Below are 72,089 nucleotides of genomic sequence, written 5' to 3'. Positions count from 1 at the left end.
AAAAACTGGGAAACAGAAAAGTTCTGAATCTCTACTAGCCTGGCAGTAGGTACAGAGGTGACTTTCTCCCTGGCCTATGAGTGGTTACTGCAGTGGCACAAGGGCCAGTATCTGGTAGTGGTGAGCCTGAGGCCTGGCCAATTGTTGACAAGAATGAGTGTAGAGGTCTCCGTGTCAGAAAGAATGGGCATTGGCTATATTTACATATTGTCTCTGAGGGCCAGCTGCCTGTGTACCAACACCCACACAAGTACGTTGGCAGCATTATGGGGCAACCATCATATTGGCCTTCCCTGAATGCGATTCTTGCACTTGGGCTTCCCTTTAGTACCACTTCTACCCTGTCCTCACTGCCAAGATCCTTCCACATTCAAATGACAAGAGGTAATGCTTGGAATAGAAGATTTTTGTGTTATAAACTTGGTCTGATGCTTGCAAACTGTGAAATCAGCAAGTGCATTAACTTCCAAAATCTAATTTCTCTTAAGAAAAAATAGATTGCAGTAGGGGATGCTGGGTGGGCTCCATGAAATCATGTGTTGAAAATACTGAGGGTACAGAAGCCAACATAGCCAAACCTAACATTCCTCAAATGACCACTGAGAATGCAAGGGCAATGTGAGGTCAGTATGAAGTGTAGGCTACCCTTGAGGATACCGTCTCAGGCTCTGTAGGCCAGAGAGATGTCCTGGCTGCCAGCCTTGCTTTGAATTTAATCTACAGATGTTTGAAGGCCAGACTGGCTACATCAGAATCACTATGTAAGCTGTTAGAAATACAGATTCCTGGACCCCACTCTTCTGGATTCTGCTTCAGTAGGTGTGTGGGGGGGAACCCAGGAATCTATGTTTTCAACCCACTTGCAGGTGAATTTGATGTCCAGCCAGATTGGAGAACCACTGAGCTGGCCTACCCACCTCGTCTGAGAGATGAATGTACAGGCACAGAGAAATCACCCATGCCATGGGGCCACCCTCACCAAGCTGTTTAGCTTGGAGGTCTTGCCTGCTTTGACCCTGCTGACCCAGAGAGGCAGGCTGGTACACATAAAGGAGAAAAACAGACACACAGATCTGGGTTGAAATCCCAGCTTTGACCTTTTCCTAAGGTGGGACCACAGGCAAATCACTCACTTGCTCTGCTACACTTTTGCCATCAGTACAATGGGGAGGTGACATCTATAGCCCAGGACCATTGTGAGGATTTGAGAAAATTCCTTCCTACAAATCACTGGTGCAGAGTAATGAAGATGTGATGATAATTGTAATTGTTAGCATTATTGAGCACTTACTACGAACCAAGTATGGTTCCAAATGCTTTACATAAATGGTCTCATTTAATCCCCACAAACACTGTCTATGAGACAGGAGCTGTCATCATTCCTATGCTACGGATGAGGAGACTGAGGCTTAGTGTGAATAACTTGTCCATGGGCCCACAGGGAGCATCTGAGTCCTTGGAGGCTGCACTCTTAAGCCCTAAGCTATAAATGGCAGCTCGCTCCTCCTTCTCCTTAAAGGTTAAAACAGAGGATAGAGCTAATCCTGTGGGGATAAAACAGAACAAAGACCTCTGAAAGGAAGGAAGCCAAGGGAATGTATATAAGCAGGCGCCTCAGAGAGTATGGGGGCTTGGCTTGCCCCTAAGCTTCCTGACAGCTGTAGCAGGAAGGAGGGGGGAAGCAGAATTCCCAAGGTTCCATTTTCTGGAAAAAAGGAGGCACAGAGGTATGTCTAAGTGGTCATGTCTTGGGCTGAAATTCCAGTGGAGTTGATCTTGTGGCCTGCAAACATCCGGGACCAGAAAATCATCTGTGATTTCTCGAGGCGCCGAGAGCCTCATTCACACACATGATTCTGAGAGTCAGAAGGCAGAACACATGAAATTCTATCCCAGAGGAGAAGCTTGCTAGACTGCAATTTGCCACAACAGTAAGGAGCATGGGAGAGGACCTAGGCCCTGTCGCTCTGTGTTTGTCCGTCTCCACGGCACATGCCATACAGCCTCTGTGGGAGGAGACCCAGGCCCCTGGTCTACCTGGGGACATGACATTCCTCCAGGGATGGGGTCCAGGGTGAGATTGTGGGTGAGGGTCAGACTTCCTGAGCCTGGGAGCTGTGGGGAAGCCTGGGTCTGTCAGGCTGGGCCTGCTGAAAGAAGCAGAGCAGGAGGAGCTGATTGTAGGATTTGGAGAGGAGTATATAGCATTTTGGCAGGTGGAATGGTGTTGTAGGCAGGAGGAGCAGCAGGTGGTACAGAGTTTGCTTTTCCCCATGCTCAGATATTGCCCTTTTTGATACCCCTTTCCTGGATTTCTGCCTGGTGGGCCCTCCATGCCACCCACCTCTATCCTCCCCACCAATCCAGGTGAGGCTGACTCACCCCCATCCACCAGGATTGAATGGGGAGAGACCTGTATCTGAATCACCTTCTGCCCAACACTGCAAGACCAGTCTGCCTTCTCCAGCTCAGGCACCATGGCCAACTCTGTGGTCCAGTATGACGTAGTCATGGAAGACATCACTGGAGGTCACTGCAGGTGAGGGGGTCAGGGGAATGGGACGAGCATGGGCTCTGGAGTCAGACAAGCCTGGGCAATAATCTGGCTTCTGTAAGTTGCTCATCTGTCTTTCCCTATGATGAATGAGAACAAGTGGACACGGACAGAATGATGTATAAGGGGGGACACATGGCTTCAAACCATGGAAGCACATGTGCTTCTCTAAGTGTTGGAGACCTGGAGCTGTATAAATTGAATCAAAGTACAAATGCATCCATTCCTAATTGAATCACATTATAGCCCACACTTTTTAATTTTTTTAAATTTAATTTAATTTTTTAATGTTTATTTATTTTTGAGAGAGAGAGAGATGGAAAGAGAGAGAGAGAGAGAGCGAGGGAGGGGCAGAGAGAGAGGGAGACACAGAATCCGAAGCAGGCTCCAGGCTCTGAGCTGTCAGCACAGAGCCCAACGTGGGGCTCGAACCCACGAACCGTGAGATCATGACCTGAGCCAAAGTTGAACGCTTAACCCACTGAGCCCCCCCAGGCACCCCATGTTATAGCCCACTCTTAACCAGTCCTTTTGGAAAGTGAACCATTGGCCAGTAATTGGTCTCTCACACTCGTGGGGCTCTCACACTTTCTGCAGCTCTGATACTCTCACATCCCCTCGGGCTTTCTTGCTGTCTCTAAGTTTTAAAAATACTTTTTGCCTCACCAGAGCCATCTTCCTAAACAGGGATCCCTTAATTCTGAGCTCACACACTCATGAAGAATATACAGAGGTCCCATGCTCTGCCAGAGGGGTAAAGCACAGACCCAAGACCCTGGGCTTGATGACAATGATCGTATGGCAGCCTGAGATGTCTGGCCACAGCCTGCCTTTCCTGCCATACCTCTCACTGCGTACAGCACACAAACCACCCTCCAACTGCCTCACACCACGCGGCACGGCACTGCACACTTCTCTTCAGAAACACCTGAATTTGTCAGCCATCTGTGTGTCTAAGCATTTGCTCACACTATCTGCTGCCCTGGCAATGTCTTCTCCCTCCTTTGTCCACTGGTCAGTGTCCTCCCCGTCCTTGAAGACCTTGCTCAAACGTCACCTCCCTGATGACCTCAGTCCACTGACAATTCCTCTGTCTGCTCTGTGATAATATAGTGCTTTGGTAACAACTCTCCCCACGCACATGTTTGTTCACTTATTCATACGTGGATACACCGCCACCGATCAGAGCTACTCTAGCCCAGTCCTGTCCTCATTGACTCTGGGAACTCAGAAATGAGGTGGACACAGCCTCTAATCTTCCTTTGGAATGTCCCAGTCCTGAGGCAGCTGGACACATACAGCCGTGGCAGTCGTAAAATGTTCTAAATGCTGCATATAAATCTGTAATGGGTTATGTGCAGATATCACTGACAAGGGTTTGAGGAAAGCCTTCTGAAAGGAGTTGGCCTTTAAATTAGCCTGGGAAGGGGCGCCTGGGTGGCTCAGTCGGTTAAGCCGCCGACTTCGGCTCAGGTCATGATCTCGCAGTCCGTGAGTTCGAGCCCCGCGTCGGGCTCTGTGCTGACAGTTCAGAGCCTGGAGCCTGTTTCAGATTCTGTGTCCCCCTCTCTCTGCCCCTCCCCCGTTCATGCTCTGTCTCTCTCTGTCTCAAAAATAAATAAACGTTAAAAAAAATTAAAAATAAATAAATAAATTAGCCTGGGAAAATATGAATAGACTCTACCTCTACCTGGGTCGATAGGGTGAAGGGAATAGCATGCAGAGAGATGGGGGACAGCCTGTGCAGAGGCACAGAGGTATGGCACAGAGGGATGGTTGTGTAGGGGGAATAAAATAATTCACCCTCTCAAAGTAGGGGCTGAAGGTACCCTGCCAGCAAGGTGGCAGCAGGGGCCTTAACCTGGTGTTCTATCATGTCGGTGTGTTAACTGAGGTATTTGTCTGCTTGTTCATTCTTTACCTTTTTGGCCATTGCCTGGAGTAAAAATATAATTAGACCAGATGGAATTAGGCACTAAGTAGTAAGACAGATACTCCCACTTACTGTGTGCCCTGACTCCTGCACCCCCTACCCAAAACCCCTCAACTGACCTCCCATTCCTGCTTGAGTATGCTCATCTTTCAAAGCTCAACAATTTCACCCCTTCATTCCTTCAGTCGGGACTCCCTGGGCACTTAATGTGCCCATGCTCGCTGCTGGGTGGTTTGGGGAACGCTGATGTGAATTCCACACAGATCCTATGCACTGTCTCTGGGTGAAGCACAGAGAGGGGGGAGAGAGAGAGAGAGAGAGAGAGAGAGAGAGAGAGAGAGAGAAGTGCTCTTTCAATGACAACACAAGGTAAGAAGGATACCATCATGAGGTAAGGAGGTGGACAGGGGAGGGCTCCTTGGTAGAAGCAAAGACTGACTTGGATTAAAGAATACAAAAAAGTGTATCAAGTTGGGAGGGGGGCTGTGAAAAGAGAAAGACATTCTAGCCAACCGGGAGCTGCACGATACAAGGAATGAAGGCCAGATATACCCAGGGGTGTTTAGGGAAGGCCTAGAGTAGGTCGGAGTTCCTGGAGCATTGATTTGAGGCACAAGAAATGGTGAGAGGTGAGAGTGAAAGCTATAAGTGCTGCAGAGGCATGATAAGGAATATGGAATACGTCTTGAAGGTGACCAGGCAGCCATGAGAGGGAATGACATTATGGGTTTGAGACTAGAAAGACCACACTGAGCAGCTGCTACAAAGATGCATGGTTGGGAGAGGCCACAATGGAAGCAGCAGAACCAAAGAGAAAGAAGTCCTGAATTTGGGTTTTGTTAGTTTGGGATGGAGAGGTGGGGTAGACCTGAGACATATCCAGCAGATTAAACCAGCAAGAATTGGTGGCTGGTTGGATGTGGGGAGTGAGGGGCACAGGAGGATTCAGGGGTGACACTCAGATTTGTATCTGGAGTGACCATGTGGATAATGGGGTCTCTAAATGACAAAGGCACACACAGGCAGGTTGGGGGAAATATATGAATTTATTGTTTGGGCAAAATACATTGGAGGCATCTTCTGACATCCAAGGGAACAGATCCAACAGTGAGTAGGTATGCACTTGTGGAGGGGAAAGAGTAGAGAGCATTGGACTGGAGAAAGAGGTATTGGGTCATCATGGAGATTCAGGGACTGAAAGGATGAGAGCTAGGGAAGTGACCCAGGGAGAATGTATCAAGCCAGAAGAGCAGATCCAGGATGGCAATTGCTAAGGCACAGCTTCTCAGTCCAGCAGCTGTTGATCTCCTCAGCTCTCAGGGGGTCCAGCCCCACCAGCTGCCAGCAGTCTGCTCAGAGATCTATATCCCCACCACTTCCCTCCATTGTGCTACACAAACATAGTCATTTTCTTTGCCATACCGTAACTGAAAACTATCAAGAAGCACTGCTTAAGGGACAGAGGAAGAAAATGGAGCTCTAGAAAGAGGCTGAATCAGATGGGCCAGGGAGCTGGTAGGAGAATAAGGAGAGTTCACCATCTCAGATTCCCAGGACAAAAGATTCTTCTTGGGACTGAAAGTGATCACCAATTGTGAAATACATCAAGGAGATGCAGTCCAGTAAGAATCAAAATACACCCATTGAGTTTGGAAACGAACTAGTTACTGTTGCCTTTAGTGAGAGAAGAGTCAGTGTGTGGTAGGGGCTGAAGCCAGTCTGTGGTGTGGAGAGGAGTAAACTGGAGGTGAGTAGACCATTGCAGGTGACAATGTGATTGCCTTGGCATGCTGCAGGGAGGCGAGAACGTGGTTTGAGGTTAGGATGGGATTGGGATCAATAGGGATTTTCTTAGTGAATGGAAAAGGCACACAACTTTTTGTATTCTAAAGAAGACCCAGTAGCATGTGTGGAGCAGGTTGGAGAGAAGGGTCTGACCAGTGGAGGAGGTGCTGGAGGCTGGGAGTGCATGGGGTCCAGGACAGGACTGTTTTGTCCTTCATAGAGGAAGAGGTGTATGGGTGTGTGAACCCTGTGCAAGGGTGGGGTGGGCAGTCCAAGGCACATGGCCTGGTGCCCTAATTTTCTTCATTAGGAAGGAAAGGAAACATTTCCTGAAAGTGAGGCGGCATGTCAGCTGAGGGGAGCATGAGAAGTTGGTGACCTGGGTCATGCCTCTGGCTTATAGGCTGTGAGGTGAGGGGCCACCAGGGAGCCTGGAACCATGAAGAGATAGGAATGTGATTTGTCCAGAAACCCTCACCTACCCAGGTTATGGGAGGAATGGGAAAGCAGCTGGGGTCTGCCTTGGGCTTGGGCAGTTGCACAATGGATGACCCAGGCCTTTGAGAACTGCTGTAGAGTACCAGGAGAAAGTGTAGACAGAGCTTGTGCATGCACTTGTGAATTGATTCAAAGGCTGGAATGGAGGGAAAGAGTAAGATGTCCTCCCTTATCCTCCTTTCCCCTTGAGAGAGGGGGAGATAGTGTGTCCAGCCTTGTGATCAGAGCATGCCTGAATGGCAGAGGGGAGAATAAAGCTGGTTGTCCCAAGGCAGAGCTTACTTCAGGCTACTGAGCATTACAGACCCTCAGCAAGCCCAAACTTCCCTAGGCTGAGCTGACACTGGTCCTGGGGGCCGTCCCAGCTCCCCCCTCCACTTCCCTCAGCTGTCCCAGCCCCCAGGCTCTGCAGAGGGGAGATGCAGTGGGGGAAGGGGGTCAGCAGCCAATCACATCCCTGACAGCCCAAGGCATCTGCACCTGGTCTAACCAATCCCCTCTGAACAAACAGCTCACTCAGCCTCTGCTCTCTCCTTCCCTGCCTATTCTGCCCAGCAACAGCAGAAAGGAGGTTTAAGGAGGAGAGGGAGGCCCTGCAAACTCCCAGCTCCTGGAAGCAATGGACCTGGGCCCCTGGCTCACTCTGTTATAGGGAGGTTAAAACAATACTTACAGTTCCTGGATCCCAGGCAAAATGTCCCCAGGGGCCTTCAAGACTGTGCAAGTCAGCTCTCATGGACAGGAACTCACATATTACAGAGACCCTGATCCTTGGAGCCTTGGGCCACAAGCCAGTCCCATTCACTCCACAGCTCTGGGGCAAGCCCTAGGCTGCCAGCCTGAACAGCAGAGACACAGTTCTGACGAACATTGAACAAACAATCGCACAGATGTCTATTTAACTAGAAACAGAGATAAGGCCTAGGAAGGAAAAAAAGCAGGGCGTTTTGTAGGCAGAATAAGAGGGGACCTGATTTAGATTACCTCTCACAGTTCTTGATGGTTTCACTTCTTTTTGTCCAGGTTTACGATGACTATTTTATTCATGACTTTGCCCCCAGAGGCCTCGCACCTGTCGGGATAAACATGGTATTCTGGTATTTGTGGCATTTGTTCTTGTTGATGTGAGTGGCTTCATGTTTGGTAGCAAGATGAAGCAGGTAACAAGGACCCCGTGGACCTCATTTAGCCCTTGTTTTAGAGGGCTCAGAAAGCACAGAGTGCTGGAACAGTGGTCCCCTGGGACCAGAGACTCTACCTCCCATCACCCTTGCATCTTATAGGCCAAGGCCTACCTTAGGGTCCTGGTAACTTGCACATCAAGAGCCATGTAGACCTAAAGCCACAGAAGACTAGGAACATTGAAACACTGGACAATGGGGCTGTAACCATCAAGACCCTTAACCACAAAACTTCAGGTCTCCAAAGGGCCTGGGCTCATAGAGCCTTCAAGCTAGAGAATTCTGGTGTCATAAAACCTGAGTCAAAAAATAAAATAAAACTGTAGTCAATTTAGACTCTGAGCCTTCCGGAGGCCACAGGTTTGTTTTGTTTTGTTTTGCTTTGCTTTGCTTTGCTTTGTTTTGTTTTGTTTTGTTTATTTTACTTCAAAGCCAGAAAAATACAGTGCACTGACATTGCAGAGCTTAGACACTATAGAGTCCTGGGTCCATCTATTTTTAAATATTATAGCCCTTCAACCAGAGCACCCTTAAAACAGAATACTGGAGGGGCACCCGGGTGGCTCATTCAGTTAAACGTCTGACTCTTGATTTTGTGGGATTGAGCTCCGCATAGGGCTCTGTGCTGACAGTGTGGAGACTGCTTGAGATTCTCTCTCCCTCTCTTTCTGCCATTCCCCCTCCCACACCTGCTCTGTCTTTCTCTCAAAATAAATAAATAAACTTAAAAAAAAAAAAACAGAATGGGTGCACCTGGGTGGCTCAGCTGGTTGAGCAGCTGACTCTTGGTTTCAGCTTAGGTCATGATCTCACAGTTCGTGGGTTTGAGCCCCATATTGAACTCCATGCTGACAGCGCAGAGTCTGCTTGAAATTCTCTCTCTCTGCCTCTCTCTCTGACCTTTCCCTGCGTGTGCTCTCTCTCTCTCAAAATAAAAGTAAATAATAATAATAATAATAATAATAATAATAAAATGAATAATGGAGCCATTGGCCAAAGAGATTTTGAGTTTAGAGCCTGAATTCATAACACTTTCTATGAACATTATCAAATCGTATTATTCTAGGGTTCCAGAATTATAAATTTTAAAAGTGATATCACTGTATAGAATTTGTAATGTAAACTTTTGTACCACAGGTCTTTTGGGAAGGAAGGTACAGCATCCACTGAATTTCAGCATCATGGATACATGAACGCGTAAAATCCTTGAATATAATTGGACATTAAAGTTGTAAAAGGATTTTTTTGACCTCATAAAGTTTCAAATTTCGAAGCTCAGTTATCTTAGAACCAAAGTGATGTTTTAGCCCTTTAGCCATAGTATTTTTCGGCTATCCCTGCCTTTTGCTATGTCTATTCCATGCACTTAAAATTTTTCATTTCTTCAAATTTTTAAAAAAAAAGGTATAGTTAACACAAAATATTACATTAGTTTCATTTGTACAGTATAGTGATTCCCACATGTTTACATTATGCTATCCTCAGAAGTGTAGCTACCATCAGTCACCATACAACTGGATTACTCTACCAGTGACTATATTCCCTGTGGTATACCTTTCATCCCTGTGACTTTTCATTCCATAACTGGAAGCCTGTATCTCCCACTCCCCTTGACCCATTTTTCCCTCCGCCCCAGATCCTCCTCTCCAGCAATCATCAGTTTGTTCTTTGTATTTATAAGCCGGATTCTGCTTTTTGATTCTTTGTTTATTCACTTGTTGTATTTTTTAGATTACACATATAAGTAAAATCATATGGTATTTGTATTTGTCTCTCTGACTTATTTCATTTATTATAACACCCTCTAGGTCACCTATATTGTTACAAATCGCAAGATCTCATCCTTTTTAATACTGAGTAATATTCCATTCTGTATACATACACCACATTTTCTTTTTCCACTTATCTATCAATGGACACTTGGGTTGTTTCCATATATTGGCTATTGTAAATAATGCTGCCATAGACATAGATAAGCAATATTTTTTTTGAATTAGTGTTTTTGTTTTCTTTGGGTTAATACCCAGTAATGGAATACTGGATAATGTAGTATTTCTCTTTTTCACTTTTTGAGAAACCTCCATACTGTTTTCCACAGTGGTTATAACATTTACTTTCCCATCCACATTACCTGAGGTTTCTTTTTTCTCCATAGCCTTGCCAAGACTTGTTATTTTTTGTCTTCTTGATACTAGCCATTCTACCAGGTGTAAGGGCATATCTCCTTGTGGTTTTGATGTGAATTTCCCGATGATTAGTGATGAACATTTTTTCATGTGTCCATTGGCTATTTGGATATCTTCTTTGGAAAATTATCTATCCAGGTGCTCTGCCCATTTTTTCATTGGCTTATTTGCATTTTTGGTGTTGAGTTGTGTAATTTCTTTAAAAAATTTTTTTTAATTTATTTTTTTAACGTTTATTGAATTTTGAGACAGAGAGAGACAGAGCATGAACGGGGGAGGGGCAGAGAGAGGGAGACACAGAATCTGAAACAGGCTACAGGCTCCGAGCTGTCAGCACAGGGCCGGACGCGGGGCTTGAACTCACGGACCGCGAGATCATGACCTGAGCGAAGTCGGACGCTTAACCGACTGAGCCACCCAGGCGCCCCTAAAAAAATTTTTAATGTTTATTTATTTTTGGGAGAGACAGAGAGAGAGAGAGAGAGAGAGAGAGAGAGAGAGAGAATGAGTGGAGGAGGGGCAGAGAGAGAGGGAGACACAGAATCTGAAGCAGGCTCCAGGTTCTGAGCTGTCAGCACAGAGACTGATGCAGGGCTCAAACCCACAAGCTGTGAGATCATGACCTGAGCTCAACCGACTGAGCCACCCAGGCTCCCCATGTAATTTCTTTATATATTTTGAATATTAACCCCTTTTTGGATATATCATTTGTGAATATCTTCTCCCATTCAGTAAGTTGCCTTTTTGCTTCGTTGATGGTTTCCTTTGGTGTGCAGAAGCTTTTAATTTAGATGTAGTCCCAATAGTTTATTTTCATTTGTATCCCTTGCCTGAGAAGACATATCCATAAATATGTTGCTTATGGAGATTGCCTAAGAGATATTGCCTCTGTTCACTTTCAGGATTTTTATGGTCAGGTCTCACATTTAGGTTTTTAATCCATTTTGAGTTTATTTTCATGTATGATGTCAGAAAGTGGTTCAATTTCATTCTTTTGTATGTAGCTGTCCAGTTTTCCCAACACCATTTATTGAAAGACTGTCTTTTCCCCATTGTATATTCTTGCCTCCTTTGTTGATTAATTGACCAGGTTTATTTATTTGTGCTCTCTATCCTATTCCATTGATCTATGTTTCCATTTTTGTGCCAGTAACATACCATTTTGATTACAATAGTTTTACTATAGTAGTATAACTTGAAATCCGGTATTGTGATAGTGCCATCTTTGTTCTTTCTCAAAATTCCTTTGGCTATTTGGATTGGCTTTTGCTGCTCCATACAAATTTTAAGATTCTAGTTCTGTGAAAATGCTACTGGTATTTTGATAGAGATTGAATTGAATCTGTAGATTGCCTAGGATATTATGGATATTTTAACAATATTAATTTTTCCAGTCCGTAAGTACAGTATACCTTTCATTTTGTTTGTGTCATCGTCAATTTCTTTCATCAGTGTTTTATAGTTTTCAGAGTGCAGGTCTTTCACTCCTTGGTTAAGCTTATTCCTAGGTATTTTATTATTTTTTTTGAATTGTAAGTGGAATTGTTTTCTTAATTTCTCCTTCTGCTACTTCATTGTTAGTGTATAGAAATACAACAGATTTCTGTATATTAATTTTGTATCCTGCAACTTTACTGAATTCATTTATTCGTTCTAATAGTTTATTTTTTTATTTTTTATTTTTTTAATATGAAGTTTATTGTCATATTGGTTTCCATACAACACCCAGTGCTCATCCCAACAGGTGCCCTCCTCAATGCCCATCACCCACTTCCCCCTACCTCCCACCCCCCATCAACCCTCAGTTTATTCTCAGTTTTTAAGAGTCTTTTATGGTTTTCCTCCTTCCCTCTCTGTAACTTTTTTCCCCTTTCCTCTCCCCATGGTCTTCTGTTAAATTTCTCAGGATCCACATCTGCACTGTAAAGGAAATAATCAACAAATCTACTAGTTTTTTGGTAGAGTCTTTAAAGTTTTCTATCTACAGTATTATGTCATCTGCAAATAGTGACAGTTTTGCTTCTTCCTTACCAATTTGGATGCCTTTTATTTTTTTTTTTCTTGTCTGATTGCTGTGCATAGAACTTCCAGTACAATGCTGAATAAAATTGGTGAGAGTGGACATCTTTGTCTTGTTGATAATCTTAGAGTAAAAGCTTTTATTTTTTCACGTTGTGCATGATGTTAGTTGTGGGTTTTTCATATAAAGCCTTAATTATGTTGAAGTATTTTCCCTATAGCCCACTTTGTTAGGAGTTTTTATCAGAAATGGATGTTGTGTTTGTCAAATAATTTTTTTTGCATGTCTTTAGATGATTATTTGATTTTTATTTTTTCTCTTCTGATGTGATGTAAAACATTGATTTGTGAATATCGAACCATCCTTGCATTCCTGGAATTAATCCCACTTGATTATGGTAAATGTTCCCTTAGTGTATGGTAGAATTTGGTTTGCTAATATTTTCTTGAGCATTTTTGCAAATTTGTTCATCAGAAAAATTGGCCTATATATATTTTTTCTTTGTAGTTTGTTTGTCTGGTTTTGGTTTTAGAGCAATGCTGGCCTTGTAGAATGAATTTGGAAGTTTTTCTTCCTGTTTTATTTTTGGACTAGCTAGTGAAGAATTGGTAATGGGACATCTTGGTGACTCAATCGGTTGAGCATCCAACTCTTGATTTTGGCTTAGGTCATGATCCCATGGTTCTGGGATTGAGCCATGCATTGGGCTTCACGCTGTATGTGGAGTCGGCTAAAGATTCTGTCTGTCTGCCCCTCTTCCCCACTCATGCTCTCTCTCTCTCTCTCTCTCTCTCTCTCTCAAAAAAAAATTGATATTAACTCTTCTTTAAATGCTTGGTAGAAGTTACATGTTATCCATCTGGTTCTGGACTTTGGTTTGTTTGGAGCTTTTGGTTACCAATTCAATTTCATTACTAGTAATTGGTCTGTTCAGATTTTATATTTTTTACTAGTTCAGTTTTGGAAGATTGTATGTTTCTAGGAATTTATTCATTTCTACTAAGTTGTCCAATTTTGGGGCATTTATTTTTTCATGTTATTCTCTTTTAGTTCTTTGTATTTCTCTGGTGTCATTTGTTATTTCTTCTCTTTCATTTCTGATGTTATTTATATGAGGTGTCTCTTTTATTCTTCATGAGTCTAGTTAAATGTTTATCCTTTTATAATCTTTTTTTTAGGAACAGCTCTTGGTTTCATGAATCTTTTACATTGCTTTTCTAATCTCTATTTTAAGTAATCCCACTCCAATCTTTATTATTTGCTTCCTTTTACTGACCTTGGACTTTATTTCTTCATTTATTTCTAGTTCCTTTAAGTGTAGGGTTTATTTGAGCTTGTTTTTGTTTCTTGAGATAAGTCTGTATCGTTATAAACTTCCCTCTTCAAACAGTCTTTGTTTCATTTTAAAACTTTGGATTTTTGTATTCCCACTTACACTTGTCTCTTGTATTTTTTGATTTTCTTTTTTATTTCTTCATTAATTCATTGGTTATTTAAAGAATAATGTTTACTTTCATGTTTTAGTGTTTCTTTTCATTTTTTCTTTTAATTGATTTCTAGTCTCATACCATTGTGATTGGAAAAGGTGCTGATATGATTTCAATCTTCCTAAGTTTATTGAGCTTTGTTTTGTGGCCTAACATGTAATCTAACATGGACGATATTCTACATGCACTTGAAGTGAACATGCCCTCTCCTGTTTTGAGATGGAATGTTTTATATTTATCTGGTAAATCTATCTAGTCTAATGTGTTGTTCAAAGCATTTCCTTTCTGATTTTCTGTGTGAATGATTTATCCATTGAACTTAGCAGGGTATTAAAGTCCCATACTGCTATTTTATAACTCTCAATTTCTTTCTGTGTGCCTGTTAATTTTTGATTTATGTATTTAGGTACTCCTATGTTGGCTGAATATATATTTACTACTGTTATTTTCCCTTGTTGGAATGATCCCTTTATCATTATACAATGTCTTTCTTTGATTTTTGCTACAGCATTTATTTAAAGTCTATCTTTTTGTGATACAGTATTGCTATCCTGGCTTTATTTTTGTTTCCATTTTTATAGAATATTTTTTCCTTCCCTTCACGTCCAGTAATGCATGTGTTTTTTTTTTTTTTAAGTTTGAAGTGAATCTCTTGCAAGCAGCATATAGATGGGTCTTGTATTTTTTTTAATCCATGCAGTCCCTCTATGACTTTTGAGCATTTAGTCCATTTATATTTAAAGTAATTATTAGGAAGTGGAGGTAAGATGGCACAGGATCAGGGGGACCCTAAGGTTGCTTCCTCCCTCAAACACAGCTGGATAAATACAAATCATACTGATCACTCAATAAACTGATCTGAGAACTGAGAGAATAAAACTTCCTGTCTACAAGTTAAAAAATTACCACCTTGTAGAAGGTAGGAGCTGCAGAGAGTTGATTTAGGGGAGATAAGAACTGTAGGTGCTGTGTTAGGGGAGGGAGCTCTGCTTACAGAGACTAATGCAAGTTGTTGTAAGCAGCAGAGTGAAAAATCTGAAGTTTTAGAAATCCGTGCCATCACTGGAATCTTGTCTGGTCATGTTAGAGTTGCTCCTGTGGGGAAGGAGGGTGGACACCTGGGAGCAGGGCAGTGTGGTTTGAAGATTCCCCAAGTCACATGAGAAGAAACAGTTCCCCTGCTTGGAGTGCATTTGGGATTGGAAGTAAAGCCTCTCCAGCAACAGAAGAACTGGTGGTGCCAACACGCTGCACTCTTCCCAAGCATAGTAACAGGGATGGGACATAGTAACAGCAAGCATTGGTGCTGAGTTTTGCTGCACTTTACTATAAACTCTGAACCACTGCACAGTCATGCCACCGTTTTTCTGGAACAAGCCAGGAAACAGCAAAAGTGTGGTGAGACCTTCCCCCAGAAGATCAGAGTGGGCTCGTGCCACACAAGTCCCTAAAATTGGGAGTTTTGAAACACAGCCATATTTGAGATAAAACACAGGAGTACTTTGTCACCTGGCAGGTGGATAGTTCAGACTCAGACAGGAGAAGCAGGGATCTGATGGAAGCTGGGGACACAAGAGGGGGTGATTGTTTGCTTTTCTGAGGGCTTCCTGAAGAGTGGCAGGTGCAAACTCTCTGCTCTGGGATTGAGAGAGTGGAGTGATGCCATTTTGCTCATGCCCATCAACACTGACCAACCCTAGTGAGCTATACAGTGCCACTGAGTTCAGACTAGAGTTGCTTACATCAAGCCCTGACCCCAGCCCTCCAGATGCATCTTCACTAGGGAAAGTCCACTTGAGATTCACACAAGAGACCCCTCCTCCAGAAGACGCACTAAGTGTACTGATCATAGAATTCTACAAAGCTTCAGCTCTGGGGAAAATGAGATCTACCTTCTTTTTTATGTTTTATTTTTACTTTATTTTTAAATTTTAATTTCAATTTTTTCTTTTTCCTTTTTATATCTAGCTTCTTTTACCAAACAGAACAAAACACACTTAAGAACTAGCGTTTTTTTGACTTCAGGTGGAGGGAGGGGAGGAAGATGGTGGCAAAGGAGGAGGCTGGGCTCACCGCGACCGGCTGATCGCTTAGATTCTGCCCACATCTGCCTAATTTACCCAGATAACCACCAGACGACTAGCAGAACGGACTCTCCAGAGCCAAGCCTAGACGAGAGGCCCACAGAAGAGGGTAGGAAGGGCGGAGAGGCGGTGTGTGCTACACGGAATGGCAGGAGGGAGCCAGGGTGGTGGAGGGGCAGCCAGTCCACCCAGCAAGGCAGAGACCCCAGGTCTGGCTTGCAAAAGCGGAGGGGCCAGACGGAGTGTTTTCTTACAGCCACTGGGACTTAACATCTGGAATGTTATAAGTCAACAGCTCTGCTGGGAGAGCGGGAGGGAGAGTTGTTGAGGCCTGGAGGACAGAGCTCAGCTTGGCCGGGAACAAAGGCTTGGGAAAGTGCCGTCTCCCTTGCCCATCCCCCAGCCAAAATCCCAAAGGGATCCAGTTCCCGTGACGGAACTTGCACCACACAAACACCCAACACTGTGTTTCTGTGGATCCATCCCTCCAACGGGTCTGCCTCCTTCCCGGTGCCACAGGGCGCCTCACGAAGTGGACCACCAAAGGCAAAGCGAGCTGAGCCTGCCCCTCCCTCCCCTGTGCACCTTGCGGATCCACCCCGTCTAATATGCCAGATCCCATAGAAGCAGCACCACAAGCCTGGCAGTGTGCAAGTAGCCCAGACAAAAGACACACCACTCCACAGTGAGTCCTGTCCCTGGGAGAGGGGAAGAGAAGGTACACACCAGTCTGCCTGTGGCCCCAGTGGCAGGGTGGGGGCAGACATCAGGTCTGACTCCGGCCCCGCCCACCAACGCAAGTTACTCCAGACGGCACAGAAGAGCCCTGCAGTTCTGCACCACTCCAGGGACTATCCAAAATGACGACACGGAGGAATTCTCCTCAAAACAAACTCCAGGAAGTAGCGACAGCTAATGAACTGATCAAAACCAATTTAAGCAATATAGCAGAAAATGAATTTAAAATAATAGTCATAAAATTAATCTCTGGGCTTAAAAGAAGTACAGGGGACAGCAGAGAATCTATTACTACAGGGATCAAAGGACTAAGAAACAGGAGGAGCTAAAAAATGCATACATGAGCTGCAAAATAAAACGGAGGTGAGCACAGTTCGGATTGAAGAGGCAGAGGAGAGAATAGGTGAACTAGAAGATAAAATTATGGAAAAAGAAGAAGCTGAGAAAAAGAGAGATAAAAAAAATCCAGGAGTATGAGGGGAGACTTAGAGAACTAAGTGACATAATTAAGGGAAGTAATGTACCCATAATTGGGATTCCAGAGGAGGAAGAGAGAGGGAAAGGTGCTGAAGGTGTTCTCGAAGAAATAATAGCTGAGAACTTCCCTGAACTGGGGAAGGAAAAAGACATTGAAATCCAAGAGGCACAGAGAACTCCCTTCAGACGTAACTTGAATCGATCTTCTGCACGACATATCATAGTGAAACTGGCAAAATACAAGGATAAAGAGAGAATTCTGAAAGCAGCAAGGGATAAACATGCTCTAACATATAAAGGGAGACTGATAAGACTCATGACAGATCTATCTACTGAAACGTGGCAGGCCAGAAAGGAATGGCAGGAAATCTTCAACGTGATGAACAGAAAAAATATGCAGCTGAGAATCCTTTATCCAGCAAGTCTGTCATTTAGAACAGAAGGAGAGATAAAGGTCTTCCCAAGCAAACACAAACTGAAGGAATTCGTCACCACTAAAACAGCCCTACAGGAGATCCTAAAGGGGATCCTGTGAGACAAAGTATCAGAGACATCACTGCAAGCATGAAACCAACAGACATCACAATAACTCTAAACCCATATCTTTCAATAATAACACTGAATGTAAATAGACTAAATGCTCCAACCAAAAGACATAGAGTATCAGAATGGATAAAAAAACAAGACCCATCTATTTGCTGTCTACAAGAGACTCATGTTAGACCTGAGAACACCTTCAGATTGAAAGTGAAGGGATGGAGAACTATTTATCATGCTACTGGAAGTCAAAAGAAAGCTGGAGTAGCCATACTTATATCAGACAAACTAGACTTCAAATTAAAGGTTGTGACAAGAGATGAAGAAGGGCATTATATAATAATTACAGGGTCTATCCATCAGGAGGAGCTAACAATTATAAATGTCTATGCGCCGAATACGGGAGCCCCCAAATATATAAAACAATTACTCACAAACAAAAGCAACCTTATTGATAAGAATGTGGTCATTGCAGGGGACTTGAATACTCCACTTACAACATTGGATAGATCATCTAGACACAGCATCGATAAAGAAACAAGGGCCCTGAATGATACATTGGATCAGATGGACTTGACAGATATATTTAGAACTCTGCACCCCAAAGCAACAGAATATACTTTCTTCTCGAGTGCACATGGAACCTTCTCCAAGATAGATCACATACTGGGTCACAAAACAGCCCTTCATAAGTATACACGAATTGATATCATACCATGCATACTTTCAGACGACAATGCGATGAAGCTTGAAATCAACCACAGGAAAAAGTCTGGAAAACCTCCAAAAGCATGGAGGTTAAAGAACACCCTACTATAGAATGAATGGGTCAATCAGGCAATTCGAGAAGAAATTAAAAAATATATGGAAACAAACGAAAATGAAAATACAACAGTCCAAAAGCTTTGGGATGCAGCGAAGGCAGTCCTGAGAGGAAAATACATTGCAATCCAGGCCTATCTCAAGAAACAACAAAAACACCAAATACAAAATCTAACAGCACACCTAAAGGAAATAGAAGCAGAACAGCAAAGACAGCCTACATCTAGCAGAAGAAGACAAATAATAAAGATCAGAGCAGAAATAAACAATATAGAATCTAAAAAAAAAAAACAAACGGTAGAGCAGATCAACGAAACCAAGAGTTGGTTTTTTTGAAGAAATAAACAAAATTGACAAACCTCTAGCCAGGCTTCTCAAAAAGAAAAGGCAGATGACCCAAATAGATAAAATCATGAATGAAAATGGAATTATTACAATCAATGCCTCAGAGATACAAGCAATTATCAGGGAATACTATGAAAATTATATGCCAACAAACTGGACAACCTGGAAGAAATGGAAAATTCCTAAACACCCACATGCTTCCAAAACTCAATCAGGAGGAAATAGAAAGCTTGAACAGACCCATAACCAGCGAAGAAATTGAATGACTCATCAAAAATCTCCCAACAAATAAGAGTCCAGGACCAGATGGCTTCCCAGGGGAGTTCTACCAGACGTTTAAAGCAGAGATGATACCTATCCTTCTCAAGCTATTCCAAGAAATAGAAAGGGAAGGAAAACTTCCGGACTCATTCTATGAAGCCAGTATTACTTTGATCCCTAAACCAGACAGAGACCCAGTAAAAAAAGAGAACGACAGGCCAATATCCTGATGGATATGGGTGCAAAAATTCTCAATAAGATACTAGCAAATCGAATTCAACAGCATAAAAAAAGAATTATTCACCATGATCAAGTGGGATTCATTCCTGGGATGCAGGGCTGGTTCAACATTCGCAAATCAATCACCGTGATACATCACATTAAAAAAGATAAGAACCGGGGCGCCTGGGTGGCGCAGTCGGTTAAGCGTCCGACTTCAGCCAGGTCACGATCTCGCGGTCCGTGAGTTCGAGCCCCGCGTCGGGCTCTGGGCTGATGGCTCAGAGCCTGGAGCCTGTTTCCGATGCTGTGTCTCCCTCTCTCTCTGCCCCTCCCCCGTTCATGCTCTGTCTCTCTCTGTCCCAAAAATAAATAAACGTTGAAAAAAAAAATAAAATAAAATAAAAATAAAAAAAAAATAAAAAGATAAGAACCTTATGATCCTGTCAATCGATGCAGAAAAGGCCTTTGACAAAATTCAGCATCCTTTCTTAATAAAAACCGTCGAGAAAGTCGGGAGAGAAGGAACATACTTAAACGTCATCAAAGCCATTTATGAAAAGCCCACAGCTAACATCATCCTCAGTGGGGAAAAACTGAGAGCTTTTTCCCTGAGATCAGGAACACGACAGCGATGTCCACTCTCACTGCTGTTGTTTAACATAGTGTTGGAAGTTCTAGCATCAGCAATCAGACAACAAAAGGAAATCAAAGGCATCAAAATTGGCAAAGATGAAGTTAAGCTTTTGCTTTATGCAGATGACATGATATTATACATGGGAAATCCGATAGACTCCACTAGAAGTCTGCTAGCACTGATACATGGATTTAGCAAAGTTGCAGGATACAAAATCAATGTACAGAAATCAGTTGCATTCTTATACACTAACAACGAAGCAACAGAAAGACAAATAAAGAAAATGATCCCATTCACCATTGCACCAAGAAGCATAAAATACCTAGGAATAAATCTAACCAAAGATGTAAAGGATCTGTATGCTGAAAAATATAGAAAGCTTATGAAGGTAATTGAAGAAGATTTAAAGAAATGGAAAAAACATTCCGTGCTCATGGATTGGAAGAATAAATATTGTCAAAATGTCAATACTACCCAAAGCTATCTACACATTCAATGCAATCCCAATCAAAATTGCACCAGCATTGTTCTCGAAGGTAGAACAAGTAATCCTAAAATTCATATGGAACCACAAAATGCTCCAAATAGCCAAATGAATTTTGAAGAAGAAGACCAAGGCAGGAGGCATCACAATCCCCGACCTTAGCCTCTACTACAAAGCTGTCATCATCAAGACAGCATGGTATTGGCACAAAAACAGACACATAGACCAATGGAATAGAATAGAAACCCCAGAACTAGACCCACAAAAGTATGGCCAACTAATCTTTGACAAAGCAGGAAAAAACATCCGATGGAAAAAAGGCAGTCTCTTTAACAAATGGTGCTGGGAGAACTGGACAGCAACATGCAGACGATTGAAACTAGACCACTTTCTCACACCATTCACAAAAATAAACTCAAAATGGATAAAGGACCTGAATGTGAGACAGGAAACCATCAAAACCCTAGAAGAGAAAGCAGGAAAACACCTCTCTGACCTCAGCTGTAGCAATTTCTTCCTTGACACATCCCCAAAGGCAAGGGAATTAAAAGCAAAAGTGAATTACTGGGACCTTATGAAGATAAAAAGCTTCTGCACAGCAAAGGAAACAACCAACAAAACTAAAAGGCAACCAACGGAATGGGAAAAGATATTTGCAAATGGCATATCGGACAAAGGGCTAGTATCCAAAATCTATAAAGAGCCCACCAAACTCCACACCCGAACAACAAAGAACCCAGTGAAGAAATGTGCAGAAAACATGAATAGACACTCTCTAAAGAAGACATCCGGATGGCCAACAGGCACATGAAAAGTTGCTCAACGTCGCTCCTCATCAGGGAAATACAAATCAAAACCACACTCAGATATCACCTCACGCCAGTCAGAGTGGCCAAAATGAACAAATCAGGAGACTATAGATGCTGGCGAGGATGTGGAGAGACGGGAACCCTCTTGCACTGTTGGTGGGAATGCAAATTGGTGCAGCCACTCTGGAAAACAGTGTGCAGGTTCCTCAGAAAATTAAAAATAGACCTACCCTATGACCCAGCAATAGCACTGCTAGGAATTTACCCAAGGGATGCAGGAGTCCTGATGCATAGGGGCACTTGTACCCCAATGTTTATAGCAGCACTCTCAACAACAGTCAAATTATGGAAAGAGCCGAAATGTCCATCAACTGATGAATGGATAAAGAAATTGTGGTTTATATACACTACGGAGTACTACGTGGCAATGAGAAAGAACGAATATGGCCCTTTGTAGCAACGTGGATGGAACTGGAGAGTGTGATGCTAAGTGAAATAAGCCATACAGAGAAAGACAGATACCATATGGTTTCCCTCTCATGTGGATCCTGAGAAACTTAACAGAAACCCATGGGGGAGGGGAAGGAAAAAAAAAAGAGGTTAGAGTGGGAGAGAGCCAAAGCATAAGAGACTCTTAAAAACTGAGAACAAACTGAGGGTTGATGGGGGGTGGGAGGGAGGGGAGCGTGGGTGATGGGTATTGAGGAAGGCACCTTTTGGGCTGAGCACTGGGTGTTGTATGGAAACCCATTTGACAATAAATTTCATATATTGAAAAAAAGAGAAAAGAAAAGAGAAAGGACTTAAATAAATAAAATCTTGAATGAAAGAGGAGAGATCATAACCAACACCACAGAAATACAATCAATTATAACAGGATATTATGAAAAGTTATATGCCACCAAAATGGGTAATCTGGAAGAAATGTACAATTCCTAGAAACTCACAACTCCCAAAACTGAAACAGGAAGAAATAGAAAATTTTAACAGACCCATAACCAAGAAAGAAACTGAATTGGTAGTCAAAAATCTCCCTACAAACAAAAGTCCACGGAGATGCCTTCCCCAGAAGAATTCTTCTAGACACTTAAAGAAGAGTTAATACCTAGTCTTCTCAAATTATTCCAAAAAATAAAATGAAAAAAATATACCTTCCAAACTTCTTATATGAGGCCAACATTGCCTTGATTCCAAAACCAGAGAAAGATCCCAGTAAAAGAATTATTACAGGCAATTATCCTGATGAACATTGATACAAAAACTCTCAAGATAATAGCAAATGAAATCCAACAGTACATTAAAGGAGTTATTCACCTGCATAACGTGGGGTTTAGTCCTAGACTTCAAGGGTGATTCAATACTCAGAAATCAATCAACGTGATGCATACACTACATTAATAAGATAAAAGATAAGAACCACATGACCCTCTCAGTAGATGCAGAAATAGCATTTGACAAAATACAGCATCCATTCTTGATTTAAAAAAAAAAAAAAACAACACTCAGTCAGGGTGCCTGGGTGGCTCAGTTGGTTGAACGTCCGACTTTGGCTTAGGTCATGATCTCGTGGTCTGTGAGTTCAAGCCCCATGTCTGGCTCTGTGCTGACAGCTCAGAGCCTGAAGTCTGCTTCGGATTCTGTGTCTCCCTCTCTCTTTGCCCCTCCTCCGCTCGTGCTCTGTCTCTCTCTCTGTCAAAAAGAAATAAACAGTAAAAAAAAAAAAAAAACTCAACAAAGTAGGGTTTGATGGAACATACCTCAACATCATAAAGTCCATGTTTTAAAGACCCAAGCTGATATCATTCTCAATGGGGAAAACCTGAGAGCTTTTCCTCTATGGTCAGCAACAAAACATAGATGCCCATTCTCACCATTACTATGTAATATAGTACTAGATGTCTTAGCCTCAGCAATACAACAACAAAAAGGAATAAAAGAAATCCAAGTGGGCAAGGAAGAAATCAAACTTTCACTATTTTCAGACATCATGATACTCTGTAGAAAACCCAAAAGACTCCACCAAAATTTTTCTAGAATTAATACATGAATTCAGCAAAGTCACAGGGTATGAAATCAATGTGCAGGAATCTAGTGCATTTCTATACACCAATAATGAAGCAGCAGAAAAAGAAAACAAGGAATTGATCTCTTTTACAATTGTACCAAAAACCATAAGATACCTACCAAAAAAACTAACCAAAGAGGTAAAAAAAAAAAAAATTGTACTCTGAAAACTATAGAACACTTATCAAAGAAATTGAAGGGGATACAAAGAAATGGAAAAACATTCTATGTTCATGGATTGAAAGAACAATCATTGTTAAAATGTCAATACTACCCAAAGCAATCTACACGTTTAATGCAATCCCTGTCAAAATACCACCAGCATTTTTAACAGAACTAGAACAAATAACCCTAAAATTTGTATGGAACTTTTGACCCCAAATAGTCAAAGCAATTCTGAAAAAGAAAAGCAAAGCTGGCAGCATCACGATTCCGGACCTTATATTACAAAGCTGTAGTCATCAAGACAGTATGGTACTGGCACAAAAAGAGACACACAGATCAATGAACAGAATAGAAAATCTAGAAATGGACCCACAACTATATGGTCAACTAATATTTGAAAAATCAGGGAAGATTATCCAATGAAAAATGGCAAGCTCTTCAACAAGTAGTGTTGGGAAAACTGGACAGGAACATGCAGGAGACAGAAACTGGAACACTCTTACACCATACACAAAAATAAAGTTAAAATGAATGAAACACCTAAATGTGAGACAGGAAACCATCAAAATACTTCAGGAAAACACAGGCAATAGACTCTTTGACCTTGGCCATAAGGACTTAGTAGACACATCAGGGAAGGCAAATAAAAGCAAAAATGAACTATTGGTAGTTCATCAAGAGGAAAAGCTTCTGCACAGTGAAGGAAACAATAAAAACTAAAAGGCAGCCTACAGAATAGATAAAGATATTTGCAAATGACATATTAGGTAGACCGTTAGTATCCAAAATCTATAAAGAACTTATCAAACTTCACATCCAAAAAAGAAGCCAATGAAGAAATGAACAGAAGACATGAATAGACGTTTTTCCAAAGAAGACATCCAGATGGCTAGCAGACACATGAAAAGATGCTCTACATCACTCATTAGGGAAATACAAATCAAAACCACAATAATATATGACCTCACACCTGTTAGAATGGCTAAAGTTAACAAAACAAGAAACAATAAGTGTTGGTGAGGAAACAGTGAAAGGGGAACCCTTTTGCACTGTTGGTGGGAATGCAAACTGGTGGAGCCACCCTTGAAAATGGTGTGGAGGTTCCTCAAAAAGTTAAAAATAGTACTACCCTACACTTGAGCAATTGCACTAGTAAGTATTTATCCAAAGTATAAATACAGATTAAAAGAAGTAAATGCATCCCCATGTTTATAGCAGTTTTATCAACATTAGTCAAACTATGTAAATAGCCCAAATATCCATTGACTGATTTGTGGATAAAGAGATGTGGTGTATATGTACAATGCAATATTATTCAGCCATCAAAATGAATGAAATCTTGCCATTTGTAATGATGAGGATGCAGCTAGAGTGTATTTTGCTAAGTGAAATAATTCAGTCAGAGAAAGACAAATAGCATATGATTTCACTCATATGTAGAATTTAAGAAACAAAACAGATGAACATGTGGGAAATGGAAAAAAAAGAGAGAGAGAAACAAACCATAAGATACTCTTAATGATAGAAAAGAAACTGAGGGTTTGATGGAGGGAAGAGGGTGGGGAATGGGCTAGATGGATGATGATTATTAAGGAGGGCATGCGTTATAATGAGCACTGTTTGTTGTATGTAAGTGATGAATCACTGAATTATACTCCTGAAACCAATATAGCACTGTATGTTAACTAACTAGAATTTAAATTAAAAAATGAAGAGGAAAAATTAATTACGAATAAGTATGTGGGTATTGCTGTTAATTGTTTTTGTAGTTCCTTTCTGTTTTTTTCTTCTCTTATTTTCTTTCATGTTTTTTTGTTTGCTCTCTGTGCTGTAATGCTTGCATTTCTTTGTCTTTTTTGTATATCTATTATAACTGATTTTGGTTATCATAGGGTTTGTATATAACATTGTAATTGAATAGCAGTCTATATTAATTTGATGGCCACTTAAATTCAAATACATTCTCAAAGCACTGAATTTTTACCTCCCCTCCACATTTTATGTATATGATATCTTATTTTTCATCTTTATATTATGCATTTTTCTTGACTAGTATTTTTAGATATAATCAATAATGCTAATTTTTTAATCTCCATACTAGCTTTATAAGTGATTAATCTACTATCTTTTCTATGTTTACCAGTGAAATTTTTTTTGTAATTTTCTTATTTCCAGTTTTGGCCTTTTTCTGCTCAATTAATTCCCTTTAACATTTCTTATAAGGTTGCTTAAGTGATGGTGACTCCTTTAGCTTTTGTTTGTCTGGAAAACTCTGTTTTTCTTTTTACTTAAAAGAACACAGATGTATTATCTCACACTTCTGGAAGTCAGAAGTCCATAATAAGTTTCACTGGGCCAAAGTCAAGGTGTTAGCAGAGTTCCTCCGGAAGTCTCCAGGAGAGAATTTGTTTTCTTATCTTTTCCAGCTTCTAGATGCTGTCCACATCTCTTGTTTGTGACCCTTTCTCCCAATCTTGCAATTGCATCAGCACAGTCTCTGCTTCTGTTGTTACACTACCTCCTCCTGTAAATTTCACTCCCATTGTGTGTCTCCTATAAGGACCACTGATTATATTGACCCACCCAGATAGCCCAGGACAATCTCCCCCTCAGTGGCCATTATTTATCCCACCACTCCAGATAACAGAGAAGCTGTAGCTTCCTATAAACACGGAGAAATACAAAGTATCGAAGTACTAAAAATATAGCCTTTGGTTCCCATCAGTTAGTGAATGAAAAGTGATGGGCTCTTTGGCCAAGGGGATTGGTTGACAACAAAACTCAAGGTCAGGTTCTTAGATTCTGTCCCAAGGTCCACATTACCCTGAAAGTTGCTAGGTCAAATCACACTGACATGGTTTCAAACTACATGAGTTCCAAGAGAATTAAAAATGTGCCCTCCAAAATCTGTGCTCATGGGAAGTACCTGCAGACTTGCCACCATGGGATTGGGTCAGACTGGGGAATGGGAACATGCATGCAGCCCCCATGCATATAGGAAGAAGACCAGAGATTGATTCAAGAAAAGGTCACTTCATTATTTTCCCATCATTGTGGGACCAGCTTGCTTAGAGTGGCATTAAGTTTCACTGAAACATTTGACAAGCATTTAAAAAAAAATTTAATGTTTATTTATTTTTGAGAGAGACAGAGTGCAAGTGTGGGAGGGGTAGAGAGAAAGGGAGACACAGAATCTGAAGTAGGCTCCAGGCTCCCAGCTGTCAGCACAGAGCCCAATGCGGGGCTTGAACTCACGAACCATGAGATCATGACCTGAGCCGAAGTCACTTAACTGACTGAGCCACCCACATACCCCAAACCGGCATTTGTATCCTCGACTCTAAGCAGAAACCAATCAATTTCAGTGTGGATCTTCAGTGCCATGCCCACTCTGCTTGATGTCCAGGTGCAATTTTGGCTCTCTCTGGGAAACTATCTCTCCTTCAGTTCTGAATGATAACCTTGCTGGGTAGAGCATTCTTTTTTGTAGGTTTTTTCCTTTCAACACTGAATATATCATGCCACTCCTTTCTGACCTGCAATGTTTCTGCTGAAAAATCAGCTAGTAGCCTTATGGGGTTTACCATATATGTAACTGTTTGCTTTTCTGTTGATGCTTTTAAGATTGTCTCTTTATCATTTTTTTTTTTCATTTTAATTGTTATGTGCCTTGGCATGGACCTCCTTGAGTTCATCTTGTTTGGGACTTTCTTTGATTCCTGAATCTGGAGGTCTGTTTCTTACCCCAGGTTAGAAAAGTTTTCAGCCATTATTTAATCAAATAATTTTTGCCCCCCCTCTTCTCCTTCTGGGATCCCTATTATATGAATGTTATTTTGCTTGATGATGTTACAGAGGTCTCTTAACCTATTCTCATTTTTTACTCCTTGTTATTGTTCAGTTTGGTTTCTTTCCATTACCCTGTTTTCCTTATTGCTTACCCATTTTTATGCATCATCTAATCTGCTATTGATTCCTATAGTGTCTTTTTCATTTCTGTTACTGTAGTTTCCAGATCTGACTTGTGTTCTTTTTTACATTTTCTATTTCTTTGTTGAAGTTGTCACTGAGTGCATCCACTCTTTTCTTAAGTTTGGTGAGTATACTTATGACCATTACTTTGACTCATCAGAACTATTACTTATCTCTGTTTCATTTAGCTCTTTTACTATGATTTTGCCTTGTTATTTTATTTGAGACATATTCCTTTGTCTCCTCATTTTATCTTACTCTATTTTTTTAATGTATTAGGTAAGTCAATTATGTTTTCTGGTCTTGAAAGTAGTGGTCTTGCATAGAAGAGGTCCTGTGGTGCCCTGTAGTGCAATGCCCCCTAGTTACCAGGATCAGGCACTTCAGAGGTGTCCTCGTGGGCTGTATACATCCTCCTGGTGAGGCCAATCCATGATTACTCTAGGCATGTTGGCAGAAGGGGCTGGCCTTCAGCCCAGCTAGTTGCAATGACTCTCTTCACTTGCTATAGGCACACTGGGCAGGGTTTCCTCCCCATGCTCTTGAGAGTCCTGGGTGCAGCTATGATGGGCTCACTGGTGGGGAGGGCTAGAACTCAGTTTAGCTGTCTGCACTGAGTCTTGGCAAAAGTTGCATGTGCACCAGAAGGCAGGGCTTTCTCTCTGTGCAACCAGCTAAGAGAACCAGCTGCAGGAACTGTGGGTTTAACTCACAACTTCCCTAAGGCAGGAGTCAATTGGAGGGGTGCTGCCCACCTGAGGCTGCCTGCTGGGTGTGGTGAGAGAGGAGCCACTTTGGTTGGGAGATGTGGTGTGGACAGTGGTTTCTGCTGGTCTTCCGGGAAAGAGGCTTGCTGCACTGGGACTGGGTCAAGCTTGATGGAAAAGGGACGTCCCTCCAAAGAAGGATAAGTAAGGGCTTGGTTTAAGCAGGTTAGGCACCCAGCCTGGGTGCTGTGTTGTTTCCTGCAGGTGGCTCTGTGTTTATGCTGAGGGTCCAGGGAGGGAAATATCTGCAGCCAGCAACTTTGTCCCCAGAGCAGCATGTCTGTGAATGCTGGCTCTCAGGGACACACCCTTGAGAAGAGCAAATAAATTCCTCCACTGTGTGTCCCAGGTGTTTTTCAGATCGCTATTTCCACACTGTGTGACTTCGGGTTGTTTGCCTGCCTTCTCTCCAGGAGTAGCACAGTGTCCTCCATGTCAGCCAAGCCCACTGACCTTTAAAACTAGAGCCTTTAAGCCACCCTGGTTGCAAGAACTCATGAATTCAGTCCTTCTGATTTTCCAAGCCAATGGCTTTGGGAAAGCATTCTCCTTGTACATTGCTCTTTGTGCTCCTCTCTGCCTTCCCATTCTCTGTGACTACAGCTCCATCCTCTCCACAGCACCTAGGATCCATTTCTTCCCTAACTCACGTCTTCATTTTCTACTTTTTTTGACATGGCCTTTTTCCTCCCTTTAGTTTTGAAGTTTGTTCTGTAGGTCTTCAGGTCTATTTCTAGGGTATTTAGGATGACTTAATAATTATCTAGTTGTGTTCACATGACAAGGTGAGCGTAGCGTCGTCCTCCTATTCCACTACCACCTTCGTATCTCCTACCCATGTCTTTTATTTTTGAGCTACTGTCTCTGTGTCCCTGTGCCTGATTCACTGTCCCCATCCCCTCATTTGTAGTTGCTTAGTTTTGGGTGTCTACGTCTGGGTATCCCCAGGTTTATCTTGATTCTGTGTCTTTGCCTCCCTGCATCTCTAGAGAGATTTCCTTGTTACTGTGTCTCTGCCCATTTGTTTGTGTTCTGTGCATCTGCTTCTATGTGTCTAGGTTTCTTTATTCCTATCTTGATCCTTCCAGACATGTTCCTGTGTTACAAGCCATTTCTAGCTTGTATCCATATGGCTGAGTCTGTGGGTTCACATCCCTATGTCTACTTATTCTAGGATCTCTTTCTCTAAATTTCTGTGTCCCTATGTCACAGTGTCTCCACTATGCCTGGGCCTCCAGATTGCCTGTTTTTATGTCTCTTTCTAACCCTATTTCTTAGCTGGTGTTTGCCATGTTCAGGTGTCTGTATCCCATGTTTTTGCCGCTGGATCTCTGAATATATAAGTTTGTGCTCCTGTTTTTCACACTTAATGTGTTCTTCTGCATGTGCCTGTGTCCTTGAGTCTTTGTTACAAAGTCTTGGTATGTGTCTGTGTTTCCCTATGTCTATTTTCTTGGTTTTGAGATCCCTCTGCTTTGTGTTTCCATATGTCTCTATTGCTCTATTTCCCCATCTATGTCTGTGTCCATGTTACTGTCTTTCTGTGTATGATCCTGTGTCTTTGGTTGCAAGTATGTATGTATGTATGTATGTATGTCTATGCTGTGTCATGGGATTATTTTCTGTCTATTCATTCATTCATTCATTCATTTGGCAAATATTTCCTAAGCTCCTACCACGTGCTAGGCACTGGGGATACATAGATGATTCAGAAAAGTTCCTTGCCCTCAAAGAGCTCACAGTCTAAGTCAGGGACCCAGAAAAGTAAATAAATGATTACTACACAATATAATGAGTGAGGCTGGATGGAATGTGGATGGACTATAGGAACATAAGAGGAGCCCAAACTCAATCTAGGAGAAGAGTCAGAAAAGGTTTCCTAGATGAAGTGACAACTAAGACTTGAAGGATGTATAAAATTTACCTATATGAAGCCAAGGAAAGGAGTCCCATGCAGAAGGAAAAGCACATACAAAGACTCAGTGCAGGAGAAAGCATGGTTTGTTAGAAGAACTTCAAGAACCTTAAATACACCATGGGAACCAGAGAAGGTTGTGAGCAGTATTGATAATTCATTTAAGATTTTGTTTTTAAAAAGTCACTCTTAAGGCTTCTGTGGAGTATGGGTTGAACAGAGTGGAGACTGGAGACAGGCTGGACTGTGAGGAAGCAGAAGTACCTAAGCCTCTAGGCCTACATATTTGTGTGTGTTTGTGTGTCCTTGTGTATGTGTCACTTACTGCATGTGTAAGTGTGTGTGTCCCTGTGTGTGTTTCCGTGTCCCTAAATCCTTGCTCTTTGCCCACCCAATGCCTTGGCCTCTGGGCCTCTCAAATTCAAGTATCCTGGCACTGCGATTCATGGGCCATCACAGTACATAGGCAAGGTAGCACAGCAGCTGCTGTACATGAGAACATTTCACCAGCCAGCAGGAAGCCGAGCAGGGCAGCAGCCTCAGCGATTCCTTCATCAACCTCTTCCTAGAACTACAGGCACACCTGGCTCTTGGTGCCTCTGCAGGCTTTGCCCCATAGGCCCTGCCACCAGCCAGATGTCTGTGTGCTGGAATTGCCCTGAGTGCCAGTCAGGGTACTGGCCTGAGTTCCCACTAAGAGCTGAGAGGAGCTTAAAGCAGGAAATCTAGAAAGAAAAGTGGGAGAGAGGAGGGGCAGTGAAGATCTGGAGGAAGGAAGTGAGTGGGCATTGTGGGAAATGTAGAAGAGCCAGATGGGACAAGAGTATACTATGGAAGTACAGAGCCAGGGTGGGTGAGATGGCAGAATAAGGGGGAGAAGTCAGGCTTGGAGGAGATGACAGGCAAATTAGAGGTGAGGAGAGGAGAGGAGTGGGGAGGCCTAGAGTAAAAATATCTGTCCAACCCACCATCACTGCCCAAAGTCTTTGTTGTGGGCCTCAGCCTCAGTTTCTGCATCTCCTGACCTATAGTCTGGCTTCCTACAATCCCCCTTTACAGCAACCTTCAGAGGGATCTTTGTAATACCCAGATATGAGTGTCTTTTCCCTTCTTGTAACCTTTCATGGATCCCCACTGTCTTTAGGATAAAGCCAAATTCCTCATCCTGGAATTCTACTCTGACCACTACAGCTTCATCTCCACCAACCTTCAATTTTGTCTCTATAATTTTACTTAGTCTTTCAGATTCAGAGTGGGTCTCTCTCTTCCAAAAGATCTTTCTTGAGCTCCAAGGCTGGGTGAGGTTCCCCACCCTGGGTTGCTCCATCTTCCTGGACTATTTTCTGTCTAGCACTGATAACTCCCTATGATCACTATCCATGTCTTCCCAGACCAGGTGCTCCCCAAGGGCAGAACTTGGATTTGATTCCCTTTGTGGTTTGGGGGTCAGGGTGCTGGGGGCTCACTGGCTATTCACCCTAGAAAAGGCTTCTCTTAGGACTGGTGCTCCCCAACCCCTCTCAGCCTCAGAAGCACTTACTCAGCTGACCATGAGTCAAGGGACTGAGGCCTGAGACATTGACCACATAGAACTCCAGGTGGGGTAGTTGCAGGGTGCTGGGGTGCCTGTGGCAGTACCAGAGAACAAGGAACTCGAGGTGGGGCCTAAGGTGAAGGGTAAGGCAGGCTGTAGCAATCACATGGATCTCCAGCTGGGGCCTTTTCAGCAAAGCAGGCTGGTCCTAGGATAGGAGCAAGGTACTTTCGCCTTGCACAGATATGGAACTGTGGAGGATGGTGATAATGTAGGCCCCTGGTTTATCTGTAGTAACAATGAAAACATGGAAGTATGTGGTTCTGCTCCTTGTGGTCTTGCCTTGGTGGTGCCCCAAGTGGGCATCCATACACATGCAGTTCTGGAGGGAGGAGAGTGTGTGCGTGGAGCATGGGCTTTCACATGGTCATTCACATGGTTACCCATGGCACAGGAAGGCATGAGAGGGCCTGGGGTCCAGATGAAGTAGTGTAGATTTGTGGTTAGAAAGCAGGCTCCTGAGGAAAGTGCTTCTACCAGGTATTATCTGGATGCTCCTACTTGTACAGTGTGTGGGCATGTATGTATGTGTATACATGCTCACCCCAGTGGGTCTGTTTGCATGTATGTGTATGTTTCTGAGTGTGTAAATGTGTGTGTTTGGTTAGTTCATATGAATATCTCTGGGCTTATCAGTGCATCTGCATATTTAGGGAAGATGCTATGTTACAGTATATATATATTTTTGTTGTATGTTTATCCATGTCTCTGGATATGTTGGCGTTGCATATCTTGGTGAGTATTTTATGTTGTATGTGTCTGGTTGTATGTTGTTATATATTGACATGTATCTGGGGGTGTCACTTCTGTCTGTGTGTCATGGTGAGTATATGTATATGTTGGTGTATTTTATTTTATTTTATTCATATATTTTTAAAATTTATTTATTTAAATTTAAGTTAGTTAACATATGGTGTAGTATTGGTTTCCAGGGTAGAACTCAATTATACATATAACATCCAGTGTTCATCCCATCAAATTCCCTCCTTAATGCCTATCACCCATTTAGCCAATCCCCACCAACCTCCCCTCCAGCAACCCTCAGTTTGTTCTCTGTATTTAAGAGTTTCTTATAGCTCCCCTCCCTCTCTGTTTTTATCTTATTTTACCATCCCTTCCCTTATGTTCATCTGTTGTGTTTCTTAAATTCCACATAGGAGTGAAATCATATGATACTTGTCTTTCTCTGACTGACTTATTTCTCTTAGCATAATACCCTCTAGTTTCATCCACATTGTTGCAAATGACAAGATTTCATTCTTTTTTTATCACTGAGTAGTATTCCATTGTGTATATATACCACATCTTCTTTATCCATCCGTCAGTCGATGGACATTTGGGCTCTTTCCATACTTTGACTATTGTTGATAGCGCTGGTATAAACATTGGGGTGCATGTGACCCTTTGAATCAGCATTTTTGTATCCTTTGGAAAAATGCCTAGTAGTGTAATTTCTGGGTCATAGGATAGTTCTTTTTAATGTTTTGAGGAACTTCCACACTGGTTTTCAGAGTGGCTGCACAAATTTGCATTTCTACCAACAGTGTAAAAAGGTTGCCCTTTCTCTGCATCCTTGCCAACATCTGTTTTTTCCTGAGTTGTTAATTTTAACATTATGACTGTTGTGAGGTTGTATCTCATTGTGGTTTTCATTTGTATTTCCTTGATGATGATTTCTGTTGAGCATCTTTTCATGTGTCTGTTAGCCATCTGGATGTCTGCTTTGGAAAATTGTCTATTCATGTCTTCTGCCCATTTCTTCACTGGATTATTGATTTTTGGATGATGAGTTTGATAAGTTCTTTATATATTTTGGATAGTAAACCTTTATGCCATTTGAAAATATTTTCTCCCACTCCATCGGTTGCCTTTTAGTTTTGTTGATTGTTTCCTTCACTGTGCAGAAGCTTTTTATCTTGATGAGGTCCCAATAGTTCATTTTTGCTTTTATTTCTTTTGCCTCTGGAAACATACCTAGTAAGAAGTTGCTGTGGTTGAGGTCAAAAAGGTTGCTGCCTATTTTCTCCTGTAGGATTTTGATGGTTTCCTGTCTCACATTTAGGTCTTTCATCCATTTTGAATTAATTTTGTGTATGGTATAAAAAAGTGAACCAGTTTCATTCTTCTGCATGTCGATGTCCAGTTCTCCCAGCACCAAGAGACTGGTCTTTTTTCCATTGGATACTCGTTCCTGCTTTGTCAAAGATTAGTTGGCCATACGTTTGTGGGTCTATTTCTGGGTTCTCTATTCTATTCCATTTATCTATGTGTCCGTTTTTGTGCCAATACCATACTGTCTTGATGATCACAGCTTTGTAATACACGCTAAAGTTTGGGATTATGATGCCTCCCGTTTTGGTTTTCTTTTTCAACATTATTTGGCTATTCGGGGTCTTTTTTTATTCCATACAAATTTTAGTATTGTTTATTCTAGCTCTGTGAAGAATGCTGGTGTTATTTTGATAGGGATTGCATTGAATGTGTAGATTGCTTTGGGTAGTACCAACATTTTAACAATATTTGTTCTTCCAGCCCATGTGCATGAAATGTTTTTTTTTCCATTTCTTTGTGTCTTCAATTTCTTTCATAGGCTTTCTATAGTTTCCAATGTACAGATCTTTTCCCTCAGTTCAGTTTATTCCTAGATATCTCTCTTCCTGCTGCTTCATTATTGGTGTATAGAAATGCAACCCATTTCTGTAGGTGGATTTTGTATCCTCCAACTTTGCTGAATTCATGTATCAGTTTTAGCAGTTTTTTGGTGGACTCTTTCAGGTTTTCCACGTATCGTATCATGTCGTCTGCAAAGAGTGAAAGTTTGACTTCTTATTTGCCAAATTTTATGTCTTTTATTTCTTTTTGTTATCTGATTGCAGAGGCTAGGACTTCTACTACTATGTTGAACAACAGTTGTGAGAGTGGACACCTCTGTTGTGGTTCTGACCTTAGGGGGAAAGCTCTCAGTTTTTCCTCACTGAAGATGATACTAGCTGTGGGACTTTCATATATGACTTTATGAGTTTGAGGTATCTATCCCTACTTTCTTGAGGTGTTTATAAAGAAAAGATGCTGCATTTTGTCAAATGCTTTTTCTGCATCTATGGGTAGGATCATATGGTTTTATCCTTTCTTCTATTAATGTGGTGTATCACATTGATTAATTTGCAAATACTGAACCAGCCCTGCATCCCAGGAATAAATCCCACTTGATCATGGTGAATGATTCTTTTAATATATTGTTGAATTCAATTTGCTAGTATCTTATTGTGAATTTTTGCATCCAGGTTCATCAGGAATATTAGCCTGTAATTCTCCTTTTCACTGGGGTCTTTTTCTGGTTTTGGAATCAAGGTAATGCTGGCTTCATAGAATGAGTTTGGAAGCTTTCCTTCCATTTCTATTTTTTTGGAACAGTTTTAGAAGAATAGGTATTAACTCTGCTTTCAATGTCTTGTAGTATCCCTGGGAAGCCATCTGGCCCAGGACTTTTATTTGTTGGGAGATTTTTGATCGCAGATTCAATTTTTTTGCTAGTTTTGTGCCTGTTCAAAATTTTTTACTTCTTCCTGTTTGAGTTTTGATAGTGTGTGAATGTCTAGGAATTTGTCCATTTCTTCCATATTATTCCAGTCTTTGGCATATTATTTTTCATAGTATTCTCTTATTATTGTTTGTATTTGTGATATTATTTATGATCTCTCCTCTTTCATTCATTATTTTATCTCTCTGTGTCCTCTCTCTTTTCTTTTTGAGAAGTTTGGTTAGAGCTTATCAATTTTATTTATCCTTTCTAAAAACCAGGTTTTAGGTTTTTTTTAATATGAAATTTATTGTCAACTTGGTTTCCATACAACACCCAGTGCTCATCCCAACAGATACCCTCCTCAAGGCCCATCACCCACACTCCCCTCCCTTCAACCCCCCATCAACCCTCTAGTTTTATTGATCTCTTCTACTGGGGTTTTTTTGTTTCTATATTGTTTATTTCTTCTCTAATCTTTATTATTTCCCTTCTTCTGCTGGCTTTGGGCATTACTTGCTGCTCTTTTCTAGTTCCTTTAGGTTTAAAGTTAGGGACCTTCATTGGTGTATTTTGTATGTCTAGAGTAGTAGAGTATGTGTGCCAGTGTATGTTGAATTCCTGGGTATTAAGATGAATGAGTATCAGTGTATGTATGTCTGACTGTGTTGGTATGTGTGTCATTGTGTATATCTGGGCATGTGTTGTGTATCTGGGTACATATTTGTATGTTACTGTGTGTAGTTATGGAGAGTGTTGAAATATGTGTGCCTAGGTGTGTATTTATATGAGTTTATTATATGCTTGTGTGTGTATCTGTGAATGTCTTGATGTTAGCATGTATTCATGTGTGTTTTCATGTGTCTGAATGTGTACTTGTGTGTTAGTGAGCTGCACTGCTATGTGCTCACTAGAATTAGGACACAAATGTCTGAGGGTATTGATATGAGTATATCCTGCTGTGGTGTTATATGGGGTGGAGTCCTTGGGGGGTCTCATCTTCCTTTGGATTGTCTGTGAGCTGTAGCAGGTCCCCTGGGAGCCTATCCAGTGGCAGATCCTCTCCTCTGAGTGTGGGATGTGGATCACAAAGTGAAGGTCCCCATCCACGGCAAGGCAGGAGATACAACTCTGAAGTTATGCCCTAGAACGAATGGGAGGGAAGGAGAGGGGAGAGGAAAGGAAGGGAAGGTAGGAGACCATATCTATTTTCTCAGAGTGTCCAGCCCCCAGTCCCAGTGTTCAAGCTGTCCACTACTCAGAACTGTGAGGGTGGCTGGAATACCTGAGGATGAGAAGGTAGCATGCCTGCAAAGGATAGGGGGACTATGTTGGTAAGAGATCGATCATATTCCAAGGAACTCTGGTCAATTCCTTCCAGAGAAGAGCCAAATTTCTGAGCTCAGCATTTAAGTCTTTTCTGAAATCTAGTCCATACCTAGTTCTTTAGTCTTCTCTTTATGCTCCAGTCCAACTGAACTGACTATTCTTATGAATGCCCTGCTGTCTCTTGCTAGTGACCATTTCCCTCTGTTTTTCCTGCCACCTGGAATGTTATACTTTCCCTTAGCTTACAAGGATCAATTTCTAGTTTTCCTTCCAGGTTTGTTCCAATTCTATTTTCTCTTTGTTCTCTGTCTGTGGTAGGTAGAATTCTAAGATTGTCCCCCAAGATTCCCCAGTGTACACCCTGTAAAATCCCCAGAACTGTGATATGATATCACTCCCATAGTAAGTTATGTTTTGTGATGCACTTCATCTTAAAATAAGATTATCCAGGTGGGCCTGACTCCTTGGCTACTCACATTAGCCCTTTATTTATTTTTTAATATTTATTTTTGAGAGAGAAAGAGATAGAGAGAGAGAAACAAGTCAGGGAGAGGCAGAGAGACAGGAAGACACAGAATCTGAAGGAGGTTGCAGTCTCCAAGGTGTGAGAACTCAATGCAGGGCTCCAACTCATGAACTGTAGGATCATGACCTGAGCTGAAGTCAGACACTTAACCAACAGAGACTCCCAGGCAACCCTCACATTAGCCCTTTAAATTTGGGTCTAGAGGTCAGAGACAGAGAAGTCAGAGAGATTTGAAGTATGAGAAGGACTTGACACGATGGATCTTCTCCATGGCTGTCTTTGAAAATGGAAAGGGCCACATGACAAGGAATGCAGAAAAACTCTAGGACGTGAAAATGGCCCAGGTGGCCTCTAGAAGCTGAGAGTGACTGCCAGCCAACAGTTAGCAAGGAAACAGGGATCTTAGTCCTACAAACACAAAGAATTGAATTCTGCCAATAACCTGAATGAACATGGAAGAGGACAAGAACTCTGGAAGACACTTTGATTTCAGTCTTTGGAAATCCTGAGCAGAGAACCTAACTAGCTTGTGCCTAGACTTCTGACCTACAGAACTGTGGGATAATTAATGGTGTTGTTTTAAGGTATTAAGTTTGTGGTAATTTGTTATGCAGCAATGGAAAACGAATACACTTTTCCTTCTCTGGGCTCACACAATGCCTGTGAGAATTTTAACTGAACGGAAATGAAAGCTTAGGGATTTTTGTCAAAGAAACTTTTTTTCACTTTTTGCTAGCCCCACAGAACTTCTCTGAGATTTTGTGCTGCTTCCAGCTCCTCCTAGGATCTCCTCAGAATTGTCATCCTAAAGTGGATTTCCTACCAAGCACAAAAGAAATGAGGTAAATCCTTCACATTCCAAGGGAAAATATACCCTGGCCCCACCAAAGGGCATACCTTCCTCCTTATTGGGAGAGTCCTCATTGGCTTCCCAATTTGACCTGTACATTGCCATGACTGGACTATTATGCTCTCTCCACAACATTTTAATCTTTCAAGCTCAATTATGTTCAAAATTCTTCCTCATAGCATTTATGCATTCATCATTCATTCACTCATTAATTCAGGCACTCTTTAAGTATCAGAGATATAGGGATAAAAATAGGCAGTCATGATTTCTGCCTGGTGAAGCCTATATTTTAGTCGAGGAGATAGACATGAATGAAAGTATAATTACCCATGGTAATAAGTGATAAAAGGAAAAATAATAAAGTGACTGAGGGAATTATAAATATTTGATGAAGTCTGGGGTAGTTGGAGGGGAGGGTGGGAAGGGAATCTGAGCTGAGGATGGCAGGCAGGGAGCAGAGCAAGGTAGATCAGAGCAATTATCAAAACAGAGGGAACAGCTTCAAAGAGGTCCCTGAGTGGAGATAGAAGTGAGGCAGGGCCCATTAGATGAACAGAAAGGAAGCCAGTGGGGCTAGAGTTCAGAGAGTGAGTGGGAGAAAGTGAGAAGTATGGGATAGAAGGCAGATCACACGGGGCCGTATAGGCTATAAAGAGGACTTTGGGCTTCATTGTAGGTGTTACACAAAACCCCTGACAGGGATTAAGTAAGAAAGGGACATGAAGTAATCTTTGTTTTTAAGTTATCCCTTTGCTGTTGGGGGGAGAATAGCAAAGAAAATCTCCTAAGAGAAGAAGAAGCGAGACCAGTGAGGAGGCTGGAATGGTTTTCTAAGGGAGACACAATGGTAGTCTTCCCTAAGACAGTGACAGTTGGGGTGGTGATAAGTGGGTTCATTTGGCAAATATGTCAGAGGTAACATTGTCAAAAATTGAAGATGGATGAGATATTGGTGGGTAGTGAGCAGGAGGGGCATGTCAAGGATCTCATGCCCAAATTTGTATCTCTGTGACTTACTGCCACCACCAACTTGTTCTAATTCTGCCCTATAAGTTCACCCAGGAAATGTCACTCCTCTTAGGAAGGAAGAATAATTAGTGGAATGGTGGAGCACATTCAGTCTGGGACCAGATTATGTAGGTTCAAATCTCTTATTCGTTGTGTGACATGAAACAAGTTACTTCACCTCTCTGTGTTTCAGTTTCTCCATGAGTAAAATGCAGATATTAACAGGTAGTTTTTGTGTGTGTGAAGATTAAATAACAGAGTACAAATACAATATGTAGAGCAGTACCTGCACATAGGAAGAGTTAAAAAATGTTAGCTGTTATTATTTCACAGTCTTTGGGAAATTTAAAGATAGTTCTTATTATCTTTTCCAATTTTTTATACATTTCTCCTTAAGCAGAGCTGTATATAGAGCACAAAAGAACTATTCAGAACTGTCTTTCCCAGTGATGCTTCCATTTATAAACTTGTATCCCTTCCCTGCTTGGGAAGCATGAGCAATTCTCTTGTTCAACAAAGCAAATGTCAAAGCTGCAGCTTGTCCAGTTCATTTCTGTTTAGCCTTCCCAGTCTTAACATCACTCTTCTCTCAGAACCTCTAATTCAGTGCTTATGCACTGAGGCCCAGATAGGTTAAGAATCTCAAAGTCTCAAAGTCTCAAAGTCTCAAAGCAAGCAAGCAGGCAAATGTACTATCACTAGAATCTGTACAAGACTTGTACACTCCCAGTTCCTGCTGCTCTCCATTCATACCTCCCGTTCATGGCTTGACTTCTTGCTCATGGCTCTCACCATCTTTGTCAGGAGTGAGGAATGTATAGAAAACCAGTGGGTTCAAAGACTCCACAAACATTGCCTCGGACAGCAGCTCTAGCTCCTCAGGGAGATGGAGTAGGCTGACCACTTCAGGGAAGGTGCTAGAAGATAACAAGACTGGCAGGTTTGGGAAGCTGCCCTCTGGCATAGGCCTGGAGCTTCTGGGTAGGATAATTGTTGGGGCTTCTGACACAGATATTCCCAGAATTTGCCTGGTGCTTTGGGGCCCCAGCAGCAGGTCTTGCTGATGCCAGAACCTTCTGGGGGCAGCAGAGAGGGCAGGGTGGGGTTAAAGGGAATAGGGCGGGGTTCTCCAAGGACAGATGTGGTCATGGTACTACTGGGACTTGTGGGACTTGAGGTTGTGCTTGTGAATGTGCTTGGATTCTGAGGAGGTGGTGCCTATGTCTGGCAGGTCTGGAGGATAATGGAGTTTGGGGTTTATTGGAGATTGGGGTCCTAAGTTTGGAAAATGATAAGCTTGGGTAATTTGGGGGAGATGGGGTACTCGTTTAAGAGGTGATGGGATTTTAAGGGTCTGAGGTAAGAGGATCCTGAGTTTAGGGTGTGGCAGGTTGTGTGGGGTCTTGTGAGAAGTAAACTTTGGTCTAATGTGTAGTAGAAATTTGGGTATCTGAAGTGTTGAGACTCCAGGCTTGTGCTGTGGCAAGTTTTTGGGTGACTGCGATATGAGTACCCTAGGTTTAAGTGTGATGAAGTATCCAGTTTGGGTTGTTATGGAGCACCAGGTTTATAGTGCAGTAGAATAACATGTTTCATAGTGTCAGCTTTGTGCTGGGATAGGGTGCCAGGATTTACATGTGGGACTTTTGTCTTGGGATTCATGAGTAATAGGGTACCAGGATTCTGGTGTGATGGTACACTGGGCTTCAGAAGCAATAGGGCACCATAATTTGAGGACACAACAGCAGCAGTTTTTGTTCTGAGAGTTAGCTGAACCAAGGTGCCAGAATCCTGTTGTGCTGGATTTAGGGGATTTGGGTGTACTGGATAGGGTAGTGGTGCTCTGAACCAATGGCTCCCACTCCTTGTAACTGGGCATAATTGTTGTAGAGGCAGGAATAGTTGAGAATAAGCAGAATCTTAGTTTCACAAGGCTTGATTTGGGAGAGACCTTGGGTGCAAGGCTGGCTGGGCTATGCCTGTCCCTAGGCCATACCTGCTGGTGGATGAGGGCATAATGGTGCCTGGTCCAGCTGTGGTGCAAGTCTGTATCCTGGCCTTCTCATTTGCCTCCTTGGACTACACCATGACTAGTGAAGTCAGAAGAGTGACAAAGTTGTATTCAAGGGACAGATTGAGGACTTTGGCTCCCAGAAGGTGGTGAGTGCAGGTGTCATGGGCTTGGAAGTGTGCCTCCAGCAACTCTCCAATGGTGAGGTTGGCCGAGAGACCGCAGGTGAAGTGGGCTATATTGTAGACTGGCTCCTCTGAGAAACCAAATTTCTTCTTGCTTCTGTTGGTGGCCACCTCACTGTGGCAGGCCATAAGAAGCTGACTCTTGAGGCCATGGGCTGCCAGATGGATGCCCAGTTACCACTTGCCTGCTTGAATCTGTCCTGCCACCACCAACCCTGAGCCACCAAAGTAATTGGGGAAAAGGGCCCAAGGGGAGGCCTCAACGAAGCTGTCCAGGTAGTCCAGATGCATGTCTACCAGAAAAGGCATGGAGATCTCCTCATAGAGGCCCTCCAGCTGTAAGGCTGCATCAGTGTTCTTGTATATGCACTGAGCTGCTCCCCAATTCTCCAGGGATAGGTAACACAGCAGGGGGAAGTCACCTTATCCTCAAAGGCCAAATTGAAAAGGGACATCCTGTGGCCCGGCGCCTGACAGATGTTGGAAAGGATCACACTGGGGGTCATCACATTGGCTCCTCATCTATCAGAAAGACGATGAGAAAGATTTCTCCCCACATTGGGGCCCCACCAAGCCTCTTTGTTGCTATGGTTTAGCGCTGAAACAACTTCCAGCAGAGCTGCACTGATGTTGGTCCCTCGTTGGGAAGCAGACAGTGATACCATCTTTTCTAGTTATTTTTATCCCCATTGCAAACATACTGGGCACCACTAACCTCTCAGGCTCAGTCATTTCTCCTCATTTTTTTTCTCAGACTGTTTCTGTTGCTATCCTTCCCTATCTTCTCTCAGGCTCCTTGAGATATGGCAGTGGGGCCCACATGTCCTTGGCTTTTATCGCTCTTTGTCTCAGATTATGATTTGCCTGTTTCCTGTGGAGGTATATAATTCTCTAGTTAGACTGGAAGCTCCCCAAGAAGAGCAACCCCACCTCTATGCTACAGGGGAAGAAAGGAAGAAAGGGCTGAGTTGACAAGAGGGGTAGGTGGGGGAGACTTCAGTAATTTTCTGAGAGATGATTGATCAAAAGCAAGAATCAGGGAAGCAGCTTGACCAAATGCTTTGAAATGAATATGTAGATTATTGATTTATAAAAGTGTTGGCCAAATTCTTCTGAGTATGTGCTTTAAAGAGGAAGAAACTCATGGTCAAAGAGGAATGTGCCCTAAAATATATAGAGCCTTGCTCTTTATACTAGGAAAAGGAACACAGAAGGATGAAGGAACATATTTGTATAAAATATAATAGTGATATTTCAGGTATTGTGAGAGGTGAGATGGATGAGGGGATGAAGGAAGCATTTCAAGAATTCCCCACATTACCACAACCCTTCCATTTGAGTGGGTAAGTTTAACACAACCATCACCTTCCATGTGATCCAGTTAGTCCTTGGCACTGTGGACATTCTTGATGGTGGCCTGGATGGAGCCTCCAGATTTCCAGACACTAACCATTTCAGAAAAGATGGTGATGCTGAAGTAGTCATTGGCTTGCAGGCCACCAAGGATCCTATTCGTGGCCTTTTTAGACTGTGAGATATGGATAAAGTGAAGGAGATGGATCAAGGCTTGAGGTCTTGCTCAAGTCTGAAAGGTTATTTCTATACAAGGTACTAAGATCTAAGTGTTGTATAGTCTTAAGACTCTCTGACTTCCAGCACTCTGTACGTCTAAAATTCCCAGGTCAAAATTCTATAGTAGACCCTGTGGTTCAAGCCTAGAACTGGATTGTCCAATGGTAACTGCTAGCCACATGTAGTAAATGTAAGTTAGTTAAGGGGAACCTGGGTGGCTCAGTCAGTTAAGCATCTGACTCTTGATTTCCCCTCAGGTCATGATCTCACAGTTTGTGGGATTGAGCCCTGCATTGGCCTGCACACTGACAGCACAGAGCCTGCTTAGGGTTCTCTCTCTCCCTCTCTCTCTGCCTCTCCCCTGCCTACAGTCTCTCTCTCTCTCTATCTCAAAATAAATAAACTTTAAAAAAAAGTAAGTGTAAGTTAGTTAAAATTTAAAAAGTTAAATTTTGTTTCTTTATTTGCAGTAGCCACATTTCAAGTGTTCAATAACCACACGAGGGCAGTCGCTATTGTATTGGACACCTCAGAATTTTAGAACACTTCCATCATCAAGATAGTTCTAGTAGACAGTGGTGGCCTAGAAGGTTCAAACTGTATGCTTTCAGGGTGCTAGGATCCTGTGTATTCTATGGTTCCTGGATCCCATGACCCAAGATTCAGTGATTCCAGGACCGTAAAGCTTAGGAGCTTTATGATTCTAGGTCTTTATCACTTCCTTTCAGTGACTTTGCATGCTTTGGTTTTGCCCTATGTAATCTGTTCTTTTACCTCATCCTCCATTTCTTCCAGGCTGATCTTATCATTATCCTCCAGATAACCCAGATTCCATTTTTTTTCTCCACAACTTTGCTCTTGTTGTGCCCTTTAGATAATAGACCTTCCCACTTCCCCTTTACTTATTCATATCTTCACTGTTCCTTCAGTTGCCCCTCTGGGCAGCCTTTCCTTGATTGCTTACTCTGACCCATGCCCCTAGTCCCAGATATTCCCTGTCCCAGATTGTGTGCTGACTGTCGTATATAGAATATTTTCATCTTCCATACAGGTATTGAGCCCTCTGAAAACAGGGCTTATAATGCTTCTTCTTTTGGCTCCTTCTCCATGACAATACCTAGCATAGGACCAGGCACATAGGAGGTTCATGAAATAGGAAATGTAGGTTCTAATATTAGGTACCATTATAGGGCACTTGTTATGTTCCAGGCACTGTGCTAAATACTTAGATGCATCAGTTCATTTAATCCTCATAGCAACACAATGAAAAAGGTACTGATATTATATGCATTTTATAGTTGACAACACTGAAGCTCAGAGAGGTAGAGTGACTTGCTTAAGGTTGCACAGTTAGTCACTGATGAACCAGGGATTCAAACCCATATTTTGGAGGTGTTAAATATTATGCCTTCAAATTTTATATAGTTATGGATTTCAGAGACCACAGGAAATACCATTTGTGACCTACCTTTCTCTACATCTTAAACTGATATAAGATGCCTTGGATGCTTTTAAGTGGATCAGAGTCTTTCTTCCCACAGGATGAGCTCGGGGTATAGGTCACACATTCTGGAATAGGGAGCTCAGCACCATATTCCTATTTTCATTCAGAGGACTGAGACATAGAGGACGATGACCTTTCCTGAGAATCCGTTTAATTCCATTTGATCTGAGAGCATATATTGTATGATTTATATACTCTTTTAAATTTGTTAAGGTGTGTTTTATGGCCCACAATGCAGTCTATCTTGGCAAATGTTTCATGTGAGTTTGAGATGGATGTGAATTGTACTGTTTTGGGATGAAGGATTGTGTAGATGTCAATTAGACCCAATTGATTGAGGGTACTCTTTAGTATGTCCTTACTGATTTTCTGCCCGGTGGATCTGTCCATTTATGATAAAGGGGAGCTGAAGTCTCTAACTATAATAGTGGTTTCAACTATTTCTTTTGCAGTTCTATAAGTTTTTTCCTCATGTTTTTTTTTGATGTCCTATTTTTATGTGCATTACACACTAAAGATTGTCATGTCCTCTTTGAGAGTCATTGTATAATTATAATTATACAAGTTTTTTTCAGTTTAAAAGCAGTCATTGTTTATTAACTGACCAAATTATAAAAATAATTATGGTAGATACCTTCCTTCTAATAAGCCTTGTTGATCTGGTCTTCCCTGTTGCCAGCATCTCCAACTTACACAAAATGGGTGATCTTTTTCTTCATTCCACTTCATGGAGAAGAAGAGACCACAGAAAGTATTTTGAAAGGCCACAAGAAGTATTTTTGCTTCCTTGAAACACTTTACAGTAGGATAGATCTTGTCCTCCATGCAGATTATGGAATACTTACCAAGACATAGAGAAATAAGTGTGTTATCTGTCAGAGAAATTTGCTTTTTGTTCTTATACAAGGCATCTCGTTATCCCTGATAATTTACTTGTTCTAAAGTCTATTTTGTCTGAAATTAGTATAGCTGCTCAAGATTTCTTATGATTAGTATTAGCATAGTATATCTTTTCTCCATACCATTACCTTTAATCTATCTGTGTTGTTACTTTTATTTATTTTCTTTATTTATTTTTAAATTTACATCCAAGTTAGTTAGCATATACTGCAAAAATGATTTCAGGGATAGATTCCTTAATGCCCTTTACCCATTTAGCCCATCCCCCTTCCCACAACCCCTCCAGTAGTAACCCTCTGTTTGTTCTCCATATTTAAGAGTCACTTAGGTTTCATCCCCCTCCATGTTTTTATATCATTTTTCCTTCCCTTCCCTTGTGTTCATCTGTTCTGTGTTTCAAAGTACTTATATGAGTGAAGTCATATGATATTTGTCTTTTGCTGACTGACTAACTTTGCTTAGCATAATACCCTCTAGTCCCATCCACGTACTTGCAAATGGCAAGATTTCATTCTTTTTGATTGACAAGTAATACTCCATTGTATATATATACCACATCTTCTTTATCCATTCATCCATCAATGGACATTTGGGCTCTTTCCATACTTTGGCTATTATTAATAGTGCTACTATAAACATTGGGGTGCATGTGCCCCTTGGAAAGAGCATACCTGTATCCCTTGTATAAATACCTAGTAGTGCAATTACTGAGTCATAGCGTAGTTCTATTTTTAATTTTATGAGGACCCTCCATACTGTTTTCCAGAGTGGCTGCACCAGTTTGCATTCCCACCAGCAGTGCAAAGAGATCCTCTTTCTCCACATCCTCGCCAACATCTGTTTTTGCCTGAGTTGTTAACGTTAGCAATTCTGACATGTATGAGGTGATATCTCATGGTGGTTTTGATTTGTATTTCCCTGATGATGAGTGAAGTTGAGCATTTTTTCATGTGACAGTTGGCCATCTGGATTTCCTCTTTGGAGAAGTGTCTATTCATGTCTTTTCCCCATTTCTTCACTGGATTATTTGCTTTTTGGGTGTTGAGTTTGAGAAGTTCTTTATAGATTTTGGATACTAACCCTTTATGATATGTCATTTGCAAATATCTTCTCCCGTTGGTTGCCTTTCAGTTTTGCTGATTGTTTTCTTCACTGTGCAGAAGCATTTTATTTTGATGAGGTCCCAGTAGTTCATTTTTGCTGTTGTTTCCCTTGCCCCTGGAGATGTGTTGAGTAAGAAGTTGCTGCGGCCAAGATCAAAGAGGCTTTTGCATGCTTTCTGTCTTACATTTAGGTTTTTCTTCCATTTTGAGTTTATTTTTGTGTATGGTGTAAGAAAGTATTCCAGGTTCATTTTTCTGCATGTTGCTCTCCAGTTTTCCCAGCACCACTTGCTGAACAGACTGTCTTTATTCCATTGGATATTCTTTCCTGCTTTGTAAAAGATTAGTTGGCCATACGCTTGTGGGTCCATTTCTGGGTTCTCTGTTCTGTTCCGTTGATCTAACTGTCTGTTTTCGTGCCAGTACCATACTGTCTTCATAATTACAGCTGTTTAATACAGCTTGAATTCCGGGAATGTGATACCTCCTGCTTGGCTTTCTTTTTCAATATTGCTTTGGCTATTCGGGGTCTTTTCTGGTTCCATACAAATTTTAGGATTGTTTGTTCAAGTTCTATGAAGAATGCTTCTGTTATTTTGATATGGATTGCATTGAATATGTAGATTGATTTGGGCAGTATTGACATTAAAAAATTTTTTTTAACATTTATTTATTTTTGAGAGACGGAGCATGAGCAGAGGAGGGGCAGAGAGAGAGAAGGAGACACAGAATCTGAAGCAGGCTGCAGGCTCTGAGCAAGCTGTCAGCACAAAGCCTGATGTGGGGCTCGAACCCACAAACTGTGAGATCATGACCTGAGCTGAAGTCGGATGCTCAACCGACTGAGCCACCCAGACACCCCGGGGAGTATTGAGATTTTAATAATATTTGTTCTTCCTATCCAGAAGCATGGAATATTTTTCCATTTTTTGGTGTCTTCTTGAATTTCTTTCATATGCTTTCTATAGCTTTCAGTATAAAGATTTTTTTACCTCTTTGGTTAGATTTATTCCTAGTTATTTTATGGTTTTTGGTGCAATTGTAAATGGAATCATTTCCTTGATTTCTCTTTCTGTTGCTTCATTGTTGGTGTATAGAAACTCAACTGATTTCTGTGCACTGATTTTGTATCCTGCAACTTTGCTGAATTCATGAATCAGTTCTAGCAGTTTTTTGGTGGAATATTTTGGATTTTCCACATAGAGTATCAGGTCATCTGTGAAGAGTGTAAGTTTGACCTCATCTTGGCTGATTTGGATGCCTTTATTTCTTTCTGTTGTCTGATTGCTGAGGCTAAGATTTCCAATACTATGTTGAATAACAGTGGTGAGAGTGGACATCCCTGTCTTTTTCCTGACCTTAGGGGGGAAAACTCAGTTTTTCCCCATGGAGGATGATATTAGTGTTGGGTCTTTCGTATATGGCTTCTAGATATCGAGGTATGATCATTCTATCCCTACTTTCTTGAGGGTTTTTATCTAGAAAGGAAATTGTATTTTGTCAAATGCCTTCTCTGCATCTATTGAGAGGATCATGTGGTTCTTGTCCTTTCTTTTATTGATGTGATGAATCACATTGATTGTTTTTGTGGATATTGAACCAGCCCTGCATCCCAGGTATAAATCCCATTTGGTCGTGGTGAAAAAAATTTTTAATGTATTGTTGGATCTGGTTGGCTAATATCTTATTGAGGATCTTTGCATCCATGCTCATCAGGGAAATTGGTCTATAGTTCTCCTTTTTAGTGGGGTCTTTGTCTGGTTTTGGAATAAAGGCAATGCTGGCTTCATAGTAAGAGTTTTGAAGTTTTCCTTCCATTTCTATTTTTCAGAATAACTTCAAGAAAATAGGTGTTACCTCTTCCTTAAATGTTTGGTAGAATTCCCCTGGAAAGACATGTGGCCCTGGACTCTTGTTTTTTTGGGAGATTTGTGATTACTAATTTGATTTGTTTACTGTTTATGGATCTGTTCAAATTTTCTACTTCTTCCTGTTTCAGTTTTGGTAGTGTATATGTTTCTAGGAATTTGTCCATTTCTTCCAGATTGCCTATTTTATTGGCGTATAATTGCTCATAATATTCTCTTAGTATTGTTTTTATTTCTGCTGTGTTGGTTGTGCTCTCTCCCCTTTCATTCCTGATTTTATTTATTTGGGTCATTTCCTTTTTCTTTTTGATCAAACTGCCTAGTGGTTTATCAATTTTGCTAATTCTTTCAAAGAACCAGCTTCTGGTTTCATTGATCTGTTCTACTGGTTGTTTGTTTGTTTGTTTGTTTCAATAGCATTGATTTCTGCTCTAAAATTTATTATTTCCTGTGTTCTGCTGGATTGGGGTTTTATTTTCTGTTCTTTTTCCAGCTGTTTAAGGTGTAAGGTTCGATTGTGTATCTGAGACCTTCCTTCCTTCTTTAGGAAGCCTGGATTGCTATATACTTTCTTCTAATACTGCCTTGCTGCATCCCAGAGGCTTTGGGTTGTGGTGTTATCATTTTCATTGGCTTACATGTACTTTTTAATTTCGTCTTTAGTTTCTTGGTTAGCCCATTTATTCTTTAGTATAATGTTCTTTAGTCGCAAGTATTTGTTACATTTACAAATTTTTACTTGTGGTTGATTTTGAGTTCATACAGCATTGTGGTCTAAAAATATGCACAGTATGATCTCGATCTTTTTGTACTTGTTGAGGGCTGATTTACATCCCAGTATGAGGTCTATTCTGAAGAATGTTCCATATGCACTGGAGAAGAATGTATGTTCTGCTGCTTTAGGATGAAATGTTCTGAATATATCTGTTAAGTCCATCTGTTCCAGTGTGTTAAAGACATTGTTTCTCTGTTGGTTTTCTGATTAGATGATCTGTTCATTGTTGTAAGTGGGTTGTAAGGGGTGTTGAAGCCCCCTACTGTTATGGTACTCTAATCAATCAGTTTCTTTATGTTTGTGATTAATTGATGTATATATTTGGGTGCTCTCACATTTGGAGCATAAATGTTTACAATTGTTAGGTCTTTTTGGTGGATAGACCCCTTGATTATGATATAATTCCCTTCTTAATCTCTTATTACAGTCTTTATTTCAAAGTCTAGATTGTCTGATATAAGTATGGCTACTCCTGCTTTCTTTTGTTGACCATTAGCATGATAGATGGTTCTCCATCCCCTTACTTTCAATCTGAAGGTGTCTTTAGGTCTAAAGTGGGTCTCCTGTAAACAGCATATAGATGGATCTTGTTTTCTCCTCCATTCTGTTACCCTACATCTTTTGATTGGAGCATTTAGTCCATTGACATTTAGAGTGACTCATGAGTGAGTCATTTAGAGTGAAAGATATGAATTTATTGCCATTATGATGCTTTTAGAGTTGGAGTTTCTTGTGATATTCTCTGGTCCTTTCTAGTCTTTGTTGCTTTTGGTCTTTATTTTTTTCATCTTTTCTCCCCTCAGGGAGTCCCCTTTAAAATTTTTTGCAGGGCTAGTTTAGTGGTCGCAAACTCCTTTAATTTTTGTTTGTCTGGGAAACTTTTAATCTCTCCTTCTATTTTGAATGACAGCCTTGCTGGATAAAGTATTCTTGGCTGCATATTTTTCTGATCCAGCACATTGAATATATCCTGCCACTCCTTTCTGGCCTGCCAAGTTTCTGTGGACAGGTCTGTTGGAAACCTGAGCTGTCTTCCCTTGTATCTTAAGGACTTTTTTTCTCTTGCTGCTTTCATGATTCTTTCTTTGCCTGAGTATTTTGTGAATTTGACTATGATATGCCTCATTGATGGTCGGTTTTTGTTGAATCTAATAGGAGTCCTCTGTGTTTCCTAGATTTTGATGTCTGTGTCTTTCCCCAGGTTAGGAAAGTTTTCCACTATGATTTGCTCACATAACCCTTCTATCCCTTTTTCTCCCTCTTCATCTTCTGGGACCCCCATGATTCTGATGTTCTTTTTTAATGAGTCACTGAGTTATCTAATTCTTAAATCATGCTCTTTTGCCTTAGTCTCTCTATTTTCTTCTGTTTCATTATTCTCCATAAGTTTGTCCTCTAATCACTGATTCTCTGCTCTGCCTCATCCATCCTTGCCGCTATGGCATCCATTTGAGATTGCAGCTCAGTTATAGCATTTTTTTATTTCATTCTGACTAGCTTTTGTTTCTTTTATGTCTGAAGAAAGGGATTCTAATCTATTTTTGACTCTAGCTAGTATTCTTATTATCGTGATTCTAAATTCTGGTTCAGGCATCTTGCATGTATCTGTGTTAGTTAAGTCCCTGGGTGTTGTTTCTTCCTGCTCGTTCTTTTGGGGTGAATTCCTTCGTTTTGTTATTTTAAAGGGAGGAAAGGAATTAATGAGTTTTAAATAATTTTTAATTGAAATTAAAAAAAATTAAAATTAAAAAAAACAAAAACAACACAAAAAAGAAATAAAATAAATGATGCTAGATCCTAGGTGTGTTTTGGTCTGGTTGTTGAAAAGGGCTTGAAGATTAGAGAAAAGAAGGGGAAAGAACAAATAAAAGGAATCGTTTGAAAATTTGAAAAAATGAATACACTGAAAAAGAGTAAAATGAAATGATGGAAGTAAAATAGAATTGAAATAATTTACACAAAAGTAAAAAAATATAGTAGAAAAAAATTTTTTAATATTTTAAGAAAAATTGAAAATAAAAATGAATTTTCTCTTTCTGTATTCAAGAAAAAGAAAAGAATCGAGAAACAGAGAAAAAAGGAACAAAAACAGAATTGAAATATGGACCAGTGAAATGACTGAAATATGATGAAATTACTTCTGTTTCACCTAGAAGTCAAACTAGGAAGTGCTTTATAGTCTGTAAACTAAGCAGGCAGAGAGACTTGTGTTCCTGAAGAGCGAGGTTGGCCCAGTTGGGTGGGGCCTAGTTTAATGGCTCTGTTCTCCACTAGATGGCGCTGTTTAACTTACTGGGATGGATTGTTTTGACCCTTGTAGGTATGTATACTCATGCACGGGAGTGGTGAAAATGGCATCACCCAGCTACCCAGTCTCTAGTATCAGAACTCTGTTCTCCCCTATCAGCAATTGCTCACCTGTCCTTTGTCTTCAGCTTCCATCTGCTCCCTGCTTTTACACTGTCCATGACCAAGCCTCAGGCAGCACCTCCCTCCTGAGTTTTATCTCAGATGCTGCTGTGTTTTCCAACCCCTTGTTTCTGAGGGATTGCGGCTTTGACCCATTCTGCCCCTCTGGGGGAAGATCTCACTGAGCAATGGCCCAGGTGCTGGCTGCACCCAGGAACATTCACGGGATCATGCTGCTGCCGATGCCCAGAGACTGCAGCTGTGTGCTAGCCCGCCACAGAAAATGTTCACGCAATTGTATAGCAGCAGCATTTCAGGGATTATGGCAAATCACAACATGCATCTGGCACCAGATTTCACCCCAATGACCTTGTTCCAGCACCAAGTGAATACTGTTGTTCTCCTGGGCCCACCAGGGCCTTTGCCTGTGGGGGAGCCACACAAACTCTACCAGATTTACTCCCAGCAGGGGAACCTCCTCTACCTGTGTGGCCCAAAGACCCCGGACTTCACTCTGCTTCTGGCGATTTGCCCTTCCCACCAGAGCACCACCAGGTATCGAGCTGTGGAGTTTCAGACTCTGCACTCCCCCTGTTTATAGAGTCTTAATGGAATTTAAACCCTCTCCTTTCTCCTTTCTCCCTTTTAAGTTCAGTCCCTGCAGCTGTTTCCACTTTTCCACTTTCTCTCCAGCTGCTTTTGGGGTAGGTTCTTTTCCCGTATTCTTCCCCCGTCTCTGTCCTCTCTTTCACATGCAAAAACAGCTCCCTGCCCTCCGTGGCTTCTCTCTCCCCCAGTTCACTTTTCCACACTGCATACCTGCTGAGTTCTGTGGTTCAGGTGGTGCAGATTGTTGTGTTAATCCTCAAATCGGTTTTCTATACATGCAGGATGGTTTAGTGTTGATCTGGCTGTATTTCATGGATGCGAGACACAGAAAAAAAAAGTTCCATGCTGTTTCGCCATTTGGCTCCTCCCCATCTGTGTCTTTTTTTTTTTTTAAACAGGCTTCTTGTAGGGGCACCTGGGTGGCTTGGTCAGTTAAGCGTCTGACTTCGGCTCAGGTCACAATCTCATGGTCCCTGAGTTTGAGCCCCGCATTGGGCTCTGTGCTGACAGCCCAGAGCCTGGAGCCTGTTTCAGATTCTGTGTCTCCCTCTCTCTCTGCCCCTCCCCTGTTCATGCTCTGTCTCTCTCTGTCTCAAAAAATAAATAAACGTTAAAAAAAAATTAAACAGGCTTCTTGTAGACAACATATAGTTGGGACTGGTTTGTGTGTTTGTTTTTGTTATGTTCTGTTTTGTTTCAATAAACACTGATAATCTCTTTTACTTGGTCTATTTAGACCATTCATGGTTAAACTAATTACTGTTATAGTTAGATTAATATTTGCCATATTTTTAACTGTTTTATATTTGCTGCCCTTGTTTTTATTTCTTCTTCTTCTTCTTCTTCTTCTTCTTCTCTCCCTTCTCCTCCTCCTCCTCCTCCTCCTTCTCCTCCTCTTCTCTTCTTTGTCTGTCTTCTGTGGTTTTAATTGAGCCTTTTATATGATCCCATTTTCTCTTGTCTCTTAGCATATACATTATGTTTTTAATTTTTTTCTTAGTGGTTGCTCTAGAGTTTGCAAAATGCTTTCACAACTAATCCAAGTTCATTTTCAGAAAACACTATACAGCTTCATGTGTAGTGCAAGTGCCTTGTAGCAATATCCAATGCATCCTTCGTGTCTCTTATATAACATTGCTGTCATTAATTTCAGTTATCAATAAGCTATATTCACTGAAAACATTATTTATATTGTTATTTGAGCAAACTGTTTTGTTAGATCAATTAATTAAAAAAAGAAGAGTTTATTTTTCCTTAATTTATTCTTTCTCTGACACTCTTCCTTTCTTTATGTAGATCCAAGTATCTGAGCTATACCATTTCCCTTCTCTCTTAAAAACCTCTTCAAACATTTTCCTATGCAAGGTAGGTTTACTGGCAACAATTCTCTCAATTTTTGTTTGGCTAATAAGATCTTTATATCTCTTTCACATTATAAAGACAATTTTGCTGTATACAGAATTCTAGGCTAGTAGTTTTTTCTTCTTCAACATGTTAAATATTTAACTTCAATTTCTTTTTGTTGTATGGTTTCTTAAGAGAGGTCCAATTTCTATGGGCATTATTTTTTCAGGATTTTCTCTTTGTCTTTGATTTTCTGCAGTTTGAATAGGATATGCCTATGTGTAGATTTCTTGGTATTTAGCCTTCAGAGTGTTCTCTGACCTTCCTAGATCTGTGGTTTGGTGGCTGTAACTTACGTTGGAAAATTTGTATCCACTATTCCTTCAAATATTTTTTTCTTTACTTTCTGTTACTTTCTTTCTTCTCCTCCTGTTATTCCCACTACACACATATGTTATACTTTTGTAATTGTACCCAGTTATTGGATATTCCTTTTTGTTTTATTTTGTTTTACATTTTTTCCCTTTGCTATTCACTTTGAGAAGGTGCTGTTGACATATCCTCAAGCTTATGGACTTGTTAATTATCCATGTTCAATCTACTAATGAACCCACCAAAGGCATTTTTCATTCCTCATACAGTGAACAGAAGACTTCAGGGAGGTCCTTATCACAGAGATAAAAAATCAGTCAGAAATGAAAAATGCAGTAACAGATTCAAAACCATGTGGTGCAATGACTAGGATGGAAGAAACACATAAATGAATAAGTGATACATAAGATAGAATAATGGAAAATACTAAAGCTGAAAAAAAGAGAAAAAGAATAACTATGGATTGGGGCACTTGGGTACCTCAGTCGGTTGATTGACCTACTCTTGATTTCAGCTGAGGTCATGATCTTTCTCATGGTTTGTGAGTTTGTGTCCCACATCAGGCTCAGCACAGTCAGTTTGGGATTCTCTCTCTCTCCCTCTCTCTCTGCCTCTCCCCCCACTCTCTTTCTCTCAAAATAAATAAATAAACATGATCTCTGGATCATGAGAATAGACTTAGGGAACTAAGTTACTCCATCAAATGTAATAATATTCACATTATAAGAGTCCCAGAAGAAGTGAGAGAAAAGCGAGAAGATTTATTTAAAGAAATAATAGCTAAAGGCTGCCCTAATCTGGGTAAGGAAACAGACATCTAGAACCAGGAGACCCAGAAAACTCCCATCAAAATCACCAAAAGTGGGCCAACACAAAGACATATTTTAACTAAATTTGATAAATATAGTGACAAAGGAAAAAAATTTTAAAAGAAGTGGAATAATAAATAAACATTAAGAAAAAAACTTAAAAAAAAAGAAACTGAGGGGGTGAAGAGGGGCACCTAAATGGCTCAGTCAGTTGAGCATCTGACTTTGGCTCAGGTCATGATCTTATGGTTCTTGAGTTCAAGCCCCACATTGGACTTGCTGCTGTACTGCTGTCAATGAAGAGCATGCTTCAGGTCTTCTGTCCCCCTCTCTCTGCCCCTCCCCCAATTTCAGTCTTCCAAAAATAAATAAATATTTAAAAAAAGAAAGCAAAGGGAAGAAAAAAACATTTATCATGCAAAAGGATGCCAAAAGAAAGTCAGAATAGCAATTCTTTTTTTTAATTTGTTTAATGTTTATATATTTTTGAGACAGAGAGAGACAGAGCATGAGCAAGGGAGGGGCAGAGAGAGGGGGGACACAGAATCTGAGGCAGGCTCCAGGCTCTGAGTTGTCAGCACAGAACATAACATAGGGCTTGAACTCACAAACCGTGAGATCATGACCTGAGCTGAAGTCATCACAAGTGCCCTACTTAGTGGCCATACCCATTTAGCTCATACCCCACTCACCTCCCCTCCAGCAACTCTCAGTTTTTTCTCTGTACTTGAGTCTCTTATAGCTCCCCCCCTCTCTGTTTTTATCTTATTTTTCCTTCCCTTCTCTTATGTTCATCTGCTGTGTTTCTTAAATTCCACATAGATGTGAAATCATATATTTGTCTTTCTCTGACTGACTTATTTCACTTAGCATAATACACTCTAGTTCCATCCATATTGTTGCAAATGACAAGATTTCATTCTTTTTCATCACTAATATTCCATTGGGTGTGTGTGTGTGTGTGTGTGTGTGTATCACATCTTCTTTATCCATCAATCATTAGATGGACATTTTGGCTCTTTCCATAATTTGGCTATTGTTGATAGCCCTGCTATAAACATTGGGGTGCATTTGCCCCTTCGAATCAGCACTTTTGTATCCTTTGGATAAATACATAGTAGTGCAATAGCTGGGTCATAGGTTAATTCTATTTTTAATTTTTTGAAAAAACTCCATAGTTTCTTTCAAAGTGGCTGCACCAGTTTTCATTCCCACCAACAGTGTAAAAGGGTTGCCCTTTCTCTGCATCTTTGTCAATATCTGTTTTTTCCTTGTTAATTTGAGCCATTCTGACAGGTGTGAGGTGGTATTTCATTGTGGTTTTGATTTGTATTTCCCTGATGATGCATGATGTTGAGCATCTTTTCACGTATCTGTTAGCCATCTGGATGTCAGACAAACTAGATTTTATATCAAAGACTATAACAAGAGATGAAGAATGGCAACATTCATAATAAAGAGGACAATACAAGAAGATCTAATGATTATAAATATTTATGCACCCAACATAGGAGCCCCCAAAATATAAAACAATTAATAACAAACATAAATGAGCTTATGGATAATAATACAATAATAATAAGGGACTTTAACACTCAACTTACATCAATGGAAAGATCATCTAAGCAGAAAATCAATAAGGAAACAATGGCCTTGAATGACACACTGGAAAAGATGGACTTTACAGATATATTGAGATAATTCTATCATAAAACAGCAAAATTCACATTCTTTTCAAATGCACATGGGATAATCTCCAGAATAGATCACATACTACATCACAAATTGTGCCTCAACAAATACAAAAAGACTTAGTTTGAGGCACCTGGGTTATTCAGTTGGCTAAGTGTCCAATTATTGATTTCAGTTTAGGTCACGATCTCACAGTTCATGAGATCTAGCCCTGTGTCAGTCTCCATACTGATAGCACGGGGCCTGCTTGGGATTCTCTCTCTCCCCTCTCCAGCTCACATGCTTTCTCTCTCTCTCTCTCTCTAAAAATAAATAAATAAACTTTAAAAACACATTTAAGAAAAGATTGAGATCATACCATGCATATTTTGTGACCACAATGCTATGAAACTTAAAGTCAACCACAAAAAATATGGAAACTCCACAAATGCATCAAGGTTCAGCAACATTGCTATTAAATAATGAATGGGCCAACTATGAAATAGAAGAAGAAATAAAAAATACATGGAAAGAAATGAAATAAAAACACAATAGTCCAAAACCTTTGGGATTCAGCAAAAGCAGTCCTCAGTGTATAGTATATAGCAACACAGGCTAGCCACAGCAATTTGACAACAAAAAGAAATTAAAAAGCATCCAAATTAGCAAAGAAGAAGTAAAACTTTCACTATTTGAAGATGATATGATACTTAATATAAAAAACCTGAAAGACTTCACCAAAAAATTGCTAAAACTGATGCATTAATTCAGTAAAGTCACAGGTTACAAAATCAATATGCAGAACCGTGTTGCTTTTCTATACACTAATAATGAAGCAGCAGAAAGAGAAATCAAGGTATCAATCCCATTTGCACTTGCACAAAAAAAACATAAGATACCTAGGAATAAACCTAATCAAAGAGGAAAAGACCTGTTCTCTGAAAGCTATAAGACGTTGGTGGGAGAGCTAAGATGGTGGCATAGTAGGAGGATCCTAGGATTGCCTCATCCTTCAAACACAGCTAGATAACTATCAAATCATTCTGAATGCCCAAGAAATCAACCTAAAGACTGATATAACAAACTGTACAGTTAGAAGGAGAGAAGAGGCTACATTGAGGAAGGTAGGGAGTGTGAAGATGTGGTTTGGGGGAGAAAGGGATTATAGGAGTTGCAGAGGAAAGGGTGCCCTGGTTGCCATAAAAGGCAAGAGAGAGTGGAGTACACAAGGATATGCACAAGGAGAACACTTCTCCAAAGCCATTGGCTGGGAAAATGATAGGGTATCATTTTCATGAGTTTTTGAAAACAGTGGGGCATAAAGACTGGAATTTTAGAAGTCCCAGAGCTTGGCTGGGATAGAGACCTGAGGATGATGACATGGAGATGAGGTAGGCAAACAACCCCAGGGCCAGACTGCACGGTCTGAGAATCACCTAAGATGGATGGGGAGACACTACTTTTTGGAGTGCATCTATGAGAGGTGGCATTGCCTCTCTGGGGACAAAAGAACTGGTGGGTGCCACTTCCCTACCTCCCACACATAGGTACACAGTCACTGTTGAGGACAGCAAACCCTGGCACAGGCTGTTTAGTCTGCTTTGCCATGAAACTAATACCCCTGTGTTCTGGCGTGACACCATTCTGGGTCAGACCTGCGTCAGTCCCAGTGTGGTGAGATCCTTTCCCAGAGCACCAGGTCCCTGAAGCTGGAATTTTAAAACTCAGCAGCCATGGCTGAGATAGAACCCAAGCTGTGCTGTGCTGCTCTAGGCAGGTAAGCAACCTAGAGACATACAGTGTGAAAACAGAGATCTGAAAAAAGCCAGGGAAGCATGGGAGGGGGTGGTATTCACTCCTTTGGAAGTGTTTTCCTGAAAGCACCAAGTATGAACTTTCATTTCTGGGGACAAAGGAGCTGGCTGGTGCCAATTCCTTGCCCTGCCCCCCAGCATAAGTCAAATTAAATAAACAGCACACTGCCAACACTGGCACCTTTCCTGCTTATAACAAACCCCACCCCCTTGTGCTCTGCTGATACTACTACTGTTCTCAGGCAAGTGTGCCTAAGGACCAGCTTAGCAGGTCCCTTCCACAGAAGACCAGCAGAAACCCTCCCACACACAAGGTCTAATGACCATAGAGATTGGCAAAGCATTAATTCTAGTGAAAATAGCATCAACTCTCTTGTAACAAGCAAACCAGAGCACACCTAGTTAAAACTCACCACTCCCTGGCCAAGGTCCAAAACTCCCCACTGCAGGCAAGGAGAACCTCTGCAAACCACTGGCCTTAGGGATAGAGCAGCCAAAACACAGCAGCAGAGTGAATGCAGCACACACCAGAGACACTTCCTGAAGTGCCAGGCCCTGGACATTATATAACCTCTTCTTCATAACATCATTACTTGCAGGAACAGGAAATATAATGCACTTTTCTAACACAAAGAAGACAGAGACCTAGACAAAATGCCAAGATGGATGAATTCATCCCAAAAGGAAGAACAAGAAAAGGTCATGGTCAGAGACCTAATCAAAACAGATATAAGTAATACACCTGATCCAGAATTTAAAGCAACAATCATAAGGATACTAGCTGGACTAGAAAAAAAGCATGGAAGACATCAGGGAGACCCTTACCACAGAGATAAAAGACCTAAAAAAACCAATAAGGACAAAATGAAAAATGAAATAACTAAGATTCAAAACTGACTGGATATAATGACAATGAAAATGGAAGAATCAGAGGAACAAATAAGTGATGTAGAAGATAAAGTTATGGAAAATAATGAAGTTGAACAAAAGAGAGAAAGAAAAATTTTAGATCATGAGAGTAGACTTAGGGAACTCAGTGACTCCATCAAACATAAGAACATTCGTATCATAGACATCCCAAAAGAAGAAAAGGGAGAAAAAGGGACAGGTTTATTTGAGGAAATAACAACAGAAAACTTCCATAATCTGACGAAGGAAACAAACATTCAAATCCAAAAGAGACAGAGAACTCCCATCTAAATCAACAATAGAAGGCCAACCCCAAGACATATTGTAGTTAGATTTGCAAAATATAGTGATAAATTAAAAATGCTAAAAACAGCAAGACAAAAGAAACCTTAAGTTACAAGGGAAATCCCACAATGCTACCAGCAGACCTCTTCACAGAAACTTGACAAGCCGGAAGGGAATGGCATGATGTATTCAACATGCTGAATGGGAAAAAATCTATAGCCAAAAATTCTCTATCCAGCAAGGCTATCATTCAAAATAGGATACATAAAGAGTTTCTCAGACAAACAAAATGAAAGGAGTGCATGAACACTAAACCAACTCTGCAAGAAATATTAAAGGGGACTCTGAGTGGGAAGGGAAGACCAAAAGTGACAAAGACTAGAAAGGAACAGAGAAATATCTCCCAAGCCAATGAGAAAACAAGTACTAAAATGGCATGAAACACATATCTATCAATACTTAATGTGAATGTAAATGAACGAAATGCCCCAATCAAAGACATAGGTGTCACAATGAATGAAAACAGAAGACCCATGTATATGCATCCTACAAGAGAGTCATTTTAGACCAAAATATACCTGCATATTGAAAGTGAAGGCATGGAAAGAAAAATCATGAAAATCCCCATCAAAAAAAGCCAGAGTACCAATATTTATATCAGAACAACTATATTTTAAAACAAAGACACTAACAGGAGATAAAGAAGGGCACAAAATCATAATAAAGAGGAATATCCAACAGGAACATCTAATGATTGCAAATAGTTATACCCCCAACATGAGACAATCAAATATATAAAACAATAACAAACACAAAGGAACGCATTGATAATAACATAATAATAGTATGGGAACCTTAACACCCCACTTATACAAATGGACCGATCATCTAAGCAGAAAATCAACAAGGAAACAATGACTTTGAATGACACACTGGACTAGAAGGACTTAACAGATATATCCAGAACATTTCCTAAAGCAGCAAAATACACATTCTTTTCAAGTGCAAATGGGACATTCTCCAGAATACATCACATGTTAGGTCACAAATCAGACCTCAACAAGTAAAAAAAGATTGAGACATACCATGCATATTTTCTGACCACAACACTATGAAACTTGAAATCAACAACAAGAAAAATTATGGAAAAAAAAAATTAGAGGGCTTCTGAGAAGATGGCGGTGGAGGAGGACGCTGGGCTCACTGCGTCCTGAGGGTCACTTAGATTCCAACAACAACTGCCTAAAGAACCCAGAAAATCGCCAGAAGACTAGCAGATTGGATTATCCACAGCCAAGCGTAGATGAGAGGTCCATGGAGGATGGGCCCCTCCCGAAGCGGATCACCGAAGGAAAAGCAAGCTGAGCCTACCCCCCCACCCTGTGCACCTTGCTGATCCACCCCAGCTAATACACAAGAACCCCAGCACCACAAGCCTGGCAGTGTGCAAGTACCCCAGATGGGCCACGCCACCCCACAGTGAATCCTGCTATTAGGAGAGGGGAAGAGAAGGTACACACCAGTCTCACTGTGGCCCCAGCAGTGGGCTGGGGGCAGACATCAGGTCTGACTGCGGCCCTGCCCACCAACGCAAGTTATTCAAGACAGCACAGGGGAAGTGCCCCGCAGTTACACACCACTCCAAGGACTATCCAAAATGACAAAACAGAAGAATTCCCCTCAAAAAAACGTCCAGGAAATAACGACAGCTAACGAACTGATCAAAACAATATAACAATATAACAGAAAGTGAATTTAGAATAATAGTCATAAAACTAATCGCTGGGCTTAAAACCAGTATAAAGGACAGCAGAGAATCATTTGCTACAGAGATCAAGGGACTAAGGAACAGCCAGGAAGAGCTAAAAAATGCTATTAATAAGCTGCAAAATAAAATGGAGACGACCATAGCTCTGATTGAAGAGGCAGAGGAGAGAACAGGTGAACTAGATGATAAAATTATGGAAAAAGAGGAAGCTGAGAAAAAGAGAGATAAAAAAATCCAGGAGTATGAGGGGAAAATTAGAGAACTAAGTGATGCACTAAAGAGAAATAATCTACATATAATTGGTATTCCAGAGGAAGAAGAGAGAGGGAAAGGTGCTGAAGGTGTACTTGAACAAATAATAGCTGAGAACTTCCCTGATCTGGGGAAGGAAAAAGGCATTGAAATCAAAGAGGCACAGAGAACTCCCTTCAGACGTAACTTGAATCAATCTTCTGCGCGACATATCATAGTGAAACTGGCTAAAGACAAGGATAAAGAGAAAATTCTGAAAGCAGGTAGGGATAAACACACTCTAACATATAAAGGAAGATCGATCAGACTAGTGACGGATCTATCTACTGAAACTTGGCAGGCCAGAAAGGAATGGCAGGAGATCTTCAATGTGATGAACAAAAAAAATATGCATCCGAGAATCCTTTATCCAGTAAGTCTGTCACTCAGAGTAGAAGGAGAGATAAATGTCTTCCCAAACAAAAAAAATGAAGGAATTAATCACCACTAAACCAGCCCTACAGGAGGTCCTATGGGAGATTCTGTGAGACAAAGTACCAGAGACATCACTACAAGCATGAAACTTACAGACATCACAATGACTCTAAACCGATATCTTTCTATAATAACACTGAATACAAATGGCCTAAATGCTCCAACCAAAAGTCATAGGGTATCAGAATGGATAAAAAAACAAGACCCATCTATTTGCTGTCTACAAGAGACTCATTTTAGACCTGAGGACAACTTCAGATTGAAAGGGAGGGGATGGAGAACCATTTATCATGCTACTGGAAGTCAATAGAAACCTGGAGTAACCATACTTACATCAGACAAACTAAACTTTCAATTAAAGGCTGTAACAAGAGATGAAGAAGGGCATTATATAGTAATTACAGGGTCTATCCATCAGGAAAAGCTAACAATTATAAATGCCTATGTGCCAAATATGGGAGCCCCCAAATATATAAAACAATTACTCATAAACATAAGCAAGCTTATTGACAAGGATGTGGTAATTTCAGGGGACTTTAATACTCCACTTACAACAATGGATAGATCATCTAGACACATGATCAATAAAGAAACAAGGGCCCTGAATGACACACTGGATCAGATGGACTTGACAGATATATTTAGAACTCTGCATCCCAAAGCAACAGAATATACTTTCTTCTCGAGTGCACATGGAACATTCTCCAAGTTCAATCACATACTGGGTCACAAACCAGCCCGTCATAAGTATAAAAGAATAGAGATCATACCATGAATGCTTTCGGACCACAATATGATGAAGCTTGAAATCAACCACAGGAAAAAGTCAGGAAAACGTCCAAAAGCATCAAGGTTAAAGAACACCCTACTAAAGAATGAATGGGTCAACCAGGCAATTCGAGAAGAAATTTAAAAATATATGGAAACAACGAAAATGAAAAGATAAGAATCCAAACGCTTTGGGATGCAGCGAAGGCAGTCCTGAGAGGAAAATACATCGCAATCCATGCCTATCTCAAGAAACAAGAAAAATCCCCAATACAAAAGCTAACAGCACACCTAAAGGAAATAGAAGCAGAACAGAAAAGACACCACAAACCCAGCAGAAGAAGAGAAATCATAAAGATCAGAGCAGAAATAAACAATATAGAATCTAAAAAAACTGTAGAGCAGAACAACGAAACCAAGAATTGGTTTTTTGAAAAAATAAATAACATTGATAAACCTCTAGCCAGGCTTCTCAAAAAGAAAAGGGAGATGACCCAAATAGATAAAATCATGAATGAAAATGGCATCATTACAACCAATCCCTCAGAAATACAACCAATTATCAGGGAATACTATGAAAAAATATATGCCAACAAATTGGACAACCTGGAAGAAATGGACAAATTCCTAAATACCCACACTCTTGAAAAACTGAAACAGGAGGAAATAGAAAGCTTGAATAGACCCATAACGAGTGAAGAAATTGAATCGGTTATCAAAAATCTCCCAACAAATAAGAGTCCAGGACCAGATGGCTTCCCAGGGGAATTCTACCAGACATTTATTTTTTTTTATTTAATTTTTTTTAATATATGAAATTTATTGTCAAATTGGTTTCCATACAACACCCAGTGCTCATCCCAAAAGGTGCCCTCCTCAATACCCATCAACCACCCTCCCCTCCCTCCCACCCCCCATCAACCCTCAGTTTGTTCTCAGTTTTTAACAGTCTCTTATGCTTTGGCTCTCTCCCACTCTAACCTCTTTTTTTTTTACTTCCCCTCCCCCATGGGTTTCTGTTAAGTTTCTCAGGATCCACATAAGAGTGAAACCATATGGTATCTGTCTTTCTCTGTATGGCTTATTTCACTTAGCATCACACTCTCCAGTTCCATCCACGTTGCTACAAAAGGCCATATTTCATTTTTTTCTCATTGCCACGTAGTATTCCGTTGTGTATATAAACCACAATTTCATTTTCCATTCATCAGTTGATGGACATTTCGGCTATTTCCATAATTTGGCTATTGTTGAGAGTGCTGCTATAAACATTGGGGTACAAGTGCCCCTATGCATCAGTACTCCTGTATCCCTTGGATAAATTCCTAGCAGTGCTATTGCTGGGTCATAGGGTAGGTCTATTTTTATTTTATTTTATTTTTTTTAGTTTCTTAGAAAATTAAACATTCTTTTTTTTTTATATATGAAATTTATTGACAAATTGGTTTCCATACAACACCCAGTGCTCATCCCAAAAGGTGCCCTCCTCAATACCCATCACCCACCCTCCCCTCCCTCTCACCCCCCATCAACCCTCAGTTTGTTCTCAGTTTTTAACAGTCTCTTATGCTTTGGCTCTCTCCCACTCTAACCTCTTTTTTTTTTCCTTCCCCTCCCCCATGGGTTCCTGTTAAGTTTCTCAGGATCCACATAAGAGTGAAACCATATGGTATCTGTCTTTCTCTGTATGGCTTATTTCACTTAGCATTACACTCTCCAGTTCCATCCACGTCGCTCAAAAGGCCATATTTCATTTTTTCTCATTGCCACGTAGTATTCCATTGTGTATATAAACCACAATTTCTTTATCCATTCATCAGGTGATGGACATTTAGGCTCTTTCCATAATTTGGCTATTGTTGAGAGTGCTGCTGTGAACATTGGGGTACAAGTGCCCTTATGCGTCAGTACTCCTGTATGCCTTGGATAAATTCCTAGCAGTGCTATTGCTGGGTCATAGGGTAGGTCTATTTTTAATTTTCTGAGGAACCTCCACACTGTTTTCCAGAGCGGCTGCTCCAATTTGCATTCCCACCAACAGTGCAAGAGGGTTCCCGTTTCTCCACATCCTCGCCAGCATCTATAGTCTCCTGATTTGTTCATTTTGGCCACTCTGACTGGCGTGAGGTGATACCTGAGTGTGGTTTTGATTTGTATTTCCCTGATAAGGAGCGACGCTGAACATCTTTTCATGTACCTGTTGGCCATCTGGATGTCTTCTTTAGAGAAGTGTCTATTCATGTTTTCTGCCCATTTCTTCACTGGGTTATTTGTTTTTCGGGTGTGGAGTTTGGTGATTTCTTTATAGATTTTGGACACTAGCCCTTTGTCTGATATGTCATTTGCAAATATCTTTTCCCATTCCGTTGGTTGCCTTTTAGTTTTGTTGGTTGTTTCCTTTGCTGTGCAGAAGCTTTTTATCTTCATAAGGTCCCAGTAATTCACTTTTGCTTTTAATTCCCTTGCCTTTGGGGATGTGTCGAGTAAGAGATTGCTACGGCTGAGGTCAGAGAGGTCTTTTCCTGCTTTCTCCTCTAAGGTTTTGATGGTTTCCTGTCTCACATTCAGGTCCTTTATCCATTTTGAGTTTATTTTTGTGAATGGTGTGAGAAAGTGGTCTAGTTTCAACCTTCTGCATGTTGCTGTCCAGTTCTCCCAGCACCATTTGTTAAAGAGACTTTTTTCCATTGGATGTTCTTTCCTGCTTTGTCAAAGTTGAGTTGGCCATACGTTTGTGGGTCTAGTTCTGGGGTTTCTATTCTATTCCATTGGTCTATGTGTCTGTTTTTGTGCCAATACCATGCTGTCTTGATGATGACAGCTTTGTAGTAGAGGCTAGAGTCTGGGATTGTGATGCCTCCTGCTTTGGTCTTCTTCTTCAAAATTCCTTTGGCTATTCGGGGCCTTTGTGGTTCCATATGAATTTTAGGATTGCTTGTTCTAATTTCGAGAAGAATGCTGGTGCAAGTTTGATTGGGATTGCATTGAATGTGTAGATAGCTTTGGGTAGTATTGACATTTTAAAAATATTTATTCTTCCAATCCATGAGCAGGGAATGTCTTTCCATTTCTTTAAATCTTCTTCAATTACCTTCATAAGTTTTCTATAGTTTTCAGCATACAGATTTTTACATCTTTGGTTAGATTTATTCCTAGGTATTTTATGCTTCTTGGTGCAATTGTGAATGGGATCAGTTTCTTATTTGTCTTTCTGTTGCTTCATTGTTAGTGTATAAGAATGCAACTGATTTCTGTACATTGATTTTGTATCCGGCGACTTTGCTGAATTCATGTATTAGTTCTAGCAGACTTTTGGTGGAGTCTATCGGATTTTCCATGTATAATATCATGTCATCTGCAAAAAGCGAAAGCTTGACTTCATCTTTGCCAATTTTGATGCCTTTGATTTCCTTTTGTTGTCTGATTGCTGATGCTAGAACTTCCAGCACTATGTTAAACAACAGAGGTGAGAGTGGGCATCCCTGTCGTGTTCCTGATCTCAGGGAAAAAGCTCTCAGTTTTTCCCCGTTGAGGATGATGTTAGCTGTGGGCTTTTCATAAATGGCTTTTATGATCTTTAAGTATGTTCCTTCTATCCCGACTTTCTCAAGGGTTTTTATTAAGAAAGGGTGCTGGATTTTGTCAAAGGCCTTTTCTGCATCGATTGACAGGATCATATGGTTCTTCTCTTTTTTTTTTTTTTGTTAATGTGATGTATCACGTTGATTGATTTGCGAATGTTGAACCAGCCCTGCATCCCAGGAATGAATCCCACTTGGTCATGGTGAATAATTCTTTTTATATGCTGTTGAATTCGATTTGCTAGTATCTTATTGAGAATTTTTGCATCCATATTCATCAGGGATATTGGCCTGTAGTTCTCTTTTTTTACTGGGTCTCTGTCTGGTTTAGGAATCAAAGTAATACTGGCTTCATAGAATGAGTCTGGAAGTTTTCCTTCCCTTTCTATTTCTTGGAATAGCTTGAGAAGGATAGGTATTATCTCTGCTTTAAACGTCTGGTAGAACTCCCCTGGGAAGCCATCTGGTCCTGGACTCTTATTTGTTGATTCAATTCTTCTCTGGTTATGGGTCTGTTCAAGCTTTCTATTTCCTCCTGATTGAGTTTTGGAAGGGTGTGGGTGTTTAGGAATTTGTCCATTTCTTCCAGGTTGTCCAATTTGTTGGCATACAGTTTTTCATAGTATTCCCTGATAATTGTTTGTATCTCTGAGGGATTGGTTGTAATAATTCCATTTTCATTCATGATTTTATCTATTTGGGTCATCTCCCTTTTCTTTTTGAGAAGCCTGGCTTGAGGTTTGTCAATTTTGTTTATTTTTTCAAAAAACCAACTCTTGGTTTCGTTGATCTGCTCTACCATTTTTTTTTAGATTCTATATTGTTTATTTCTGCTCTGATCTTTATGATTTCTCTTCTTCTGCTGGGTTTAGGCTGCCTTTGCTGTTCTGCTTCTATTTCCTTTAGGTGTGCTGTTAGCTTTTGTATTTGGGATTTTTCTTGTTTCTTGAGATAGGCCTGGATTGCAATGTATTTTCCTCTGAGGACTGCCTTCGCTGCATCCCAAAGCGTTTGGATTGTTGTATTTTCATTTTCGTTTGCTTACATATATTTTTTAATTTCTTTTCTAATTGCCGGGTTGACCCACTCATTCGTTAGTAGGGTGTTCTTTAACCACCATGCTTTTGGAGGTTTTCCAGACTTTTTCCTGTGGTTGATTTCAAGCTTCATAGCATTGTGGTCTGAAAGTATGCATGGTAGGGGCGCCTGGGTGGCGCAGTCGGTTAAGCGTCCGACTTCAGCCAGGTCACGATCTCGCGGTCCGTGAGTTCGAGCCCCGCGTCAGGCTCTGGGCTGATGGCTCAGAGCCTGGAGCCTGTTTCCGATTCTCTGTCTCCCTCTCTCTCTGCCCGTCCCCCATTCATGCTCTGTCTCTCTCTGTCCCAAAAATAAATAAACGTTGAAAAAAAATTTTAAAAGAAAGTATGCATGGTATAGTTTCAATTCTTGTAAACTTATGAAGGGCTGTTTTGTGACCCAGTATATGATCTATCTTGGAGAATGTTCCATGTGCACTCGAGAAGAAAGTGTATTCTGTTGCTTTGGGATGCAGAGTTCTAAATAGATCTGTCAAGTCCATCTGATCCAATGTATCATTCAGGGCCCTTGTTTCTTTATTGAACATGTGTCTAGATGATCTATCCATTTCTGTAAGTGGGGTGTTAAAGTCCCCTGCAATGACCACAGTCTTATCAATAAGGTTGCTTATGTTTATGAGTAATTGTTTTATATATTTGGGGGCTCCGGTATTCGGCGCACAGACATTTATCATTGTTAGCTCTTCCTGATGGATAGACCCTGTAATTATTATATAATGCCCTTCTTCATCTCTTGTTACAGCCTTTAATTTAAAGTGTAGTTTGTCTGATATAAGTATGGCTACTCCAGCTTTCTTTTGGCTTCCAGTAGCATGATAAATAGTTCTCCATCCCCTCACTCTCAATCTAAAGGTGTCCTCAGGTCTAAAATGAGTCTCTTGTAGACAGCAAATAGATGGGTCTTGTTTTTTTATCCATCTGATACCCTATGTCTTTTGGTTGGCGCATTTAATCCATTTACATTCAGTGTTATTATAGAAAGATACGGGTTTAGAGTCATTGTGGTTTCTATATGATTTATGCTTGTAATGATGTCTCTGGTACTTTGTCTCACAGGGTCCCCCTTAGGATCTCTTGTAGGGCCGGTTTAGTGGTGACAAATTTCTTCAGTTTTTGTTTGTTTAGGAAGACCTTTATCTCTCCTTCTATTCTAAATGACAGACTTGCTGGATAAAGGATTCTCGGCTGCATATGTTTTCTGTTTAGCACACTGAAGATCTCGTGCCAATTCTTTCTGGCCTGCCAAGTTTCAAAAGAGAGATCAGTCACGAGTCTTATAGGTCTCCCTTTATATGTGAGGGCACGTTTACCCCTTGCTGCTTTCAGAATTTTCTCTTTATCCTTGTATTTTGCCAGTTTCACTATGATATGTCGTGCAGAAGATCGATTCAAGTTATGTCTGAAGGGAGTTCTCTGTGCCTCTTGGATTTCAGTGCCTTTTTTCTTCCCCAGTTCAGGGAAGTTCTCAGCTATAATTTCTTCAAGTACCCCTTCAGCACCTTTCCCTCTCTCTTCCTCTTCTGGAATACCAATTATGCATATATTATTTCTTTTTAGTGTATCACTTAGTTCTCTAATTTTCCCCTCATACTCCTGGATTTTTTTATCTCTCTTTCTCTCAGCTTCCTCTTTTTCCATAACTTTATCCTCTAGTTCACCTATTCTCTCCTCTGCCTCTTCAATCCGAGCTGTCGTCGTTTCCATTTTGTTTGGCATTTCGTTTAAAGCGTTTTTCAGCTCCTCGTGACTGTTCCTTAGTCCCTTGATCTCTGTAGCAATAGATTCTCTGCTGTCCTCTCTACTGTTTCCAAGCCCAGCGATTAATTTTATGACCATTATCTAACATTCACTTTCTGTTATATTATTTAAATCCTTTTCGATCAGTTCATTAGCTGTTGTTTTTTCCTGGAGATTCTTCTGAGGGGAATTCTTCCGCTTGGTCATTTTGGATAGTCCCTGGAGGGGTGAGGACCTGCAGAGCACTTCCCTTGTGCTGTGGTGTATAACTGGAGTTGGTGGGCGGGGCCACAGTCCGACCTGATGTCTGCCACCAGCCCACCGCTGGGGCCACAGTCATACTGGTGTGTGCCTTCTCTTCCCCTCTCCTAGGGGCGGGATTCACTGTGGGGTGGTGTGACCCATCTGGGTATTTGCACACTGCCAGGCTTGTGATTCTGGGGATCTGGCATATTAGCTAGGGTGGGTAGGCAAGTTGCACGGGGGCAGGAGGGGCAGGCTTAGCTCGCTTCTCCTTAGGTGATCCACTTCAGGAGGGGCCCTGTGGCAGCCGGAGGGAGTCACATCCACTGTGGGAGGTTTGGCTCCACAGAAGCACAGAGTTGGGTGTTTGCGTGGAGCGAGCAAGTTCCCTGGCAGGAACTGGTTCCCTTTGGGATTTTGGCTGGGGGATGGGTGGGGGAGATGGCGCTGGTGAGCGCCTTTCTTCCCCACCAAACTGAGCTCTGTTGTCTGGGGGCTCAGCAGCTCTCCCTCCCTTTGTCCTCCAGCCTTCCCGTTTTCCGAGCAGAGTGGTTAAATTATGACCTCCCAGACGCTAAGTCGCACTTACTCTCGAAACACAGTCCATCAGGCCCCTCCGCTTTTGCCAGCCAGACTCGGGGGCTCTGCTTGGCCTGCGAGCCGCCCCTCCATCCCGGCTCCCTCCCGCCAGTCCGTGGAGCGCGCACTGCCTCGCCATCCTTCTTACCCTCTTCCGTGGGCCTCTGGTCTGCACTTGGCTCTGGAGGCTCCGTTCTGCTAATCCTCTGGCGGTTTTCTGGGTTATTTAGGCAGGTGTAGGTGGAATCTAAATGTTCAGCAGGACGCGCGGTGAGCCCAGCGTCCTCCTACGCCGCCATCTTCCCTCTCTCTTCGCCAAAATAATTTCTCCAGAGTAATTAACATGCGCTAACTACCCAAGCAATGGAACAAATAGAAAGTTCAGGTTCTAAGGAGCTGCCTTGTTTGTGCCAGTGGCCCCACGCTAGCTCTTTATTAATTGAACCACCTGGGATGCTGATAGGGAACTGAGCTTTGGAACATTTCAGGCCTGAAATGGAATGCAGTTTTTACACAAGCTGCACTGACACAGCGGTGAGATACCGGGGAGAGAGAGCTCTACCAGACATTTAAAGCAGAGATAATACCTATGCTTCTCAAGCTATTTCAAAAAATAGAAAGGGAAGGAAAACTTCCAGACTCATTCTATGAAGCAGTATTACTTTGATTATAAAACCAGACAGAGACCCAGTAAAATAAGAGAACTACAGGCCAATATCCCTGATGAATATGGATGCAAAAATTCTCAATAAGATACTAGCAAATCGGATAACAGCTTATAAAAAGAATTATTCACCATCATCAAATGGGATTCATTTCTGGCATGCAAGACTGGTTCAACATTTGCAAATCAATCACCGTGATACATCACATTAATAAAAGGAAAGAGAAGAACCATATGATCCTGTCAATCGATGCAGAAAAGGCATTTGACAAAATTCAGCAACCTTTCTTAATAAAAACCCCCGAGAAAGTCGAGATAGAAGGAACATACTTAAACATCAGAAAAGCCATTAATGAAAAGCCCACAGCTAATATCTTCAATGGGGAAAAACTGAGAGCTTTTTCCCTGAGATCAGGAACACGACAGAGATGTCCATCTCAGGTCTGTTGTTTAATATTGTGTTGGAAGTGCTAGCATCAACAATCAGACAACAAAAGGAAATCAAAGACATCAAAATTGGCAAAGATGAAGTCAAGCTTTCGCTTTTTGCAGATGACATGATATTATACATGGAAAATCCAACAGAATCCACCAAAAGTCTGCTAGAACTAATACATGAATTCAGCAAAGTCGCCGGATACAAAATCAATGTACAGAAATCAGTTGCATTCTTATACACTAACAATGAAGCAACAGAAAGACAAATAAGAAACTGATCCCATTCACAATTGCACCAAGAAGCATAAAATACCTAGGAATAAATCTAACCAAAGATGTAAAAGATCTGTAAGCTGAAAACTATAGAAAGCTTATGAAGGTAATTGAAGAAGATATAAAGAAATGGAAAAACAAAACGTGCTTATGGGTTGCAAGAATAAATATTTTTAAAATGTCAATACTACCCAAAGCTATCTACACATTCAATGCAATCCCAATCAAAATTGCACCAGCATTCTTCTCGAAATTAGAACAAGCAATCCTAAAATTCATATGGAACCACAAAAGGCCCCGAATAGCCAAAGTAATTTTGAAGACGAAGACCAAAGCAGGAGGCATCACAATCCCAGACTCTAGCCTCTACTACAAAGCTGTCATCATCAAGACAGCATGGTATTGGCACAAAAACAGACACATAGACCAATGGAATAGAATAGAAACCCCAGAACTAGACCCACAAACGTATGGCCAACTCATCTTTGACAAAGCAGGAAAGAAGATCCAATGGAAAAAAGACAGTCTCTTTAACAAATGGTGCTGGGAGAACTGGACAGCAACATGCAGAAGGATGAAACTAGACCACTTTCTCACACCATTCACAAAAATAAACTCAAAATGGATAAAGGACCTGAATGTGAGACAGGAAACCATCAGGAAAAGACCTCTCTAACCTCAGCCATAGCAATTTCTTACTTGACACATCCCCAAAGGCAAGGGAATTAAAAGCAAAATGAACTTATTGGGACCTCATGAAGATAAAAATCTTATGCACAGCAAAGGAAACAACCAACAAAACTAAAAGGCAACCAACAGAATGGGAAAAGATTTTGCAAATGACATATCGGACAAAGGGCTAGTATCCAAAATCTACAAAGAGCTCACCAAACTCCACACCCGGAAAACAAATAATCCAGTGAAGAAATGGGCAGAAAACATGAATAGACACTTCTCTAAAGAAGACATCCAGAGGGCCAACAGGCACATGAAAAGATGCTCAACATCACTCCTCATCAGGGAAATACAAATCAAAACCACACTCAGATATCACCTCACGCCAGTCAGAGTGGCCAAAATGTACACATCAGGAGACTATAGATGCTGGTGAGGATGTGGAGAAACAGGAACCCTCTTGCACTGTTGGTGGGAATGCAAACTGGTGCAGCCGCTCTGGAAAGCAGTGTGGAGGTTCCTCAGAAAATTAAAAATAGACCTACCCTATGACCCAGCAATAGTATTGCTAGGAATTTACCCAAGGGATACAGGAGTACTGATACATAGGGGCACTTGTACCCCAATGTTTAT

The 72,089-nt window shown here is 41.1% G+C and overlaps 1 protein-coding gene across 1 annotated transcript; it reads right to left on the bottom strand.

Annotated features, from left to right (window-relative positions):
• Positions 1–30,393: 30,393 nt before the first annotated feature.
• On the bottom strand, positions 30,394–44,864 carry ITIH6 (inter-alpha-trypsin inhibitor heavy chain family member 6). Its single transcript, XM_030304800.1, is given in 17 exon segments — positions 30,394–30,503; positions 30,506–30,598; positions 31,481–31,794; positions 31,796–31,859; positions 36,057–36,107; positions 36,110–36,183; positions 37,626–37,728; positions 39,560–39,857; positions 39,860–39,984; positions 39,987–40,094; positions 40,097–40,279; positions 40,282–40,595; positions 40,597–40,720; positions 40,723–41,388; positions 41,391–41,600; positions 42,320–42,491; positions 44,733–44,864. Coding segments are annotated over 17 exon segments (3,141 nt in total).
• Positions 44,865–72,089: the final 27,225 nt, after the last annotated feature.

The sequence above is a fragment of the Lynx canadensis genome, chromosome X (assembly GCF_007474595.2).
Source record: "Lynx canadensis isolate LIC74 chromosome X, mLynCan4.pri.v2, whole genome shotgun sequence".
Classification (NCBI taxonomy): Eukaryota; Metazoa; Chordata; class Mammalia; order Carnivora; family Felidae; genus Lynx; species Lynx canadensis.
This window is presented reverse-complemented; position numbering and strand designations above follow the sequence as displayed.